The 72,089-nt window shown below is 40.5% G+C and overlaps 1 protein-coding gene and 1 long non-coding RNA gene across 3 annotated transcripts; one reads left to right on the top strand and one right to left on the bottom strand.

Moving 5' to 3' along the window:
* Positions 1-24,224: 24,224 nt before the first annotated feature.
* lhx1a (LIM homeobox 1a) lies at positions 24,225-32,893 on the bottom strand. 2 transcript variants are annotated; one of them, XM_029446405.1, is made up of 5 exons: positions 32,188-32,893; positions 30,094-30,317; positions 29,235-29,518; positions 27,257-27,422; positions 24,225-26,234 (listed from the first exon to the last, which is right to left on the bottom strand). In XM_029446405.1, exons 1-5 carry the CDS (start codon positions 32,223-32,225, stop codon positions 25,855-25,857), a joined length of 1,092 nt encoding a protein of 363 aa, XP_029302265.1. In that variant the 5' UTR covers positions 32,226-32,893; the 3' UTR covers positions 24,225-25,854. The 2 variants fall into 2 exon arrangements, with proteins under 2 accessions (XP_029302265.1, XP_029302264.1); XM_029446404.1 differs by having other exon boundaries at positions 32,124-32,293.
* Positions 32,894-33,196: 303 nt separating this feature from the next.
* Positions 33,197-44,717, top strand: LOC115017978 (uncharacterized). Its single transcript, XR_003833305.1, has 3 exons — positions 33,197-33,289; positions 35,265-35,351; positions 44,543-44,717. It is a non-coding gene; the product is annotated as an uncharacterized LOC115017978 (long non-coding RNA).
* The last annotated feature ends 27,372 nt before the right edge of the window (positions 44,718-72,089 follow it).

The raw sequence follows: 72,089 nt of genomic DNA, 5'->3' as shown, positions 1-72,089 counted from the left end.
CTTCAGCCTGACCAGCTGTGGGTTCATAGAATAGATGGCCCTAACCAGAGAGTTACAAGGTACCCTTTTCATCCAACTACCTCTCCCACCCACCACCAAGATCGAGAGAATTCATTACAAATCCACTCCTCACCCTATTTCCTGTGCCCCCACCCAAACCCTGCTCAAACTGCTTGCATCCTGTAATCCGACAGATTAATGGCAGAGCATGAAATGTGCCGTTAACGTTGACAAAAGTTAAATGTTGTAGGGAGGGAGGGGCGTTCTGGCTTTGGCATATGGATTACGCCCTGCGAAACCCCCTTAATGCCAGTATAATTTGATGGAGCTGCCAATTTGCTGTATGCGCACTCTCTCTGCCCCACTTCTTATTCCTCCTCCCTCAAACCAAAGCCGACTTTGCTGCAACACTTCAGAGGAGGATGTGAAGTTTGGAGAGGCGGAGATATGTGTTGGGAGGAGGGACAAACAGCCTACCTCCCTCAAGCTTAAGATCACAGTGCTCATGTCATTGCAAAATTTATGTCATGTCTGGATTTGCATAATATACTCTCTGAGTCAAAATTACTACAGGTGCATTTACAGAAACTGAAACCTGGTGGAAAGTTTGTTATTATTGAGTCACATTGAAGGGGCTTCTTGTAGCATTTTAACATCTTTCAATTTGACACATTACTATATTTACCACAAAGAAACAACACAATCTTGAGAAACTTTAAAACTGAAACTTTTGTGGACACAAGGTGACTGTGATGGTGATATCGCAGATGTCTGTTATCCTAGAGAAACACTGCAATGTCCATCAGGTCTGAGAAGCTTTACATTTACAACTGCAAAAATCTTATATGCCTGTGCAAAGTCGACAAACAAGTAACATTACTATTTATATTACTTAAAGACACAAGTATCCCACCCATGACTGGGTTAAAGTAAACAGGCTGGACTTCTTTACTTCCATTAAATCAAGCTCTCAAGTAAATGAGCTTCTCTAGGGATTTAAAGGTATCTAGTTAATTCAGAAAGCAGGGCAAATATTGAATTGTACATCATTTCATTCAGTAAAGTTTTTTTGAGGGGGGATACAGCCTCTCCACGCTAGCAGATTTGCTAGCTACGATAGCATCCTTCATTTGAGCCTCTCCAGTTTCCTGTTCCCTCAAAGTTCAGCCAAAGAAGACTTATTATTGCTCAAGGGTGTAACAGCTTTTTTTATTGATAGACAACAGTAGAGAAGAGACAAGAAATTAGATGGGGGGGGTAGACATGCAACAAAAGACCCCAGTCGCAAGTGAACCTGGGACCTAGCAGCGTTCCCCTAAAGTTCATCCTGATCTCAGTTAAACTTAATGGTTCAACAATACTACTTTTACCTTTTGAGTTGTGTTATTATTCGGACACAGTTGTCTACATTAATCTCTATCACACGCACACACACACACACACCAGCAATTCAATCAGTGTGTGCGTGTATCTGTCACAAGTAGAGTCAGGTCAGATCCAATCAAAGTGGTGTAGTCCTGTTCTCTGGCTCACCACATCCCACCTCCCTGAAATAATACTCATAATTCACGGGGAGGAGGAGGAGGGGGAAGTGGGAGGGCGGAGGAGTTTGCTCTTTAGCATCATTCAAAGGACATTTCCAGACTATCGCTCAAAATGACAGAGGGAAGCATGGGGGTGTGCAAGGAAAGGGGGAGAGGGGTTTGATGGTAGGGAGGGGGCTGCTCGGAACAATCACACTCATTCACACCTCCGTCTCCAATCCCTTCATCCCCACATCCCTCCCCCTCGGAGTCCGCCAATTAATCGCAGTGAAAACATGTCTGATTGAATCTTTTCAAGCAAATCCTCAAGCTCTGGCTTTTGTTGGTCCACTCCTTGTCAACATCCATTAAAACAGGCCTTTAATGCTGCCGCCGCGGCCTTCTTTCCCACAAAATATGGAGCGAGAAGACGGGAGAAGAGAAAAAAAAGATTGAGAAGGGAAACAGGGGGGAAGGAGATGTGGAGGACAAAAACCTCCGCCGCAGACTGATCCCACTGTCTTCAACTTTAATCAACTGTATGCTAGACCACTCTTCATCCTCCCTCTCTCTGTCTTTCTCTCTCTCTGTCTGTCTGTCTGTCTGTCTGTCTCCCTCTCTCTCTCTCTCTCTCTCTCTCTCTCTCTCTCTCTCTCTCTCTCGTTCCCGCTCTCTGTCTTTCTCTCTGTCTGTCTCTATCTCTCTCCCTCTCTCAGTCTCTCTCTGTCTGTCTCTCTCAGTCTCTCTCTTTCTCTCTCCCTCTCTCAGTCTCTCTCTCTCAGTCTCTCTCTCTCTCTCTCAGTCTCTCACTCTCTCTCTCTCTCTCTCTCTCTCTCTCTCTCTCTCTATCTCTCTCTGTCTGTCTGTCTCTCTCAGTCTGTCTGTCTCCCTCTCTCTCTGTCTCTCCCTCTCTGTCCATCTCTCTCTTTCTGTCTGTCTCACTGTCAGTCCTTCTCTCTCTGTCTTTCTCTCTCTCTCTCTCTTCCTTCTGTCTGGCCAATAATGGGCTGTTTGTAATGCGGAAGGCGAGCTCCACATCAATCATTCGCCCCAGTTTTCACCCCCTCCACCACCACCATCGCATCCGCCTCCAACACCTCATCCTCCGCTGCAATAAATATGGAAATGAGCAGGAGCCAGTCATTGGTAATTTCAAGCTCGGTTCACTAGTGTTAAAAAAGGACACAAATGTGTTAATTGCCGGCGGCCGGAGGAATCCCATTTTCTGTGGGCATTGATTACAAAATTGGTGTGAGCGGCCTTTTTTTGCACTATGGCTGGTTGTATGGTTTGTGTGTGTGTGTTTAAGTGGAATATGGGGAATGAGATAGGGTTGGTGATGTCACATGTACATAACCCTGGTGTTTACCATCAGATTGTGGTGTCGGTCAGATTTTCTCACACACACACAAACACAAATGTGGGAATTAAGTATTTATTTTTTGATCAGGCACACACACATGCACAAGACATGCAACCACAAAACACCACCCGCAGCCTCAGTAAACAGGTAGAATGCATGCCTGCTACACAGCTGGCTATACTAATGTAAGATTATGTCGCATATAGACCCAATTATCCACAATTGATCCCAAGCACCTCCCACTACAGCTCTGAGAGCAGCTGTGAGGGTACGGTGTGTGTGTATGTTTTGTTGTTGCACAGCACTTACCTAAATAAGGGAGAACCCACATGGACATTCTTGCAAATGCAACAGAGAGACACTGGGGAACATTTCCCTCAAGGTTAAAGGATCATTTGAGTTATTTATTATTATTTTCTCATATTCCACCATCATGACGATATGAAGATCCAGGTTGGTGCACCCTTCCAATACATGAACACAAACAGCTAAAGCAATAGTGACATATGAAGCCTGAAAAATAACTTGTTTTTCTACCAGGATTGAAAATGTATGTAATGATGTTTAACAACTCCCCCAAGAGTTATATAAAATACTAGCAACAATTTACATTATGCAAACCGCAGAAATAGTACACAATAAAGATTAGTTTAGAGTTCATACTGTATACATATGGTATGGTATGTTCGACTTGGGACACATACATGTTAATGTCAACATGCTGATCTTTAGCAGGCAATATTTACCACATTCACCATCTTTTACGTGTTAGTATGTTAACATTTATACATCCTTACATTTGAAGGTTGAAGGCTGTAAAGCAAAGTACAGACGGGTGAACACCACCAGACTGCAGTGAATACACATTACCTTGTCTGATTTGATATGATTATCCAAGATGGCAGTACGCACAGATGCAGCGGCCCAGCGCTTCAGTTTTTTTTTTACTAACTCTTACATGTCCTGTCTTGTCACAGCAAAGAAAAACATGAACTTTCGAATAATCAAGCACAACATACTATGCCGTGCGGCTCTTCCCCCCTCCCACCTCTACTGAATTTTGATCTACTTCATGTTGCCGTCGACTGTCACACACTAGCAAACAAACGCAATATTACTTTTCTCACTTTGTCATATTGCTTATTACTAATGCAATTCAAATTGGATTAAGCCCTATGACGCCGTTGTTAGCGTTATAACGCTTGTCAGCACAGGTTACTGATGTAGGATTCTTTTTTACAGAACTTGTCACAATGGCAAATGCAGGTTCAGCTATTGCGTATAATCAAACCTAAAATAACGTACACCGGACTGCATGGGCAAAACCGGAAAACGAGTCAACTCTAAAGCACAGTATTAGACAAACAAACATTTTGACCTGATGATGGTGCTAGATGACAAGTCGGAGATCAACAAATTCTATCCATCCATTTTCTTCCGGCCAAGCAAGGTAGTTCAGAGGTCCCTCTCCCCAGCAACATTGACTAACTCCTCCTGGGGGATGCTGAGGCGTTCCCAGCCAGATGGGATACAATATATAGTTCCTCCAGTGTATTCTGGGTCTACCCCGGGGTCACCTAGTAGTTGGATATGTTCAGAAAACGTAAAACGGTAGGCGCTAAGGACACATACTGATCAGATGCTTGAACGACCTCAGCTGTATTTTTTGAACATATAGGAGCTGTGACTACTCCAAGCTCCTTCAGGTGCTCCTTTCCCTGTCTCTATCTTTGTCCCTATAGACAGCACTTATTTTGACCGCTTGCATCTTATCCTTTCTGTCACTACCCAAAGCGTGTGACCATAGGTGAGAGTTGAAATGTAGTCCCGACTGGTAATCGAAAGCTTTGCCTTCCCACTCAGCTTGCTCTTCACTGCCACAGTCCGATACAACATCTGCATCACTGCTGATGTCGTATCAATCCGCCTGTTGATCTCACGCTCCATTTTACTTGTAAATTATACCCCGAGATACTGGAACTCCTTTGCTTCAGGCAGGGACACAGCTCTCACTCCAGTTATGAGGATCGGATAGCTTGTTGCAATGGTCCTGGTACCCATACTTGCGTTCATTGTAGAGATTAAAGCAGCAGGGTTGTGGGTGAAATGTGGTTCAGGGGAGCTGAATGAGTGATGTTCTCCTCTAAATACTAGAAGTCTGTGATTGCACTGGACAGCGCAAAGTAAGAAAGTCAGAAGCCAGTTTAAACATAAATATAAAAGTTACATAAAAATATAAATAAAAAAGAGAGTAATGCTCCCATCTACATACACAAAAATATAATTGCAGCATTTCAGGCACCTAGTGTGTGTGGTTGTTAGAATAAATAAATAAACAATTTCCATGCAATGTGCATGCTTATTTGTACATAAATAATTTGCTTTTGAATGTATTACATAATGTATTATGAATTTAAAAATAAATAAATTCATAGTCTGAATTTATTTTATGACTGTCTGTACTCAACAGTGAATATGTTTGCCCTTGCACAAACCCCAGGTAGTGCAAATTAATCTTGCTTTACTGCTTTTAAGGCAGGGCAAACTCATTCACAGATTGAACACATATTGTGTACATACACACGAACCACAATATTCTAAAAATAATAAATCGACACGGGTCCGAGATGGTGTCCAAGAAATCTCATCTCCCCATAAATTATAGCTGTAAACTTTTGCTGCCACGCTGCCTAATTAATTCTCGTGCTGTTCCACAAAAGGAAATGTCGAGTGACAAATGGGAACAGGACTTGAAAGCTGCCAGGTCTGCAAAACATTTTCCTTTCCAATTTATAAGCAATTTTACTGTAAATCATCAACCAGAACTGGTTACTTTAGGAAACAGGACAATATGGTAAGTGGAGTCATGAGGGAGAGAGAGGGTGGTGGGTGAGGCAATGGACACAAGCAAGAACAAATACATTCAAATAAGAAATACAATATCTACCTTGTGATTATAAATCCAATTTGTAATGTGTAGATCCAAATTGTAAATATTACCCTGCATATATGGAGATCTAAAATGTTCAATATTAAATACATAAAACAATAATAAATGCATTATAAAATCAATAATCAAATTAATAAATACAGACAACACAACAATTAATAATATACTGTGAAATAAATCTTAGAAACTTAACTTATGTTTATGACATGTATGCCATTTGTCCTGAACACAATTTATTACAGGTCATTTTTATTTAATCTCAGCAGTCCTCATATTTGTTAATACTTCATACATTACATGTCCATGCATAACCAAGACATATACTGCTATTTTATGATACTAACCAAACTAAACCAAATAATTATTTTCTGATATTTTTCTACCTGGGTCTTATATTCATAAATGTGGCCATTCCAACCTTTCCGCCACTTCTGCAAATCAATGCATGTCTAAAGCTTTCCATATAAACTTTAATTTGACAAAAATAATTTTCAATGTTGGTCTCCTGAAGAATTAAATTAATTAACACAGAAATTAATGTGTCTTAACTTAATATCCAGTTTATGGCAATATCTTTATGAAACACTTTAACATCTTGGTCGTTTTAACCACATCTTCTAACTGAATGAAGTATCTTAGTCATTGGAAGTGGATTTAAAGTTGTCAAGAGTCGTTTTTAACTTTAAAAAAAAACATTTTTACCAATCTTGGGATTACTTTTATCTTGTTGTTTTAAGTTTACCATTTATAATGATCACTTTGTTTTATGAGTTATTTGTGTAATGAATCCAGCTATAATGGCTGTGTGTGTGGATTGCAAGCTTATATAGGCTACTCCCAGTTAAGGGAGGATATCCACCGCTGGAAATCAGAGCTTCCTAAAAAGGATAAGTGACAATTTCTCCGAACGAAAGCTAGATGCAGGGGCACTGGACACCACCACCACTGGACCGGGACATTACAATCAGGTGATTCCGAGGTTGGTTAAGAAACTAAAGGCCTTGCCTGCCATTTAGGACAGAGGTGGTAAGCTGCCGAAAGACAGATCCGGTTGGGGGGGCTTCAACAACGTTCTTTAACTATCTCTTACTCTTCACGTTCCACGTTCCCCCTCTACCAGTCCTGCCTCGTCTCAGGACACTGTCTGCTGTGCGGGGCTCATAGTTAACAATGTCCCAATACGATCTCCCTATTCAAACTGATCATAATAAACTTCCGGCCAAATAAATGTGTTCCTGTTCATAAACCTCAGTGGACATCGGTGAGTTCAACACTTTTGAGGCAAATATAATCAGGATTGGATTGGCTAATCCTTTTTACTGTGTGTTGATTTACAGCTCACCTAGCCATAATAATGGCTTCCTAACTGAATTTGCAGAGTTTTCATATTCTATGGTTGTTAAACATGAAAACGTTTTGATCGAATGACCTCAGTAAACTCTCTATCTTGCAAGACTGCCAAACAGCTATTAACCTCTTAAGGGGTGGGGGAATTTACCCGAAAATACCTACAAACAACATACCTAAAGTAAATTTAAAGCTGCTCTCCAACCATTTGCACCAGCTGCATGATTTTGATCTCATTCAAAAGATAACTATCTTATGAAGAATCACTCCAAGTGCTTCTGGCACTGAGTAATAGTGGTCTGAATATACTAAATTTGAATAAAATAAACTTTTGTTGTTGAAAAAGATGCCTGAAGATAGGTATAGCTAGTAGGTAAGAGCTGTAAAACACAATAGGAACATAGAATCAAGTATTACCAAGTTCATGTTCAAATTTCAGATAAAAGGAACAAATACTTTTCTAAGAGTAACACCAGGCATTCACAAGCTGTGAATTTAGAGATATTATAGTATTTATTGATAAAAAGGCCATAAATAACTATTGGCATTTACTATAAATAACTATTATATACCCAATATTCCCTGTCAGTAGTAATGACAGAAAGTAAGTGAAGTATAAACAAAGAAAATTGTAATATCTTTGTGTTCATTTTGCTGGGCTGCTGCTGGCTCCGTCTGTAGACAAAAGAAGAGGGCTGGCACTTCCTTATCAAGTTGACACTCATTGGCTATTGAAGGTTGTCGATAAGGAATGGAAGCTCCCATTTGCTCAAATGAAGTGTCAATCTAAAGGTCAGCGTTCGGCAACTGGTTAGCAAGCATCAAAATAGCGCTAATAGCTTGATATATGCCGTTTTTACTGAGTATCATCGCGAAAATGAATACATCGATCAGTTGATTTCAAAGATTGCAACAGCTGTTCATAGGCTTTTATCAATGTGACGATGTTCAAGATGGATATATTTTTTACTGGAAACGATCTATTGCACCTCTGCAATGACACAGAAAGTGTTTTTTATTATTATTACTGATTACAGGATTATGATGAGACTTCATAGGTGAGCTGGCTCAAAGTTATGGGTTTGATTGTGAGTTTGCTTGCTTGTGTGAGATGCCTACTGTCCTTGCTGTTGTCATTTTGATCTCAAAACCGTTTTGCTCAAACACAGACGAGATTCTAAGCTTTCGAATGATATGTGGCATTGCGTAACAACCCCATCATGGCGGACTGTAAACAACACAGGGCAAGATACAACCTCTCTGAAAATGCAAAACTGATTAAAGGTTAAAGACTGTGAAGATTTAAGTTTATTTTGAAAAGACTGTATGCATGAAAAGAGCGAGAATTGCCACGTGTTGCTGGACATTCTTTTCAAACTTTTCTTAAGATGTCATACAAACTGTTGTATACGATACGTTGACTTTTTCCTAATACACGACTTAGGTCACACGCCACAACACTAACCTCTTAATGGGTGGACGGCCCATTGCTACACAATGCCACATATCGTTCGAAAGATTATAGTCTCGTCTATTTAGTGAGCAAAACGGTTTTGAGATCACAATCACAACAGCAAGTACAGTAGGCATCCCAAACTAGCAAGCAAACTCACAATCAAGACCATAACTTTGAGCCAAGTCACCTTTGAAGTCTCATCATAATTCTGTAATCAGTAATAATCCAAAAAGAACACTCCTGTGTCATTGCAGAGGTCCAATATATCGTTTCCAGTAAAAAATATATCCATCATGAATATTGTCACATCGTCAAAGGTGGACATTAAGATTTGGCTTTGGAGCATCCAACCACCGCAAATCGAGAGGAAGATGCTGGAGATGTGGTTTGTGGACAGACAACAGCTGCTCCCATTATGAAAGAAAGGTACGAGCCATACAAAACAGAGCAAAGGACATTTCAAGACAAGTGGACAGAGGAATTTGTATGTGTCCTCCACGAGTCGAACCCTTTGTGCATAATGTGCAAAAAAACCTTCTCAGACTCAAAGATTGTGAAAGACTTCTTTTTGGCTTCAGCTGAAATATTGTTTGCAGAGTTTGACAACATCATCCCAGTATTAAGCTGATCCTGCTTTTATTGAATGTATTGGTTGGCTGCATTGCATATTGTATGTTATGGGTGAGATGACAGATTAATAAACAGATAAACATTTTATGACTAGATGTTGCTTTTCATACTTTGCGGTAAAAGTGGCTCTCCTATTGACTTTGTCCTATCAATGTGGCTCTCACGTAAAGAATAGTGAAGACCACTGATCTAATCCATCAACCTGTCTTTTAGACCCGATTCCAACTAAACTGTTTAAAGAAGTTTTACCCTTAATTAACACCTTGTTATTAAATATGATCAAACCTGTCTCTATTATCTGGTTACGTGCCACAATCCTTTAATTAAAGTAGCTGTAATAAAACCACTTCTTAAAAAGCCTAGTCTTGATCCAGAGGTTTTAGCCAACTATAGGCCGATATCTAACCTTCCCTTTCTCGCTAAGATCCTTGAGAAAGCATTCGCAAAACAGTTGTGTGATTGTTTTACATAATAATAGTTTATTTGAGGTTTTTGAATCTGGATTTAGAGTTCATCATAGCACAGAGACGGCAATAGTGAAAGTTACCTCTCGATGACCTTCTATTGTCATCAGACAAAGGACTTGCCTCTGTTCTTGTCTTGTTAGACCTCAGTGCTGCTTTCGACACTGTTGATCATGATATTCTACTACAGAGACTGGAACATTGTGTTGGCATAAAAGGAACCGCACTAAGCTGGTTGAAGTCCTATTTATCTGAGCGATCTCAATTTGTATGTGTTAACGATAAATCCTCCATGACAGCCAAAGTCAGTCTTGGAGTTCCACAGGGTTCTGTACTTGGACCGATTCTATTCACCTTATATATTTTTCCTCTGGGCAATATTATAAGGAACCACTCTATAAACTTTCATTGTTATGCGGATGATACCCAATTATATCTATCAATTAAACCAGACAAAACCAATCAATTGGCTAAACTTCAAGCATGCCTTAAGGACATAAACACTTGGATGTCTAGCAACTTTTTGATGTTAAACACAGACAAAACTGAAGTTATTATACTTGGCCCTAAACGCCTCTGAAACGCATGTTCTAATGACATAGAAGATCTGGATGGCATTAATTTGGCCTCCAGCACAACCGTAAGTAATCTTGGTGTCATTTTTGATCAGGATCTGTCTTTTAACTCCCACATAAAACAAAACTCAATGACGGCCTTCTTTCATCTATGTAACATAGCAAAAATAAGACACATCCTGTCTCAAAATGATGCAGAAAAACTAGTCCATGCATTTGTTACTTCAAGGCTGGATTACTGCTACTCATTGTTATCAGGTTGTCTCAAAAAGTCGCTTAAGACTCTTCAGTTGATCCAAAATGCAGCGGCACGTGTATTGACAAGAACAAGGAAACGGGATCATATTACTCCTGTATTAGCTGCTCTGCACTGGCTCCCGGTAAAATACAGAATAGAATTCAAAATCCTTCTCCTGACTTACAAAGCAATTAATGGTCAGGCTCCAGCATATCTTAAAGTATAGTACCTTATAAACCAACTAGAGCATTGCGCTCCCAGACTGCAGGGTTACTTGTAGTTCCTAGAGTCTCTAAGAGTACAATGGGAGCCAGAGCCTTCAGCTATCAAGCTCCTCTCCAGTGGAACCAGCTTCCAGTTTTTGTTCGGGAGGCAGGCACCCTCTCCACATTTAAGAGTAGGCTAAAGACTTTCCTTTTTGATAAAGCTTATAGTTAGGGCTGGCTCAAGTTTGCCTTGGATCAGCCCCTAGTTATGGTGCTATAGGCTTAGACTGCCGGGGGACACCTCCCTGCTCTCCTTCTCTTCCTCTCTCCTCCCCTCCCTCTCTGTCTGTATGCATTTATGTAAATGTGTGTTACTAACTCATCTTCCGGGGTATCATCCCTGGAGTTTCTGTGTCTCTCATGTGGCAGGTTGCCACTGATAAAGTTTACGTCAGGATCAGGAATCGTGGCTGCGCCTGCTGCCCTGGTCCTGCTAGACACCGTGAAGCATTTTTGACATTTTCCTGGATTCATCCATAATTTCTCTTTTTCAACACAACATCATTTCTGTCAAATGTTGTATTTGTACTATGTTGTTTATCCTGTACACACAACATCTATTGCACGTCTGTCTGTCCTGGGAGAGGGATCTCTCCTCAGTTACTCTCCCTGAGGTGTCTTCCATTTCCCCCCTTTAATTATGGGGTTTCTTTTAGGAAGTTTTTCCTTGTGCGATGCGAGGGTCTAAGGACAGAGGGTGTTGTAACCTGTACAGTCTGTAAAGCACACTGAGACAAATGTAAATATTGGGCTATATAAATACATTTGATTTGATTTGATTTGTTACAATCTTTAAAATCAGCTGATCGATGTGTACAATTGTGTGACCATACACGGTAACAACGGGATATCACTACCTTTCAGCACTGTTTCAACTCTTCTAAGACGGATGTCGAACTCTGACCTTTTGATTGACACTTGATTTGAGCTAATCGGAGCTTCCATGCATCCATCAAGCCATCAAGAGCCAATGAGTGTCAACTTCATAAGGAAGTGCCAGCCCTCTTCTTTTGTTTACAGATGGAGCCAGCAGCAGCCGAGTCTCCGGTTGACTTTTTTATTTTTCAAAAATGTGTTTATACTTCACTTACTTTGTGTAATTACTACTGACAGGGAATATTGGGTATATAATAGTTATTTATGATAGTTATTTATGGCCTTTTTATTAATAAATATTATAATATCTCCAAATGCAAAGCTTGTGAACGCCTGGTGTTACTCTTAGAAAAACCTGTCAAATAAGTTAAATTGTGTTGCCTTTGTTCTGAAATTTTAACCTGAACTTGGTAATACTTGACACTATGTTCCTATTGTGTTTTCCAGCTTTTACATACCAGCCATACCCATCTACAGGCATCTTTTTCAACAAAAGAATTTAGGCGGAGAGTACATCAAATTCAGTATATTCAGGCCACTATTACTCAGTGCCAGAAGCACTTGGAGTTATTCTTCACTGTTTTTCAAGAACAATAAGAGAGTTATCTTTTGAATGAGACCAAAATCATGCATCTGGTGCAAATGGTTGAAGTACAGCTTTTAATTTACTTTGGGTATGTCGTTTGTAGGTATTTTTCGGGTAAATTCGCCCACACTGTAAGAGGTTAAGAGGTTAACCAATCATTCGATTTGAAAATTGGTTACGATCCAACATTACTTAATTATTGTGTCCCCTGGCCACGCTGAGAACACCAGTCACTTTCTCACTGTCATACCAAACATGGGCGAGCTTGAGCATGTCCAGGTCTGTTTTGTTTCCATTATCACTTACATGTTACACATCTCACTTTAGTGTATTTAACTTAGTTCACAGAAGAGCTGTTATAGCTAAATATCAGCTGAAATAAAAAGTATTTATTTTAGAGTCATACAAAGTCATAGGTTTTTAATTTAGGAATATCCTCTGTGTAACGGGGAAACCCGCGACCCGACCCCGGATAAGCGGTAGACGATGGATGGATGGTAACGGGAAACCCAGATCTGTTCAATTGAGCAATATGTTCACAGAATCTAGAAAGTAGTAAGGATGGCAGCTGAAGTGTATACATTTCACCACGGTCATGTGACAAGAGACAGATTTAGTCCTAAATGTTTATTGTATTTTGCAAGCTAAACAGCAAACACATCACAGCCTCCTTTTATTATGGATTGTTCGAAGGTGCTAACTGTATGACTATTTTAAGTTACAGAAATCTTACAAGCCTGCTGTTTATGTTGTCTGCGGTGTGGGATGTGTGACGTGTACACCGACGCAGCATGTTATGGGCAGGTTTAGGACAATAATGCAAATGGTTTTTGCTCTGGAGGGCTGAGGCCCAGGGCCATTAACACCAGCTGGCTCAAAGATAGCACTTGCTTGCAATAGCACAACAGTGGAACAGCAGCTATTGAGGTCTTATGACCAAGGCCTTCTGGCTGTCCCAAAATCTTGGCTTGAAACCAAATGTGACAGAGCTTTTGCAGTTTGCTTTGTGTGTTTGCCTTCTGTATAGATTGTATTGTGTTTTTTATACTGTCATTTTCAGCTTTTAATAAATAAGCTTCATAAATAAAGTTTACTTACTCATAGTATATTGTGTCATCAATGTGACGAAGACTCCATATACTCTCACTAATATACTCATAAACATTCACCCAGACACATTATTCCCCTCTGTCATTTGAGGTGTGCACGCTCCACAGTAAATCTACAGTCACAACTATACACATATTCACTATAATATATAGTATGTTGGGAAAAAAACACAACACGTGAATGTTTCAGTTTTTGTCATTTTCATCTAAACGTACTCAACCCAATTTCCCCCTCTGGGATCAATACAGTATTTATGATTCTGATCTCACAAGTTAAAGTTTTGCCATAGTATTGTCATAATCTGATGTTCCTCTCCTCTACTGTCCCTAGATCCGAAACAGAGCATAAGAGCTGTCTAGAGCATAGGTCTTCAACGGGGGGTCTGCGAACCCCATGGGGTCCGCGGATGTACTAGACGGAGGTCGCAAAATTGTTTGTAGATAAAGTAATTTATTTTTCACATTCCCTGTGCTGTGATTCGCGAAGGACGGGACTTTGCTCCCGACACAGACACCTACAGTCAGAGACAGAGCGGAGGAAAGAAGAGGGGTGAACTAAAATAAATTCACTTTTTTCCCCTCACTATTACATTTTTAAATAAGAGCACCTAAAAGGCAGCTTGTTATCTTCATTATCTATCTATGTTCTCTATTTATTCTTTGTCAGTTGACTGTTTTTTGGTGCTCGAGAGAAGCTTCTTTCAAACTTTTCAAAATGTAAATATGGCATCCTCTGGGAAGTATGAATCCTGGAAGGCCGGTTTGAGTAATACATTTCTGAATTTAAATCCTTACAAGACACCAAACACTACCTAGCAGTTTATAATACAATAAGGACATTTTACAACTCCTGTGTCAATGACCTGGAGGTGAAAAGTAAAAATGACATTTCACAGTAATTTACCAGAAATGTGTGTTTGCCATTTCAGTGTGTTGGCACATTGTATTGTAGCAAAAGCAGGGTAAATGTTTTCTGCTGGGTAACTCTTGGTGCCACCTTTAGACAGCTTTACCACATTGATGCAGGCAGTCCTCTCAACATCTATTCAGCGCATAAACATTGCTAGGCTACCCAACAGTGTAATGGAAAGTGGCTCTTAATGCTGAAAGAAAGCTCAATTTGACTCTGCATTGATCAACACTCTGGACTGATTGGGACCAATGCAAATATCAGGGAGGTGATGGACAGAGACCGGACTGCCTCAGCCCAGCCTGGAGAAATTAGCCTGCATGCTTTCCACCACACACATACCCTTTATCAATGTCTGCAGCCCCTGGGCCAATTTGAATGTGACTGAGGCACTGAGTGGATGTGACAGTGACGAAGGAGGCACATTGGCAGCCATGGTTCAATGACTCATTATGGAGGAGGCTACAGGCTGTGTTTTCTGCATTTGATACAACATTGGCCTTTAAACGCACTAATTGGTGTGTAAAAATTTCCTTTCTCTTGCATCTATTGTGTTGGTTCTTATCCTGTTACTAAAATTAGCTTGTGTCAGATCAGCCATTTATCTCAGTTTGAAGTTTACATTTTGATAAAATCACAACACATTAAGAATACTCAATGTTAGAAAACAACATTTGTGGTGGTGTAAGAGGCTCCTCTTGTATTCATGGATGTTGTGATGATGACGACAATAAAAACTATAAACTACTTTATACTTTGTATGTTTAACAAGTTATATAATTACATGGTTTATTGCCACATCCCTGCTTCAAACCAGAGCATTACCATGTCTGAGCCTCTACAGTTCTCCAGAATGTGCTACATTAGACCTAAATCAAAACTGCTTCCCCAAAGAAAATACATGAACATTTCAAATCCAATAGTTTGTGGTATGCATGATCTCAAATGGAATGAAACCGTTAACCATATCAATACATGCACCATAACATTTCCAAGCAAGACAACGGGACACTGAAGCGGAACAGTGACCATTTGTCTTTGTGGCCTCCTTTCACTTTTACTTTTAATGAATTATTTTTTTGTGAAAATTCAACCGCCTATCTACTCCATTATAAACTTTGGCAAGGGTAAAAAAGGGAATTGCTGTCTAATTAATTATTTCCAGCTTTTGTTTCTAATTAAATGCATGGTTAGTCTACTCTGTTAAGGTGGGTGTGTCCCAACAATGCTGTTTTACTAGCTCCGTTCTGACTGTCACACCCACGCATCTACAAGAAACATGATGCTGAGCAGCAGAACAAAGGAAAGTTTAGAAAGGTAAAGTAAAGTGAAATCCACACATATTGGGGTTGTTAAATAAAGTGTACAGTGGAGGAATGGAGGCCCAGTGTTTACAAGGCATGTTCAAAGCAGCATTGAATGATATGACATGTGTTTGTGCATGTCACATTCCCTGCAGCTGCGTGGACCTCCAGAACACCACCCTAAACTTACAAGACTTACCGTGAGCGGGAAAAGGGACCCTGAACCATGTGCTATCTCCTAACTATGATTAATGACTGCCAACTGTCATGGATGCATCAAGAACAGAGCCATATATCATGCAATAACTACAGCTGGCAAATACTGACAAGTACACTGAAGCCATGTAACAGCAGAGACTTAACAGCACATTTCAATGTTCCAGCTATTTTGATTTAATATTCAAGTATTGAAAAAAAATTCAATATGTACAATTTTGGCAAAGTAGAAAGCAAGAACAAAACGTACACGTGTGCATGGATGCATACATACATACACACACTCAGAGACACACACCTCTATTGTCGTGTAATCCGTCATCATGCCTATGGTTTTAATTCCTGTTAACTGCATGGTTGCATGCCGCTGCATCGTTCATTCTAATGGAATTGAATAACAGACCTGCTTGGCTGCACTTGCTCAGGCCTGCTTTAATTGGAATGATTTTATTTTTAAACAGAATTATTTAGGCCAATTTTTCTCAGCTTAAAGACAACGTGTGGTTCAAGTATTAGTCAGTTTCCCCCTCTGTAGCTATTTAAAACATGAAAATATATATGGACAAATGTCCCCTGACTGATTTTGTGTACATATATTAACGTAATATATTCAGTTTAAAATATGCAAAATCAGAATTAGATGCCAAATGTGTAATAATGGTTCTATGCTTACTGGACGACCATCTGAAGTGGGATGTAATATCTGGATTTCCAGAATAACTTTATGTCTTGATGGGTTAGAGAACTTTCACAAATGTGTTCATTCATTCATTTGTTCTAGATGACAGGACTATTTGATCTCTCTGGAAAGAATCAAATCAAGAATCCATTTATATCCATGTAATAACAGGACAGTATATATCATTTACTAACTCAAAAGGTGGGTTTAGTTTTAAATTACAAAATATAATAGATTTTTGTTTGTGTTTTTGTTTTGACAATTTCTCTTCTTTTTATACTTTTACTCCCACATGTACCTGTCCTTGAACTGACATTACAGTGCTCAGTATTATTGTTATACCCCATCATTATTCTTCTTCTCTTATCGTGCTCTCAACACACTGGTTGGTTTTGTTTTTGATTGGAGCGAAAAATAACCAAGTTTTAACCTTTAATGCATGCATGTTGTGTCTTTAGAGACCCGTTACAAATTAAAATAAATTCTGTTCATTTTAGGTCTGTTTAGTGTAAATAATAACCCCCCAAAATGTCTTAGTTCTTCATTTAGTTTAAAAAAATCCCAAACAAATTGACAAGAGGCTGAGCAAAACATCTCACAGAATCCTCTGTGGAGAGGTCAAAGGTCATGGAGCAAGAATAACAGAAATCATAACTGACGTAATACACTGAAACTATTGACCTGATGCTTACACAAGAAACAGCGTTGTTTATTCCTTCCTCTGCACAAGTAGCTATCACTATCAGCACTGTATATATGTACATAGAGCATTCAATACTCATCAGTACACACAGTGACAATTCAGGGGCCAGATTAGTGCATGTGCAATATCCACCCTCCACCAAAGTGAATTAATTGTCTAATGGCTTTAAATTGATTAGGCATGTCTCAGGTTTGAGTTGCAAATCTCCCTCTAATCCAGGTAGTTTCCTCTCAGGATAAGCATTGGATTGCTTTAATTAGCAACATGGCCATGTGTTTTGGGTACAGTAACACGACAGTGAACACCTGGAGCTGAAGTTACAATGTGCTTAGGTGATAAGGGCTTTCTACAGTGGTGCATTTAGCCACTTGCCCAAACACACTCAGATAATGCCACAGAAGAAAATGTTAGGCTGGCAGAAAAAAACTAAAATATATTTGCCCAGGAGGCGCTATGAGCAGTGAACAATTTTTAAAATGAGACTGTTACAAATTTGAGGTTTCCTGGTACTAATATATATATATATATATAGATATATATATATCTATATAGATAGATATGGTTTGGTTTGGTTTATTTTTAGCTAATAGTTGAATTCATATTCTATTGTTTCTGTATGTTGCACTTTTGTTTGGCTTAGTGAAGCTATTGTTCTGCACTTAAAGGATTGTACCTATTTGAAACTAATGTACTTTCAAGATTCTTGCTGTTCAGACTTGTATCCTCATGATTGTTTGCACTTTTTGTAAGTCGCTTTGGACAAAAGCGTCAGCTAAATGAACTGTAATGTAGTGTAATATATCTATATCTATATATATATATATCTATACAGTATATATATATATATATATATATATATATATATATATATATACTGTACATATATATACTGTGTATATATATATATTTGCTGTGTCTAAAAGTAAGAAATGCATTGCAGAGTCCCAAACACAAAGCTCCATAGTGTTGTGGATTCCTGTTTGCACATGCTTAGTTTTTGCCCATTTTTAGAAGAAATTCCTGTACACTTTCTGGGGGTGCTGGTAGTGTAATTGATTGTGAATGGTCAAGGCGATGTCTTGTCACATCACAAAAAGGACAACTACAATAAACACAACAACAGTATCAACCAATTTACAACTGCATCTGTATTGACCACGACGACCACTACTATAATGAAGAATTTTTGATGGAGAAACCAAGATGACTTGACCCTGATCAGGGAGGGGAAGCCATTCGTCAAAGCAGCTGAACCACTATCAGTACAACACAAAGCCTGACAGTGGAGGGAACAAATGAAACAGGATTATAAGGGAACAAAGGATCACAACATGTGAAGAGAGGTAAAATGACAAACAACAAAGTGGTCTGGCAAATGGTTCAAGAAAACAGTGAAAGCATGAGGAAGAGTTCAAATTTCAGGTTATGATCACACCAAGGTACAGGTTGTTAAGAACCTGCGGTGGAAAGGGCTATATCCGTCATTATGTATGTCACCACTCTGGAAAAGCAGGACAAAGCAGACAGACTGGATCAGTTCATAGATTTAAAGAAAGTATTTGTCTTACTAGCAGGTAAGGCAAATGTATTTATTTTGTTTTGTTATGTGTTTCTTGTGTAGCACAAATGGACTAACTTACAACTGCATTTCGTTGTGAAACCCTTGTAAAAAATCAGGAAGTCATTCCAAACGGGTGAAAAAATCAGACGAGGCCTGGACAAGGAAATCCAAAGTCCAAAAGCAGAGGTTAAAATAGGCAGGTTTCAGGTAACAGAGAACCGGTTAAAGAAGCTAGAAAGCACAGTTAAGAAGAATCTGGCAATTTTGAGGAATAGGTAAGGATTGTGTGGACAAAGGTGGGTTATTATCTGCAGGGAGAGATGGGAACAGGTGGGATTCTCCGGGCTTCTGCTGGATGGATGGAAAATGGACATAGGAATAGTGGGAATGTGACTGAAGAGAGAGAGAGAGGCAGAGGGAGCAGGAATATGCAGTGTGAGGCAAATATTGTGACAATATTGTTTTTAATATAAATGTGTCTGTATTTCCGCTTCCAATGAACCCTTTGTCATTGCTAACTCGACTAGTAAGCAGCAACCATTGTATCCCCAACACATATGTTGTGACACCAGTTGCTTCATGTGGTGGGTGTAATGCAGGGGGGGTTTACACCCTCTCCCTAAAAGCCCATTTCCCTCTGCTTCATCAACCTGACTAACCAGTAGGAGTCGCAATGACAAGGACACAATCCCACCCACTGGGAATGGGGCAGGCATCCAAGACGTCACCAGATGGACCTTTTATCCAAAACAAAAACTTGTGAAATGTTTGGAAAAGGCAAAGTTGGCTGAGGTAGCCTGTCAATCCTAACAGTGAGCTAGATAGGACATGTTGGGATCTGGATCTCTCTCTCTCTCTCTCTCTCTCTCTCTCTCTCTCTCTGGCTCAGGCTCAGGCTCAGGCTCAAGCTCCTTGACATTGAGACCATTTTCTTTAGATATTTTTACATGCTATGAATAATAATTTAACTATGCCGACTTGTAATTTGTGATATGGGCTAAACAAACACTTGATTTGGCATGACGGTGGTTTTGCAATCAGAAACCTGTCTATGCAGCGCACTTGTCACCATCACATAACAGGTTGTCTTGTAGTGATCACCATCAACACATTAATGGTTTACAGTCATATTCCATTTAAATTCTCTCATTTGAAATCTAACACTCAAACCCAAAAGGTCTCAGCAGGTAGTATTATGTTTTAAACCTTGGGACTACTGTACACAATAATGGACACACTCATATAAGAGCTATTTCACACTAAATGCATTTCCAATCAACATTGAAACAACCAACCAAGTGAATTCCAAACAGATTTTGCTCTTAAGTGTGTATGCCATATAATATCACGCTGGGAAAGTGCCAGTGCAATCATACACAAACAACTCATTGAGAAAACCCTTGCCCTGAGCAAAAAACACAGCAGTTGGTCTCCAATATTTGAATGACAAATGAATATCAGTGCGTGGGTCAGATGGTGTAGACACACTCCGTGCTCGGTGCTAATCAGGCCAACCTGCAGACCTCACATACCATCAGGACATCCTCCAGGGGGAAATTAGTACTTTCCACTTTGCTAAACGACTATACTTTACTCCCTGGGTGAACACATTCTTTGTTACATGGGCAATTTCTTTATGTAAATTGTACTACAATGGGTTACATACCAATTAGAAGTAAAACATTTGGAACCGGTTCTGAATAGCAAGTTAGAGGTACATTTATGCAAATTTTTTCAGGGGCAAGCTACACTAAAGAAGAAATACGCTTGCTGTGCTTTACTCATCACTTAGACGAAAAACTGACTTTATAACAAGCATCATTAATAAATGGTAAATTTAACATTAATTAAACTTTTGTTTCTTAACGTTATATAATATATAATAGTTATTTTACTGTCAACATTACATTATAATAAATATTGCTTACTAATTATTATGTTATGCTAAACTATAGTTTATCTATAGTTTATTTTAACAGTTTACTGTAGCACACATTATAACATTTTGTAACATTACATAGATAAATATTTGTAACACTTTGTGATGATGGTGATGGTCTAGTGGTCTAGTGATATGGCTTTCAAACAGAACAAACAGAACACCAGATGGTTGTGATTTCAATACCAGGGCTGCTACCATTGTACCCATTCCCTGCAGTTAGTTCACTGTAAGTCGCTCTGGATAAGAACATCTGCTAAATGACCTGTAATAGGTAATAGTTAATAATTGGATTTTGCTGCATATCTCTATGTAACGTTTTAGACGGTTTACAGATCATTTGGTAATCATTAACAAATATTTCATATAGTATATAAAACATTATAATGTGTGCAACAATAAGCTGTTAATAAATAGTTTAATAATGTAATCAGATTGTCAATACAATATATCATTTATAAACTTATTTCATATAACACAAACGATGATGATAAAATAACAAACATTAAAGCATTACTATTAATGAGTAAACATTATTAATTGAATGGTTTGTTGACTTAACTAAACTTAACTAAACTATAATAAACATTATTAATACATGGTGAATGGATAAAGTGTTATTGATGTTTTTCAAGTTAGTGTTAGCTACTGTATGTTAGCATATCTAGATTGTTTTTTGTGAGTCAATATCAAAGGCAGCAACACCTCATTATTAATATCTCATATTTGTATGAGTATAGAATCAACATTAGCAGCACAAACACACATACAGGAACTACAAAACATGTTTATTGTTGCGTGTCAATTCATTGGGTTTATCAGCTATGGTAGAGATCTGGCACCATTACTTTGATATATAACAACTAAGAGCTATAAAAAGGACAATGCTGTATTGTGGACCTGTTTGATATTTAAATGTCAAAAGTCTCAAAAGTCATGAAAGTGCACACAGACGACGTGCAGCAAAGAGTGTAAGTGCTGTCTGGCCTCCTGTGCTCCGTACATGTAGCGTTCATTTGCATTAGTTTTTATCCTGTTTATGTCTTCTGTGATTCAACTCTCCCAGTGAAAATTGGAACCGGCTCCAGAACCTTAAATTAAACATCTGTTAAACTACAATCTATGTCTCTATAATGTAGCACGGAGGACTGAAATATGAAGCTGTTGTGTCATTAAACTACAGTAGTGGCTCTCTCTGAACTATTGACAACACGGGTGAATGTGAAGATCGTGAAGTGACCCAAGGTTAAGAGCTGGATGACACTGTGGTTCAAAGCACAGTGACTAGTCAACTAGATTATTCTCTTTTGGACCTATATATGTTACTGCTGTATGGGAAAATACACACTCCTTATCAGCTGTTTTAATGTTCCTCTAATTAGGGCCATACCATTGAGGACAAAGAGATCATGTCCTTGAGTTAACTCTACAATAATACATGTACATATGGTGGATATTGTAAGCTGAATTCAGCATTTTATTTCATTATTTTAAAAAGTTATTATAAGAAAAATTTTAACTGAACAATCAAATAAGGCTAATTTAGATATAGGAAGAACCTTGTCTTAGTTGTCTGGTCACAGCCTCAGGACCCCCGTATTTCTAAAATCCTGGCTCAGCCCTGGTAACAATAAAGTACTTTAATACCTGTACATAACATATTTCCTTCAAAAGCTACAGGACTATATCATATTCACTTCACAAGGTGTTTGGAGAGAGCAAGACTGAAAACTAAATCCTATGCAGGAATCACACAACGCATCAGAATACTCTTCTTTTTATTTATTTCATTTAAATGTTTTGTTTCTATCTATTCTTTTTGTGTGGGATATGATTAGGGTGAAGAATAAGGCTGTGGAACTGGTCCTATGAGTTAAACATCTTCTTCTGGGGCAGGAAATGTAAAGAATAGTGAGGTGTGAGCCTATTTACCAGCTTGCTACATGACTGTGTATCACCCACTTGCTAAGTATTGAGCCAGGGAAATGTGGCTCAGCAATCAACCAACCTGCTACATTGATTAACAGCGTTTTCTCATTCCTGGCCAAGAGATTGACTTCCCCAACATGTGTTGTTTGTTTGAGGAGAGGACTGGTGCCATGTGTTTGTGTGGTTACTTTGCGTTCGCTCCGAGGAGAGGGTACACTTCCAGCTGAGCCACTCTGCATTTAAAACTAGCAGCCAAGCGCTCTCATATGGAGAGGAGCTCTTCTCAGAGTCTCAGTGTTCGCCTGCTGGTCGTCATCTTCCTATTGGCTCAATATTTAGGCCCCCCCCCATTTGTCTACCTATCACCCCCTCTCATCAGACACATGTGCACATACAGTACATTTATTTTGGATCGTGGGTTTGTAGGCTATTCAAACATCCTGACTCAGAGATTTAAAATGTAATTTAAAACCCATTCAATGCTGTTAAGGCTTGCTTTATTTTCCCAGCGTTAGACTACAAGGTCCGTTTGCACCAACAGCTGATGAGCGATCAATAGGAGATTTGAATTTAAAGAGCCGTGGCCCCGGGGGCGGTCAGTCGCCAGTGCATGGTGTTACCACAGGGGGGGCTAAGCCCAGGGGCTCAACAGAGACCTATATCCTTGCACAGACCCTCCACTCCCACCTTCCTTCCCACGTCCACAAGCTTGGCTCAAGACCATGATTAATTCATGGTGGATTACTTTCTGGAGACAGGGTAGAGAACTAGGATTGCACATGGTCCTAACTGCACATGCAGGGTTTGGAAGATAAAGGTTCCCTCATATTTATGCCACAATCTCACCGCCCGTGTGAGTGTGAATCATTTATTCATCCTTCCTGAAAAAGATCAGGCCTTAGTGTTTGGCCTTCTTGATTATTATTACTGCTATGTTCACTGAAATAATTTGGGGAAATTCCCTCCCAGTCGTCAGACCGCACCGCGAGAACAGTAATCTTCAGGGAAAATAATGTAGGAGCAGGCTAAAGCATGGCAAGCAGGAGAGCCGCGGTCACGCCGATTTCATCATTGTCCTTCACAGCAGCACAGCTAACTGCTTGTGATTAGTCGACGACCTCGAGTAACTGAACAGAAGAATCTAAGGCCGGAGCCAAAGTGGTTGGGGAAAGAGGTGGCATGGGCATAAATTGTGGATTCACTCCCCCTTGTGTCAGCTACACTAAGTCCACTGGATGCCTATGAAAGTGAAATCAACAGAAGGTTTTTTGTTAGTCAAACCTTTGTTATATTTGTCTATGAATTGTTCCTAAAGCCACCAGGGTGTGGTGCAACGCTGCGGCATGCAGAGAAACCTCTGTGGACAGTTTCAGATTAGCATGCCAAAAATCACACTTCTAAGCATTATTCTGCGTTTTCTACAAGTCTTCTGCGTTCTCATTTCTTTCTGTCTTTTCATCCATTTCACTCAAAGTTTTAAAAAAACATTCATCCTAATTGTTTACCTGTCACCATGTCTGCAAAGGACAATTTTTTCACTCGCCTAGTGAATGGAAAATTAGACGTGTAGACAAAAAGTGCTCATTATGAGATGACTCGCAGACACCTTGTGATCATTAATACACTGTGATGTACAGTAAGGGGATACTGTAAGATAACTGCTTCAAAGAAAATGTAAGTAAGTATATGTTCTAGTTTTATTAGAAACACATTTTTTATCAACATGTTGTATTTACACAGTGAATGGTCTAATATGCACTGGAGGTCACATAAGCTTCGGTTTATTGGAACAATAAAAGACATACTATGAGGACTTGAAATTCAAAGAGATCCAGCAGCTACTAGCTGCATATTTGACCATCAATTTTTAATAGTTTGTATTTCTCTCCTTGGAAAACACAAAAATAAAACCTGTCTAAGTATGTTATATTAACAATTGTATGAATGTATTGTCAGACTAAAAAATTAAGAAGTAAATTGCTTCTTTTAACACTTACATTTTGTCTCAACACATTCTGCAGATGATGGTTCAAAGCACTTTAACAGGATTTGTGCTATTTTTTTTATTTGGCAAATGTCTACTTTACTGATACCGGATCTTTTTTGTTTGTTTTTTTCACCTTTTTTGTAAACAACATCTTGTACAAACTAGCACAGTGAACCACAACCCCCGCAAATATGTTTTTATCTCCATACAATATAAATGAAATCAATACAAAAGTTTGGTTGGTTGCTTGGAACATTTTTATATGGATCGAGAGGTTCTAAAACATGGTGTTCGAAACTTCTGGACTCCTGAATTTAATAGATCACGTAAACAGTTGACTGTTCTAAGTCCCATTTAGAAGCCCAGTAAAAGATTTTTAGAAGGTAGACTTCATTTCAACATTTCAAGTTCACTTCCATTTTAAATAAAGGGTTTGCAATCCGTAGAGGGATTTTACTGTTTGCCTTCTTCAGATTTGGTGGAAATTCTGAAACCACAAAAAGAAAAAAAAGAAAAGAAACATATAGTCCAGACGGAGGAAAAATTGTCATTTCCTCTGGCCTTCGGAAACATTGTGTCAAAAAGGTTAAGTGTCAATATGGCAGAGCCTTGAGAGGCAAAGAGGTCTGAGGAGCTTCTGAATAAATACAAGGGACAAGTGTTGTACCTCGAACATAGTCTGAACGCAGCTCAGCCTTCGTACGAGGCCAGGTCAGCACGCGATCAGCCCTCGCCCCTTTATTCTCTCTGTGGAAAGCTATTCAAGTCTTTGACAGTAGCTAATGATGTTTTCCTGTTCGGGCGTACTATAGGAGATTTCCAAAGGGTTGTTTTTTAACCCAGCGGTGAGTGTTAGGGGGCCACTGACAGGAGTCAGGAGGGGTCACAGGGGGGCCCAGGGGCCCAAAGAAAGGAGGGGTGAATGGGGGGCAGTTCAGCATTCTCGCCCATTTTTTTTTGTGGGTCCAGTTTTGAATGGAGGGGGGGGATTAAAAAAGCAATTCAAACACCCAAACACAATACTGAAGACAATGTTTTTAAGCATTATGCCAGATACGCTTTCCCCACAAAAAAAGATCACCAAATCAATAGGGAAAATAAATAAATAAATATGAAAAAATAAAAAAGGATTCAATGGCGTTGCCCTAACCCTGTCGATATCCTTTTCCCTGTTCTCGACCCCAGCCCCCAACAGCACAAACCTCACCACCCTCCGTTCAGTCGAGTCCACTCTCTCAAAGAGCTACCACACAGTGCCCTCGTTCATTTCCGAGGGCGGGTGGGACAGGTGGTTGTTGTATCCGCTGCCATTCAGCGACAGTGAGGTAAAGGGTGGACTAGGGCCGAACACTTCAGAGGAGATGCTGTGCAGGGGTCCTGGGATGCCGGGTTCTGGGCTGGGAGAGTCCCCCGGGTGGTGGGACATAATATCGGAGAAACGCTGCACCTCGCTGGAGGGGTGGTGGCCCGGCAGGGGGTGGTCCATACCTCCGAGGGGGGTGCCCGTGGGGCCTGAGGAGGGCACGAAGGGGAGATCGACCGGGGTCTGGGCCTGTGACGACGGAGGCCCCTGAGGGAAGAAGTCATAGTTCCCTCCCGGGCCGTAGTACTCGCTTTGATAATCTGCAGATCCAAGACAAGAAGGAAAAGACAAGTTAGCTCTGATAACAATGGGAGTTCAGAAAGAACTCTGGAGACATTGAGGAATTCATCGAATATACATAGCTTGATTTGTATAGAGGGAGGGAGACCCTCGCTGTACTACATTAGTCACAGAGCACGTTACACTTAAATCAAAACTGCAATTGGGTGGGGAGAACAACGTCGTTGCCACGAAATTAATTAAAATGGGAGCCATTTCTTCAGCGATTCTACCTACTGAGACCGATTTTTTTTTAACTGTGCAGAATATTGTAAGACTTTTTGCTTTAGCAGAAAGGACAAAGGCCCGAGCACCATTCTGTGAAAATTATCAGATATTTCAGGCATGTGAAGGAAAAGTGTGATATACAATGACTGAGCCTCTGGACGAGGTTACCCAAACTGAATAATATACCACAACTGAATTAGAAATAAATGAAACAATAATGGTAATGTTGTGCAAGAACACACAATCACTGCATTGTATATATTTGTTTGTATATATGCTATTGTCATTTTTTTGTACTAAATTAACATTGAAATTTTTGTAAAAAAATAAAGAGCTCGGAAAGGCCTAATATTGTAGGCTATAGGTGTGAGCACCTATATATGAGTCAAATACAAGTGCTTGATATCTTATTCAGCATTGCTTACAGATTCAGTTGCACTCTGAATCTCGTTGTACTTTTTGTATAATGACAATAAAAGGCTTTAACTTTTTAACTTTAACTTTTTGAGAGGTTAAGATAAGATGACACCTTGTTTTCTATAGCAGGACTTGACAGAACTAAATGACAGAGGAAATAAGGAAACATAATTTGAGCAGCATGTTAATTTAAATGTGTTAAAATGTGACTAAAACTCACAGCAGTGAGAATAAAACATGAGACTCATACAAAACATAATTTTAACATTATTAAAATAAGGATGTTTCATAGGAGAAAAAAACTTTGGAGGACGTAAAAAATATGTTTCTTTGACGAAAAATGAAGTAGTCTGGATACCTCCATAGTAAGAGAAGGGCCCGTTCGGGATCAGCTCCCCGGGCTCCAGCCGGTCCACCAGCGTCCTCATCCGCCTCGGGCTGCGGAAAAACGCGTGCCTCCTGGCGCCCAGGGCGCTCAGCTGCTTCATGCGCCTCTCTTTGGAACGTCGGTTCTGGAACCAGACCTGGACACACACACACACACACACACACACACACACACACACACACACACACACGCACTTCATGTCACAAACTTGCCATATAGACCTTTGACGCAATTTTGATTGCACATCAATATTATGTGTGTGAGATGGGCTGCTCTGGGGTGAATTTTAGGTGGAAGAAATGTATGAATAAATATGCAAACAAAAAACAAACACACCCATATACAAATGTTCACGTCATGGATTCTGTTTTGAAATCCGCAAATAAAGCCCCCTGTGTAAATTCCCTGCCATACAAAATAAAGTGTAATTAGGTGCCATATTTACTTTGGCACCAGTGTCTTCTTATTAGAGTAAATAACTGGGCTGTCTGTGTGTTTTGCGGTGTGCGTGATGAGCCGGCGCATTAAATCCGCAAGGCTCTGCGTTGGAGAGAACTGCGCCCAATTATCGTTACAGGAGCCGGAGTCACATGTAACCTCCCTAATGATCTTTTAACCCTCCATTTACTCCGGCTGAAGGCTGCAGCAGCGGGGGCTTAAAATCTCCAATTAATACTTAATAGGAGGGTTGTTACCAATATATTACCGGGCTCTTGGAGGTTATCATTTCCTAATCTATAGGCCGGCTTCCTTTAATTACGCGCTTCCCTCTCTCCCTCATGCTCATACATATTAGATAGCCCTACTTCGCCACTTTCACTGTATCGCCATTAATCTGCTATGCTAGCCCGCAGCCATTGACATTATGGGAAAAAAACTGTTAGTAAACTAAAAGATCTCGGAGGAGGTCTGATATTATTCCAGATGGGGAGTAATATTTTGTCTCATGAATCTATGATTTCCAAGAGTTCCTTATCAACATTTAAAATAACTGCTTTAACAGTTTCTGGAAATCACCCAAAGAAAAAAAGAAAATAGCCTCTCATACAAAATCGATAACAATGACAACAATAATAATAGCAGTAATAACAATATTAATATTGATGATAATGATAATTATATTATGTGTTTCGCGTTTCTCTTTATTTAACTTAACGTGGCCCTGCTGTAATTCAGAGTTGTGAGGAGACAATCTGAAGACCCTTGAAACAGATTTCTGTCTTTCCACTTGGCTGGAAATGCTCCCAGCATGGCTAAATGTGGTCGCAAAACGTGCTGGGAGTGCTGTGCCAGGACTCCCAGCGCTCCCAGCAGCCCGGCGCCAGTTGGCGACTTTGTCCCATAGACAGCGCCAAGAATCAAAAATACCCATATAAATTACCCGTTTCCAGATCAACCTCGTGTGCTGGCCAATCTTTGGTTTAATGAATTATATGTGAGCGCGCAGTTTGAAGGCAAGGGGCTTCTTTAAAGAGGGGTGAAGGGTGCGTGTGTGTGTGTGTGTGTGTGTGTGTGTGTGTGTGTGTGTGTGTGTGTGTGTGTGTGTGTGTGTGTGTGTGTGTGTGATTGTGTGGGGAGTTTAAAATATAAACTGTTACATCACACCTTTTGATGAGTGCGTAACACCCTATAAACTAGTCCACCTCCTCGGTCTGTGTGTGCCCTGCATATTGTTTCCTTCATATTTCAGACCCACTCACAATCGAAACATTCCCGTGTTGATGATTTACTATCAAGCCCTATATATATGACCTAAACATTCAAAATGATTTTTTGTTGCTGGCCACGAGGACCCCAGTTTGAGAACTCCCCACCCATACACACGACATTTGCTCATAAACATGGGCTATTAGACATATTTGATTTGAGGCCTAATGAAATAGTCACAGTGAAATAAGAAGCATAATTCTGGCCAAGTAAAGAGAAGCCAGCTGGGAAGCTGCTTTACCTGGATGACCCTCATGTTGAGTCCGGTCTCCTGGGCCAGCTGCTCCCTGATGTGCCGGGTGGGTTTCGGGGTGGCAGCGAACGCCGCCTTCAGTGTCTCCAGCTGTTTGGCCTTGATGGTGGTCCGCGGGCCACGCCGCTTCCCTCCCAGGTTCTGGTCGTCGTTCTCGTTATTTACCGTTTCTTTGTCGGACAGGGCGGCGATCTCCGTGTCCTTCAGGACCACGTCGTCCTGGAGCTGGTCTTGAGAGTCGGGTGATAAACTGGGGTCGCTGCATGCCGTTACTAAAGAAATGACACGGATGATTAGAATAACCAGAGGCAGGAAATATTGCAGTGATAGTGTACAGTAGATCAAACTAATACTAAAGACACGTGAGCATCACTGTGTGTATTAAAGGAGGCTGGACAATGAGCGAAGACTGCCGCCGACATTAATACAAAGACTGTTTTTGGAGGTGTAACAACCTGTGAACACTCGAACATTCATTTGCAAATAAAAAGAGTATTTCTCCTCCACACTTGAATATTAAGTAAAATGACAAACAAACGCAATAAAAATCCAACTTGACAGATTATGGAACAAACGTTCATACCATAGGCTGAAATAAAGATCACAGTCTTTACTGATGCACAGAGAATAAAAGTCTTGGATGAAAATATAAATGTGATTCTACTGTCTGAAGTCACTGCGGGTCTGAACACATCACATCTGTCACAATGTATCTCACTCACACACACACACACACACACACACACACACACACACACACACACACACACACACAAACACAAACACACACACACTCTCTCTCTCTCTCTCTCTCTCTCTCTCTCTCTCTCTCTCTCTCTCTCTCTACCTGAGAGGAGGCTGGCGTCCTTTACACTGCTGTTGTTTAGGTAATCGTCTTTACAAACGAACTTGTTCTCGTCTATGATATAAAGCTCCTCTCCGGTGGACAGCTGCTTGTTGCACATCATGCAGGTGAAGCAGTTGAGGTGGAAAACTTTGCTCCGGGCCCTCCGGACCAGGTCGTTGGGAGAGATGCCCTGCGAACAGCCTCCGCACTTCGTGCCAAACCTTCTGCAGGAGGAAGGCCAGTGTTACTTTATCATTTTTTATAATTAAAGACATATTTTACACAAATCATATTTGAAGCGTTTACATAATATTATCCAGGGGAGGACGGGAAGAGGCATGTTGAGCAGAATATAGATGGACATTTGAAATTGCTGCTGACTTGAATTCACGTTTATGATGAAGAAAGAAAATAAGGATTTATAATCGGGCAGCATTCTTTTTTTTTAATTAACAATTTGAAAACGCAAGTTGGCGACTAACTTCGAGTAATAACCCATTATTATTAAACATAACATTTCACATGAAAACAAATGGTATGATAAATCTTTATAGATAAATACAGATACTCATAATATGGAGAAAAGAGAACAGCTACAAGACTGACACAAAAAAAAGGAGATTTAGGAGACCATATACTATTTTATGGAATCAAGAATGAATCTCCATGCTCAATGCACACTGCCGTTTTAGTGTCAGGGCATTATGATAATAATAATAATAATAATAATAATAATAATAATAATAATAATAATAATAATAATAATAATAATAATAATAATAATAATAATAATAATAACAATAATAACAATAATAATAATATAATAGTTTAACATGTAAAACTCAATGTTTTTTATTATATGCGTAGCTTAAATATATACCTAAACTCACGTTGGGAAATAATGCTAAATAAATAAATACTTGTATGTAGTGCTGATACGCATGAGCTAAACCTTTTTTGTTATTTTCATTTTAAAATAATAACATATGTTTTCCCTCCACCAGAAGCCACTGCACTATGTATAATCCTGCTGGAGCGAATAGTTTATTAAACATTTTATATCTACATTTACAGCCTTTTTGTGTTCCATATAAGACGACATTTATTGTGATGAAGAGCAGTACATATACAGGTCCAGTAATACTGTAACACAGCAACACTGCATGCAGCCCCGCCGGTAAACAATGTGTATTGAGCGGAATGAACTGCTTGTTGACTGCAGTCTGTGATTGCATTGTCTGCGGACTTGATCTTTTCAACTAGTTTACTATTCAAATCCACTTATCACCTCCTCCTCAGCCGGCCTGAGCAAACACACCGGGCCTGCTCTGCCGGCCGGGGTTTGATCCTGCGCGCTGTAAAAAAACACAGCCCAGGTGTGATTTCCTCGATTTCCTAACAAACCGCCCCCCTCCCGCTGAGAGCGAGTGCACACGCGTTTAATGTTGCTGCCACTATTTTCTCGTTGTTTAGCATAAGAATCCAAATTAACAAGCTTTTAATTACTCGCTGCTAATCAAAGTTTATCGCCTCCAAGTGCTCGTTCACGCCTGCAGGCGCGCACAGGTCGGTTCATCAATGTATTTAGAGAATAAATTGCGCTCATTTTGAGTATTTGTAATCCTGTGTGCAGTCAGCAGATGTGCATTTTTATTCTTTCTATTTTATCTATTTGTCTGAGAGAGCACGAGAGACAGTCTGAGTAATACAAATTTACTTGGCATGTTTAGTCAATAGAATACAACATTAAAAACATATATGAGTTAATTTAGTTTATTAAAGTTAGTTTAAGTTAAATAAATTTGCATAAAGTCTGCAAAAAATACACAAGATTTCCAGTAATATGTAGGCCTATAATTGTCCTAAAATCTGTGTTTTCTGTCTTTTTATGATGCACCATCACAATGTGTATGCCGCTATTTAAATGTATATAGGTCATATTATTTCCTAAAGGCACGAGTGCCTGTCCACCTGCTGACATGAAACACATTAATAAACAAAAAACGTGCTGTCACCTTCCCCGAGCTTACCTAAAGAAATCATTTTTGCAGTAAAGTCTCCCCTCTCGAGAAAAACATTTTTCTGTCAAATTACATTTGCACTCGCAGCACTGCACGCACTTGACGTGCCATGCTCTGTCCAGCACGTTGAGCAGGAAGCGGTCCAGAATAGGCCTCTCGCAGCCGGCGCAGTGGACCATGGCTTTGGCTGGGCTACAACCCCACAAATGAAGCACGCACACAAAATCAGCAGCAGAGGCCGTGCATTGGCCGGGTATGTGCCTTCTCCCTCCTTGAGTCGCCTGGAGCACCCGGGTCAAGGTGCGTAGAGAAGCCAGTCGATCAGGTGTCAGCAGCGGTGTCTCCCCGCATGCGTCCAAAAAACAGACACGTCCTCCTTCAGGTGGAAAAGCCAAACGAAGAAAAAAAGTATCAGTCCTTTAGTGGATCCGGGGAAAAACACACTATTCAACCAACATGTAGATTTCAACACAGGAAGCTGCAGACCGGAGCAGGGTGGTTGTCCCGGCGCTCTGAAGTGAGAGGAGCCTCCGTGTGCCAGTCTAATAAAATGCTTCTCGGGCAGAGCTGTCACACAAGACACGCATGCCGGTAAATAATTCAGTGCACTTTGACATGGCAGCGTATCCACTGTTCAGAAGCAAGAAACAGAATCACACTCCCAAAATATATTTAAAAAAAAGAGTGTTTCCCCTCTCGCTCAGTCCGGTGATCCTGAACCTTTAGCTCGTGCTGGCGGGGGATGCTGTGAGTTTATGCCCTGGCGGCTCCGGTAGTAGTCAGTGTGTATACTGGGATGCCCAGTCTCCAGTGCCGTGTGTATGCTGGGATGCGCTGGGTCTCCAGTAAACTGTCTTGCTTCTAAAGCTCCAAGCCAGCCTTATTCCCAGCCTCCTGACGTCAGGCCGCCTCCGGACCAATCAGCGGCGCGCCATGCCATCAACCATCAAGCCGCCCCATCATAACCCAGCGAGGGCTCTGCCTGCTATTTATGCCACACACTCAAGACACCAATTGTCAAGAATTTCCCTGCAAACTGTCATATGTTACTGAATGTGTTTGGAGGCAGCAGCCGCAGCGGAGGGCGAACAGCGCGGAGGGATAGGCGCCAATCTTCAGCTGCTGAGCATAGTGTCTTCTGGGCATGAGGGGGGCATGAAGGAGGATCTGAGCAGGTACATACAGAGGCGTCCTCAGGATAAAGAAACTGGACGCGCACATTGCATGGCGTCCTGTTTATTCATGTAAGATTAGGCACAAGTCGGGCATGCTTGTTTTGTTATTTGTGAATAACTGGAGGCTTTTAACATCAATAAATCAGCTGCCTGTTAAAGTATAACATCTTAACTGTCTGCTTTGCACTTGGACGCATCGAAGAGCGGAATGTTTGCTGACACAGCAGAAATCTGCGGAACATCTGGGAAATAAGATGTTATCGTTATCAACTATCCAGTGAACGTTACAGAGTGACACGAGCTCGTTAGGTTAACAGCGTTTCGTTGGCATGGCACAGTATACGCAGGTTTCTCTTTGGTGTGATGGAGACACACATGCTCTAAAGTTGGCAGCTCGTGCAGCTCAGCCCGTCAGGAGCTCGCGGCCCAGACACCTCGGACGATTAATTAGGGAAGTCCAATCTAATCCAGGTCCAGTTTAAGTAAATAACAAGCAAGCTCGAATCTTTACAGTCTCTTTAACATCTTTTTTTCTTAGCTCGCAGGTTGACATGCTTCTTGTCTACTATCGAACCAACATCTGCATTGGAAGAGTAGTTTGTACTAATTCATATTTGAAACATTTTTTTACACAAACTATGCTAACACAGTAGTTTAATAAATGTAATTACAGTAATAAAAGTATGAATTAGTCTTTATTGTAAAAAAGAAACATAATGTAGAATATGTGTACGTCTCGGTGTGACATGCATGGATTGAAGCTCGCGCTCTTTAAGCAGGAACAGCTACTTATGCTCTACCAATAGCCCGCCAGCATCCTCCTGCATATGGGCTGCTTCTCATGCAAAACGGCCCGTCCCCGTGCAGCTGCCTCCCGGCGTCTGGGGAGCGCCCTTCAACAGGACATGTGTTAGTGGCTTCAAGAAAAGGAGATAAGGCTTCAGAACACACACACACACTCCCTCAGCTCTTTTTCCTCTCTTTCCCTACTTTTCTGTTTTTCTGCCGAGCATCTGGTTGTGTTTCCATCAGAGACGGACCCAGGGTCACTGAGCTCCATGACAACTGGCCTCCACAGTGTAAGGCCACGGGGCAGTCAGTGATGGAAATATCGCGTTTCTGTTGGACTACAAACTTTTCTTTTTTTCTGCACTATAACCTGCAGTAGAATGTGAAAAATAACCCCAGAAAGCCTGTAGTCGGCAAGCCTTACTCTCTCCTCCAGCAGCACACAAACTTGTAAATGCAGCATGTAAACAAGCAAATGTTGCTGTTATTTGCATGTGTAGAAGATGCCGTGATAGTCTGTCAGTGGGGAGTGGGGATAATCTCTACCTGATTTAGAATCAGCCAGAGAGAGAAAAGAAAACAGGCAGCTCACAGAGGCAGATTAAACCACGAATAGAAGGAAATCAAAATATAGGCTTAACAATATCTCAACTCCGCTCCAGGCAAAGACACTATTAAATGCAAAAATGGTTTTAACCTTACCATTGTAATCCCTTGCTAGCAATATATTATATTCTCACTCACTTTCTTTCGGGTTCAGGCAGGAGTTGTACGTTTGTGCTGAAATTGAAGAAACAAAAAGGGATATTTTTTCTTTTTGTGAGGAGGCCTTACAGCAGACCTGTGAGACAGGAAGCCTAAGTGATGACAGTATAAATATAAATACCGAAATTAATCTGAAATGCAGCTGTTATTGGTGTCTATTGAGGGGGATTTTATTATATCCTCATTTTAAATGTTATGCTTTTCTTTTACTTCCTCCAAAGTGTCATTTTGAACAGTACAGGTCATACCACCACAGCTAAGAAATAAAGCAGCCCAGGAGATTCGAGCTTTATGAAGTGCAGACAAGTCAACTGGTACACTGCGAGATAATTAATATGAGATAATGAATGAGGCCGTGAAGATGCATGCAATCATTAATTCTAATCATGACACGTTTATTTGTCTCCCCTCTCTCCTCCAGGCTCAGCGAAGAGACACAATGTCACCACAACAATGTGTGAGGCGACATCTGAAGAAGGAGGCCGGGAACAAAGACTGGCTGCAGCAGGTGATTAGATCGGTTTGAAATATGAGAGAGAAACTAGAAGCTCTTTCTTCTTCTGCGTGTCCAGGCTGTGTGACAGTATCCCTACAGCCGGGCCAGCTAGGCTGGGCAAGCCGGCGGGGGACAGACCGTGACTCCGGTAATACAGAGAGAAATATCAGCTCCGACTGGAGCTTTGATCATCTGAGTGTACCGGGGAGGAGGAGGAGGAGGAGGAGGAGGAGGAGGAGGCCGAGGAGCCTCTCTGCTGTCTGCACTCTTTCGCACTGTGTACAGAGCAAACCGGCGCTGATATTTATAATTCATAATATGACGCATACATCATTGTAGTTTATGAATGCGTTTATTTTTTAGGAATACACAGCCACATTTATGTAAAATTGGCTCAGTTAATATCATTTGTATTTTTTTCATATCTATTCGGATAAAACCTTACACGTGTAATGGGGCAAGGTGCGGCTGTGGCCAAATGAGCATATTTTAAAAGAAAGAAAGAAAATGAAAAGCTCGTGAGACAGTATTTTATTGCACCTATTGTATTTCGCGTTGGACAAAAGTGAGCGAAATTAATCTAATGTAACATCATTTAGATGGAATTACAACAATATTTTTACGTAGCAAGCCTATTCACAGAAAACTGGTTTAACAATGTGTAAACTGTGCTTTCCATTCAAATGAATCACAACTGTTCTCTTGGCTGCGCAAAGTGCATGAAAGCGTATTTGACGCAAAGTGTCCAATCGTTTCCATCAACTGTGTGTGAGTTTGTAGAGGAGGAGGGGAGACTACGGGGGCACTTTCCTGTTCCTATACCAGTCTGTCAATCATTCTTCACCCCGTTATCTGACCATCACTCCTTCTGTCCATCCATCGTCTGTCCCGGCGCGCGGTGCTGACTGGGGAGGCAGTCACAGCTAACGCAAAGGACCAGAGTCCCAGGATCGACTGGCTGAGTTGTGTCCTCCCCTCCTCCCCCTCTAGATTAGCAACCAAACATATGCTTATGTGAACCCAGCGTGGATTATTGAGCCAACACCAAATCTACGCAAACATTTTCCAGACTCTGTAACTCCGGGCCCGGCCTGCCCTGAGAGAAATCCAATGGGATCTATAGATCATCTCCCTACAGCTGCCTCTTCACAGGCAGCCCCCTCCACCCACCCCCCCACACACGCAAACACACACACACACACACACACACACACACACACACACACACACACACACACACACACACACACACACACACACACACACAAGCCAATATTCAGAGGCTGGCTTGGGCTTTGGGGTACAGAGCAGTGACCCTGCATGAGACTCCGAGGTCAGCCAGAAACAAGCCCAACCACTGGCGTCACTCACTCACTCACTCACTCCTGTAGGGGGCCAATCCTATTCAGGTAAAGAGAGGGCTTAGGCAATAAAGGTATTATATTATATATGAAGGACATAATAATCATAATAATAATAATAATATTTTATTATTATTATTATCATATTATTATGTCCTTCATTCCAATTTATTGTTGGCGTTAGAAGGTCACCGCACATTCTACACATGCCAGTTATTATTAGTCTAACACTGGATCCAGGCTTAATTACTGATAAAAATAAATATATATATTATTAACAGGTAGTATTCCTAAATCTCTGTAGCATATAGTGACTTTTAAACATGTTTAAATATTGAGGTCTAAATGTATACAAACACATATATAAGTAGTTAGTAGCAAATATGTACATAGATATAGATAGATAGATAGTGTGTTCTCTTAAATGGCAACACACTGTAATCTGGAACACATTAAACAGATTATGCGGTTAAATCAAGAGCAACTCACAGAAACTATAATTCTACGTGTTTCACATGAGGCTAAGAACTGTCTGAGCCGGATGGGCCTCTAAACTAAAGTAAGAAGAACATGCTCCAAACATTCAGTGAGAGACGCACGTACATAAAGCTCATAGTAATGCGTCTCCGAGACTATTCTGCAGTCAGGGTGAAAGGGCTGGGATCACTAATGATTATAATATAATGTGCGCATAAACCACTCCCTTTGAGATATTATCGCTGCAATGCACTGGGGACAGGCTGCACGGCTGCAGAGCGGCAGATAGCTGCTGCCGGCAGCACGAGGAGTCGCTGATACCTGCCTGCTGTAGCAGCGCACAGCGGCCCATGCATCTGCTGATTTTTATTTTTTTATTAATGGATTTTTGTTGTAAATATTGGGGCATGTTTAGTCAGTAATTTCCAACATCTAATTTACACCTAAAATGTTTTAGTCGTAGCCACCACCAAGTGATGTCACCTGGAACGTTTAGGTCGTGCTTTCTAAAAAAACAGTGTTCCACAGCCCTGTGGAAAACCTTTGAGATGATATTTCATCCCAGAAGAAAATAGTCTCCAAGCTTCTGCTAAGAGTAGCAGGGAGATATAAAACATTAATTATAAAGAACATATTGTAATTATAAAAGAAAGTCAGATGAATACAAAACAATACACAATCTAGTGTAGTTCTTAAAACGGGATTTAATTTCACTTAAGTTTTATATTCTGCTTTTTAACCAAATCACCACTTTCTCATACTTTACATTCATGATCTTTGGTGGAGCAATTTATTCAAACTCTATGATTAAAAACAATACCTTCTTATGATGTAAAACATTTAAAATCTTATTTAAAATAAAAAATATTTCTGTTGAAACAGTTACTGCTGCGTTGCTATATTTAATAACATGTAGGGATAGGGATGGCAGTGTTAGAGGGGAGCGACAACTGAAAAGAAACCCATAGTCTACATACCTTTATTTCATAGATATCATTAGAATTGAAGCTCTTCCAAAAGCAGGCCTGTACAATGCCGGAACAACAGCAAAACCAAGACACAGTCAGTGTTCAGTTAATGTTGTGTCCATAAATACCTCACGTTACATACAAAAGAAAAAAACAAGAAGAGTCAGATTATTCTTTAATGTGAACGCGCACAACTTTTCCAAAGCCGATTAGGCTGGAAATCCTGCATAATTATCGGCATTTTCTGATCAATAGCAAACAAACATGAGACATGGAATGAGAGGAGGCGGAAGAGGAAGAAGTGGAATGAGTGATGTTGCTGTGCTGGACGCACTATCCATCTTCATTGGAGCTTTGTGTGCGCAAAAAGCAAAGGCGCGCATAAGGTAAAGCCCGCATCAAAGCCGCGGATTTATTTTTATATCCAATAGATCAGCAGCCAGACAAAGCTTTATTTTCGCCAGGAGAGAGATATTTTACCTCTGCCTTACGGTTTTATGTTGGAGAGGTGTCAGCCGGAGGAAATGGATGGCTAATGCATAGGCAAAACGCGGCTCGCCTCGGCATGCACGTCAGAGGGGGCTGCAGGAGAGAGCAGCAGGGATTTAGGGCCCTTGGGGGCCCAACAGGGGGACTGAACACTGGCGGGTCAGAAGCATCCAGACTCTACTCATACTGTAGCTTATAACATACAGAGCATAAGCATATCACAGTTAAACCAATGCAGCGTTCTTTATATTATTATAGGTCAGACTGCACACACACGCACACTCGCACGCACGCACTCACACACACACACACACACACACACACACACACACACACACACACACACACACGCGCACACACACACACACACACACACACACACACACACACAAACACACACACACACACAGTTTAAATATATATACACATGCAGAAACACAATATGCTATCATTATTTATATTGAATAAATGTAATTACTTATGGACTGAAAACTCATAGTAAGTTCTTGAGACAGTGGAAGAGACACACCTCCGTGGTCATTCATTGCAGACCACTGTTAGAAAGATACCACCTTGATGTCATGACATTACCTTCATTTATTCAGGTACTTACATATAATCTATCCAAATGGATTATTAATTTAAAAGTCTAATGTGTCCAACATTTTCCTTTTGATAAATGCATGTGGAGGGTTCACAAAGCTTATGGGTGCTAAACATTTTCAATAGTTTTTGTGAGGAGTTCTTGTGGGCCATGATGGTCTAAAGGTCAAATTCAGCCTTAAATGTGTAAACTGCATCATACAAACACGTGTGTTGGAATGAGCCTTGAAACCTTCACATTAGCTGCATCTCCTTCAGCCCCGCTAACACATCCCCGTACACAACTATTAGCTAGTTGTTAAAATCTTATGCACTGCTCACTCCCTGACATGAATGCAGATTTCTCACCACATGCTGAAAGAGTTAACGAGATTTACAATGGCGTTCAAAACACAGAGCTTCCCTGTCATATTTCCCCCTCATGCTAAATAGAAATCTTAAGAAGTAATTGGAATTTACTGCATACCTGAATAACTGCATATAAATAAGCACACATTTCATCGGGGGGGTTCACTGACACTGTTTGGTCGCATAAAAACGGCTGCATATATTATAATACACAGCAAATAATCTTATTTTGCTGGAGCCTTTGCTACATGCTTGGGATTCCGTCCAAATTACCAAGGATTCAAACAAGCGTTTTCAATTTATTAAACCTATATAGGCAACATTTCATTTTAATGGGACAATTTATTTCAGGGAAGGGATTATCAGGGGTTTGTTGAAACCATGGCAGTGTGTAAATCTGACAACGTTCTCATGTGAAGGCAGGCAGCTGTGTTCTGCTCAGGCCGGTGTCAGTGGACAGAGGGAGGTTCTAGGTTCCTCACAAGGCCTCACCCACCTGTCCTCTTCCTGTGGCTGAAAAGAAAAACTAGCTCATTGACTTTGGCCATGTCTTCCAGACAAATTCTTCAATTCTCAGCACCTTTATGAGCCTGCATGCGCTTACTGAATTTGGTGGAGGAGGACACAAATCCTCTGGATGGGATTGGCAGTCATGCCCCCGGTCTCTCGGCCCGACACACTCGGGATGTAAAGTGGTCGTCGACGGTGCGACCCCCCGGTCGAGAGGGCTCAGTGGATTTGGAGATAATGACATCGCCGCCTCTATTAAGATTCACATTAACTATTTTGCCACACGACCCCATTTCCCTTTGTCCTAGCCCCTGTGTCAAAAAGCTTCGCAGTCTCCCCGTGCCTGTGGTAATATTCAAAGCTGGCCAAACAACCTGCATGCACACAACCTCTATTCCTGGGAAGGACAAAAGACAGCCTGTCTATATGCAAAGAATACAGAGGAAATATATCCCACTTGTTGAAAACAAACCCCTTAACATTCATGGAACCAACTATTTGGCTACAAGTAGATCCCCCATGCCTGTATCTGACATTTTCCACATTGGAACACACACTGGCTCTTTTCTTTTTCACTGACTGAAAAATACCTACACCAAGTGACCTCTCTCTCTCCGTCTCTCTCTCTCTCTCTCTCTCTCTCTCTCTCTCTCTCTCTCTCTCTCTCTCTCTCTCTCTCTCTCTCTCTCTCTCCGTTTGTCTCTCTGTCTTTCTATCTCTTTGTCTCTGTCTCTGTCTCTGTCTCTCTGTCTCTCTCACACACCAACCCCTGCTGCTTCCCAGAGCTGTGACTGTGGCAGAGAGGCCAAATTGTTTGTCTCTCCCTGTGTCAAGGCTCTGCAACGGGGATGAGACCATGAGAGCAACTGCTCCCTGCCTGGATCCTGGCACCTAGCTGATGGCTCCTTCAGGGCAGAGCAACAGGGAGTCTGACGCTGGATGAGGTTGAATGTATGTATGAGTGTTTTGTTTCAAGAGAGATGGGCTGATCTTTCCAGTAGTCCAAAGTGATGGTGTGTACAAAAAAGGAGAGTAGTTACAGCTTGAAAATCTCCTTTAAAAAAACTTTGCTCCACCCCCCCAGGACCAAGCTCCGCACCATGGGCGATCGGGCCTTCTGCTCAGCCGCTCCTCACCTGTGGAATTCCCTCCCAGAACACCTGAGGCCTAAAAACCTTTCTTTTCACAAAAGCCTTTCCGTAAAATCTTATGTCTGTTGTTGTTGTTTTTGTTGTTATCCTGCATTTTAGCGCCTTGAGATTGATTTTAGCTTTGAAGGGCGCTTTATAAATGCAATTTATTATTATTATTATTATTATAAGAGCAATATCATGTAATCGTTAGCATCAACTATGGAAACAACATTTAAAAAAAGGAATAGGAATAAAATAAGGTAACAAACTGCAAAACAAAGAACACAAGTACTACCTTGTCTTCTCTTGTGATGTGCATGAGGTAGTTATGCTGCCGCATGGAGAACCCCCTCCTCTCCTGACTCGCTGTGCCTGCAGATGAGTTGAAAGGGTGAGGAGGTCATAACATTCCTGGGGGATGTTTTATGATGACACGATGAAGGTCTGATTTGTCTCCACTGGAGCGTGCTGTTGGCATCTTCACACCCAGCCAGAGAGAGAGAGAGATAAACAGAGAGACAGAGAGAGAGAGAGAGAGAGAGAGAGAGACAAAGTGTTCAAAAAACACTTTAATTACATATTTTTAATTTGTACAATTACTTTAAAATAAAGTGCTTAAGTGACAAAAATTTAAAAAAAGACACACCACAACAACAACACTGTCAAAAAACTATCCAATAAAAACTTGTACAAAGTGTAATTCATCATCACTGAAGGAACAGATAATATTTTAAAAACACCAACGTTGTTTAAAAGTGTCTATGTCTCCTATATGTTTAAGAGTCTTGCTCTAATGTTGCACAGTCACACTGATTTCGCCTCCTGCCCTTGTCTGTTTTTGACTCTGTTCTTTCTGCTTATGTAGATGGCCATTTTGGCTTCTCCTGAGAGGAGGTTTAGGAGCTGCCACTTTTCTTTCTTATCTTTTTTGTAGGCAGCTCCTATGATAAAAACACTCTCAGTAAAAACTACATTAAAAAGACTAAACACCAATGTTAAAAGAGAGAAGAACTCTGTAAGTCTCCTACACTCAGTAAAAACATGGAAGAGAGTCTCACGTAGATTACAAAACGGACAATTATTTAAAACATCAGGATTAATAACAGATATAAAAGCATTTGAGGCGACAGCACAATTTAAAATCTTCCACTGAAGGTCGGCAGTCCGCTTTTTGAGGGGAGGTTTGTATAAAATCCTCCACTGTGGGCCCGGTCCGCTTCCTCCACCCAGTCTGTTGCTCCACACAGTGGAGGGTCTGCTGCACAGGCCTTTTCTGTTGATGATTTTTACACAGTTCGCATATAAAGTTGTTTTGTCCGTTGTTTTAACCTTGAGCAGGGGGCCAGTCAGTTCTCCTAGCCCTGGGCTCAGGTAGATTTCTGGAAACGAGTCCGCTGGGTCTGGATCAGTTTTTCCATGGCTGTAGTTGATGAGGAGGCTCCTCTCCTCTCCAGAGAGCCTCTGGCTCCAGAGCTGCAGGATCCTCTGAGCCACCCGAATAGAGTTCAGACCCAGCAGAGAGTCCAGGGACCGGGCATCGCTTAGTGCCGGCCCAACTGCTTCCACCAGCTGCTGTAGGCACATGGTCCTCGACCTGCACAGCGCCACCATCAGAACGGGTGTGTTGCTGCTGCTGATGTCCAGTCTGGCTCTGTGAATTAGAGGCTCCATCAACAACCAGTGCAGAGAGTCAGACTTTGGGCACCTTTTATGGTTAAAAAGGGCACAACACTTAAACACACCCTCATAAAACGGAGGCAGCTCACTTACCTTTAAACACATGAAAAGACATTGTCTACCATGGACCTGCAGGGCACACAGTAGGTCTGGTCCTGGTAGATGACCTCCTCCACAGCACCCCCCCCACCCCCCAGCCTGATCAGGGCCTTGGACAGAAGCTCGTAATCCACAAACAGCAAAGATACAGGACGCCAATTTCCGATGTCCTGTAGGTCTCCCTTCCTAGGCAGAAGTGTTATTACGGCTCTGCGGCAGGACATCGGCATGGAACCAGAGGTCAGGCTTTCATTAAAAACATCTAAAAGATAGTCTACTAAAAGGTCCCAGAAGGCTTTAAAACCTCTTACCAGGCCCAGTAGGAGTTTTATTGTGCCATGTGTTGTGTACCACAACATGCCATCATGCTGGATGTGTTTTTTTTTTTTTTTATATTTTTGGAAAACTTACAATCTCGTCTATTTCGATTTTGAGATGAAAATCACAACAGCAGTTACAATCAGCTCCTCAAACTAGCAAGCACACTCAAAATCATAACTTTGAGCCCACTTACCTATGATGCCTCATAAATATCCTCTTTTCAGCAATATTAAAAATAAACACACCTACGCCATTGCCACATGTCCACACTTTTGTTTCCGGTAAAAATATATCCACCTTGAACATCATCACATCGATAAAAGCCCATGAACAGCAGTTGCAATCTGTGAAATCAGCTGATTGATTTTTTACATTTTGTTAACTGTCAAAACGTAATATCTTGAGTGTTCCGCGCTGTCCAGGCACTTCCTTACTGTAGGGCGGGCTCTTAGCGTTAGATTGACACTTAATTTGAGCCAATTGGAGCTTCCATGGGTTTTCTACAACCTTCATGAGCCAATGAGTGTCAACTTGATAAGGAAGTACCAGCCCTCTTCTTTTGTTCTCCCGGTGATGCGTGCATCGTGTAGACAATGAACGGGTCAGTTTGATGCGTCACTTCCTATGTTTGTTTTTTACACATTTTCTTTATTTTCAAAATTATATTTATTATTTAGTTCAGAAGAAAATACAAAAAAAACATAAAAATATTAGAAATAAATTTGTTTATACTTCACTTACTCTGTGTCATTACTACTAACAGGGAATATGAGTATATAATAGTTATTTATGAGCAATACAAATAATATTTTATTAATAAATATTATAATATCTCCAAATGCACTGTGAACGCCTGGTGTTACTCTTAGAAAAAAACCCTGTTTAAATATGTTACGTTTTTATCCCTTTTATCTGAAAATTGGTGGTGAACTTGATAACACTTGGTTCTATGTTTCTATTGTGTTTTTCAGCACGGGACTACCAGCTATACCCATCTTCAGGCATCTTTTTCAACAAAAAAATCCAGACGGAGTGTATTTTCTTCAAATTCAGTATATTCAGACCACTATTACTCAGTGCCAGAAGCACTTGGAGTGATTATTCACTGTTGTGCAAGAACAATAAGAAAGTTATATTTTGAATTAGACCAAAATCATGCAGCTGGTGCAAATGGTTGCAGAGCAGCTTTCAATTTACTTTGGGTATGTCGTTTGTAGGTATTTTCGACTGTGAGGCCGTCGATGCCGGGAGCTCGCTGTCCTTGCATGGCCTGTATAGCAACCTGCAGCTCCCGCACAGTCAACAGCCCCCTTGGGGTAGTGCACCACAGAACTCTCCGAGAAATGTTTCATCTCCCTCATATACACTGGAGTACAGGAAAGAATAAATACTCACAGCTTGCCTTCTTATCTGGCTTGGTTCCATTATTTCTTGCTCTGTGTCTGAGAGGAGTGAGTGGATTACCCTCTTCTGTCTTGTTCTTTTTCTCCAGGCCGAAGAAGAAACTAGAGGGAGCATCCATCTTGGTTACGTTTTGAAACCGGGACCGGACTAGTGCACCCTGTATTTTAACATCTAGCAGGTTGGCTAAAGCCATTTTCTTAACTTTGAGGATTTCAATATGTCCTCGATCTCTTTTGGCTCACTGACATTTTCTAGTTCCATTATATAACCCTCCAGGTCTTTCATAGAACGGGTAATGTCTTGTGTGACATTGAGGGTGTGCTGTTGACAAAGCATTTTTATTTCAGTCTTACCATGCATGGTCTCACCACTGCATAAAACTGCTAAAATCATCCTTCCTCTGTCTAAAAACACTCTAGAAATAAATAAGGATCTGTCTAAACCTTTTATCAAAAGTTAAAACTGAGTTAAAATGCCAATATACACTTTTTGGCTTAACGTTTCTAATAAAAACATTACATAAAAGCAAGGAATGATCTGTAAAACCAGCCGGGATAATGCTGCACATTTTAAAATATAATAATTCTGTCTAAAACAATAAATATGGTCTAACCTGGCTGAGGAAATCCTATTATATCTCACGTGGGACCATGTGTACTGTCTATCATCTGCGTGCATCCTCTGCCACACATCCACCAGACCACGGGAGTGGACCAGCTGCTTCAGAGCATTCGAGGACGCTGACGCGGCTCTGCGTGGTTGCAATCTAAAGATGCATTTTGTGTACAGTTAAAATCCCCTTCCAACAATAAAAAATCCTCTGAGGCACAGCCATTTAAAACATCATTGACTTTTTGTATAAACAGCTTCCTCTCTGCACCGATTGTTGGAGCGTACACATTTATAAAAACAACTGTAAAAAGGTCAAATCTTGCTTTAACTAAAAACAACCTCCCCTCGATGAAATCGTCGACCTCCAGTGAGACTGAATTAAAAGACTTGGATAAGAGGAAGCCCACTCCTCCACTGAGAGAAGTGTTGTGGCTTGAAATGACTTCCACTTCCCACTCTCTCCTCCAGTCTATCTCATTAAAACTGTCGCTGTGCATTTTGTAAAAAAAGTACATCAACATGTTTCATTTTAGCAGTTTCATACAATCGTGTTCTTTTTTTAAAACTATGGCTCTATTTACATTTAAAACACCCACTCTGAAATTATCCATCACTGCTGACAAACAACTAAATTAATTAAAACACAAATCATCAATGTTATTTGTTTTTTTACTTTTAACACAAGTTTCTTTAATCTAAAAACCTCCAGTGAGGCCAGACTCCTCTCTTTGAGTCATATACAGGTATTAAAAACGGTTAAATCTGGAAAGTAATCCTCCACTTCATTTCTCCTACGTTTGGTAGCAAGCCTTTGCTGTGCTATTTCCAGTGCTGCTGCTGCCTCTTCCTCCTCCATCTCCGCTTCCTCTACCTGCTCACTCCATGTAACCGTTTCATTTTCTGCCATGTTTACCTGCACCTCTCCTGTCTCCTCTGCCTGCTCTCCTCCCAAACCACCTGCCTCCTTTACCTGCACCTCTTCTTCCTCCTTTTTTCCCCCGACCTCACTTCCTCCTACTTCACCTAGAATATCTTGGTCATTTTTTTCCCTGTTATTTTTTCCCACACCACTTAAATTAACACCACATACCAAAACATTTCATACCCGATGAGGTGGCAAAATTACGTAGTCGTAATCATCCACTTTAACATAGAAGCGGAGGTTGAGCTCCACATCCTGGTTATTAAGAATCATATAAAGCTTTCTATGGTGAGACACTAAATGTTTCAGTAACTGAGACTTACATTCAGACATAATCTTTTCACTTTCCCGTGTATGGATAGCTCTCTGCTGAGAAACTCATCGGTTATGAACATTTGAAATAACAACTTTGGTTGCGGGTTGAGTGAGTGGCAGCACCGGCGCAAACATCTCGTTCACCACAATACCTGTCTTGATGCACCTTCTCCACATGATCCAGGAAAATGACAACTGCGCTGTTCATCTGCGCCAGTGAATTTATACTGCTGTGTCCAATCTTTTCCCCCACACCTAAACTGATATCCTCTACGCTATACGGGAAGCAGGCAGAAATGTAATGCCATGCTTCCTCGTGAGCTTGGCAAATTCTCCATTTACCATGGCGTCAGACGCCGACCGGCGAGACACCGGCAAGAGAAACCCCAACACACCTCAAACACCACACCAAAAGTCAACTAAATCAAACTATCACCAGTGAATTAAATTAAATTAACATCCATTATTACCAAAAAAATCTAAAAGTGAAGAAAAGCACACGCTCATCGTCTCACACACACACACACAAACTCCCAGTATGCAATGAGAGAGAGAGAGAGAGAGAGGTGTTTGTTGGAGGTTGGACATCGCAGGGTGGGCTGTAAATTAGCTGGTTTGGCAGACTAACGGTCAGCAGCAACAGCACCCACCTTGACCCCACTTAGGACTCCCAGCTGAGCACCAAAGGAGGAGGAGGAGAAAGAGGGGGAGGAGGAGAATGAAGGTGACTCAAAGCTCGTGGAGTATATATATATATATATTAATGCTGGTTAAATTGCATGATGAGCCTTTGAGATTGGGAAGAATTCCACACACAGCTCTGTAGCTTTGAACAGTGCTGCACATTACATTACATTACAGTTCAGTTAGCTGACGCTTTTGTCCAAAGCGACTTACAATAAGTGCAAACAATCATGAGGATACAACTGCGAACAACAATAATCTTACAAGTACATCAGGTACAATCCTTTAATTAAATGCAGAACAATAGCTTCAAATAAGCCAAACAAAAGTGCAACATACAGAAACAATATAATACAAATTCAGCTATTAGCTACAAATAAGTGGAGTTAGTAATGAACCAGCAGCAGAGAGACTGTGAAACAGCATGTAAAGCAGGTTTTCTCACTTTCTGACCTGTGAACCCATTGAAACGTAGCTGTAAGAATCTACATGACCCCATGTGTCAAGGTGTGATGAAAATCTAATAAGGCAGTATAGCATCACTTTGTATAGTGAAAAAAATCAGACTTATTCAAGTGTGGGCCCTGAGGTCCAGACTGATTTAGACTAAGGTGGACAACACTGGCGGACGTTTTATTTAATTTAAACATTAGCTTCATATCAGTCTAACTTTAGTTTTAACTCAATTGAATATAATGCTAGTGCACAGTGATTTTAGCCACACATTGTCACTCACTAAGGTGTCACAAACTGACGCTTGACGCTTTTTGGCACTTTTTGTCACTTTTTTAACATACTGAGTATTCTTTTAGTGTCATTTCTCTATGTGCAGGATAGTCACAACGTTAACGCTACGTTACGTACGTAGGGCTAGGAAAGATAATGGTTTGGGTTCAAATAACTATGTTTCTTATGTAACTTCAGTTACACACATAATGTAACACTTGAGGTAAGTTCAGTACGTGACACTCTTTAGAAACACAGCCTGTGTACACCCCCAAAAGAGTATTTACATGAACAGTGGTATTAACAATAATTGGGCAAATATCAACATTGAACATCAGAATATCAGAGTCTTACTTTCTGGTGAGGACAGCCCAGTGAAGTGTCTTCTGACCCATTAAGTTACATGTACAGAACTTGTTGGATCATCCATTTAGCTGGGAGGATACCCTGTGGATCTATCGGTGAAAGTTGAGATAAGAAAATTAATAAGAAAATTAAATTAAATTCAAAATAAATAAATAAATTAGTTTAATTTAATTAAAAAAAACTTTTTTTAAATGCAAATTCATCAAGTTAAAAAATGTGTAGTGAGGGCCAGCCTGTACTATGTACATTTTTGCATCAGCAGCATCAGCTCAACATTTTGCCACCGTCTACCTCTTCTAATCCAATTTTACTTACTAACTTTGCATCAATTATCTTGCACAACCTCAAAGAGAAAATTACTCATCTGCGCCTGTCCTGCTGCTATCTTCATATTCCAACTTCTCGAAATAATGTCCTGTCATTGGCGCGGCTGTATAATCATAAACCTATCCCTCGCCTACAATTTAAGACAGCTTGAGTCTAGCTGGTTAAAAAAAACCCTGGCCTCAAACCATCCTTTCTGAATAGTTTTAGATCCATCTCAAAATGACCTTTCATTTCTAAAGTATAGGAAAAACTGGTTGCCAAGCAGCTCCTTTAAGTTATTGAAGAGAATAATATCTTTGATAAATTTCTATTGGGCTTTTGTTAAAAACACAGTACTGAAACTTATTTGTTAAGAGTTACAGATGACATCCTTATGCAGGCTGATAGGGGGAAACTCTCCATTTTAGACTTACTCCATATAAGCACTGCCTTTGATACCATTGATCATAACATTTTCATTTGTCCATAATATATTTGTGTTGCTATCTCAGGTAAAAACCTAGATTGTCTAATAGTTATTCAGCCCTGGGGCTGTTATGTTACAAAACCAATACAGATAATGTTTAAAAAAAAGATATACTGTATATATATATATATATATACAGTATATCTTTTTTTTAAACATTATCTTTATACGTATATATTTGTCTAATAGACAATAGACAGTCTCCAGTGCATTGGCCCTCTAGCCCCCTGTGTCAAACCTAACTCCAGGAATCTTGGCATTATATTTAATCCTCAAGTAAAATTCAAACAGTGTGTCAATCAAATGATTGAATTAATCCTGTTTTTTTTCAACTGATTTAGAACACGTCATTGGGGCCTTCATTTTTTCCCATCTCGATTGCGGCAATCCCCTTTTCAGTCGCCTTAGCCAACCTGGCCTGGCCCCTGTTTGTTTCAGTTTGTACAAAATGCAGCAGATCGGCTCTTAACTAGGACTGGCCATAGATCTCACATAACTCTTATTTGGTTTCGCTGCATTGGCTGCCAGTGAAATTCAGGATAGATTTTAAGATTCTTTAAATCACTTATAAAGCACTCCATGGCCTAGCTCCCCGCCTACATGTATGAGTGACTAATCCCAAATACCAGCAAGCGTCCACTTAGATTTTCCAACCAAAACCTGTGACTGCGCTTTTGCTGTCCTAGCACCCAAAGTTTGGAACAATCTCCCCCCTCACGTTATATCAGCTGAGTTGTTGACTGTTTCAAAAATCATCTAAAAAAGCTACTTCTTCAAGTTGGCCTCTTCTATAATTTCGTAATTTCAAATAACAAATCCATAATATTTTTTCTGTAAATTGGTTGGTTGTTGGTTGTTGTATGCTTTCTGTGTTTGTAAGTGTGTTGCATGAATTTATTTTGAACCACTGTTTTTTTTCCTCTTGTATGCACTTTCTTCACTCATGTTATTGTAAAGCACTTTGTAAACTTTGTTAAAAAAGGTGTTATATAAATAAAGCACTTATTTATTTACTACTATGAACATCAAATTAATTTTTGATAGCAACAATACCCCTACAAATCAAACTACAATCAAAAACGGTTTAAACTCAAACTCTTTCAAACTACGTCTTTGGCATACTGCAATTTGCACCAATATTAATATATCTGTGAGAAACTTAAATCGGTGATAATTTCATTGATAATATCAGACCACTGCACATCTCCACCCTATATATAAATACTAAGAATTGGACAAATAAATCTGTTGGCAAACTAGATCAGATAGTCACAAAACTCTCCATATATAGTAAATTGGCCGATATTAAACAAATGAATCTTACGCTTGGCAGTTCATTGATTTGCTGTTTTGTTGTTGCTTATTTGCAATCATGGAGCTCATTAATGGAGAAAATGATCTGAGTCACCCGAGGCGCTTCAGCTGGGGAGGAGAGGGTTAAACAAGCTACTGGGGCACACCAGGAAAAGGAAGAGGAACTTCATTTAGAGTTTGCTGGAATGCACTTCCCTATGGGCATAGGTGGAAGAGTTAGCACCCTGCAACACACATCCCCAACACACTCTAATAAATCATGTAATCCCTATATACTGGAAGAAAAACATGAGAGTAGATCTAATCAGGATTTGGCAGAATCCTTTTATTTTAGCCCGTATCTGCCTGGTTACACACAGTACACAACCCACACTCCCCTTATGACAAACACTTAAATGGTTGATAACCTCTGATGGATAGTAACTGGGGGTGGGGTTCCAATGTTTTAAGGTTGATATTTATCTTTAAATCTAATTTGCCAATTTCCCTGTCAATGTACAGTGGAATGTTTCACTGTCCATTGCAGCAGAAGCCTGTCAATAAACAACTTTTACGTACATTTCTGCTGCCCGATGAATATCTTTTTACTAAACCTAATTGACTAAATACAACAGAATCTTAAACAGAAATGTTCAAATTGACTGAAGTTTTTAGAAAAAATTCCAATGAAAATTGGTGCAGTCTATGTTGTGTCTAGGTTTCAGAGTTTTTCACAGTTATTCTGTGGACAGGTAGGAACCAAGCAAATCTGGTCATATTCTATATTTATCTTTATTTTATGGCGCTAGATTTGTGTCAATATTATTTGGGTGAACAGATCAATAATCCATGTGTAAAATTTATAATCTGTAAATGTAAAATACCTTCCACAAATGCAAAGAAAAGATTTGTAAACTCAATATTTTGCAAACATAAAACGGATCTGCAAATATACAATCAACTTCTACAAATAGAATAACATATCTGTAAATACATTTAATTGATTTAGAAATAAATAAAAAGCATTTGCGAATAACTTACTAACATATAGAACTTTCAAACAGGCATTTTCATGAATCAAAAAGGCCTTTGTTAATCTCTTTTCTACTCTTGCAGATTTGCATTTTACACCCAGAGTTTTGAGACAAATTTTCTGCCGATCGAAATGGAAATCCACTCGAAACATTCCGCATTTTGGATATTACATTATGTGATGATGACGTCATTTCCACATTTCAAAGAAAGAGCATGGAGTCTGGTTCATGCAGTCTTTTTTTAATAAACAGCGATACATTATTATAATGTTAAAAACCTCTTAGCGTGTGGATGGCCCGCCCGCGGTGCAGGCCCACCAGGAGTTTTATTTTGCCGTGTGTTGTGTACAGTCCACCATGCTGGATGTGTAACCCATGCCACATCTTTTTAGAAATAGGCTTCATAGGTGAGTTGGCTCAAAGTTATGATTTTGATTTTTTTGTTTAATTGCTATTCTGAGGCGCTGATTGTACCTACAGTTGTGATTGTGATCTCAAAATTTAAATAGATGAGATTCTATTCAGACCACTATTGCCAGAAGCACTTGGAGTAATTCTGACTGTTTTGCAAGAACAATAATAGAGTTTTCTTTTGAATGAGATCAAAGCCATGCATATGGTGCAAATGGTTGAAGAGCAGTTTATAATTTACTTTGGGTATGTCGTTTGTAGGTATTTTCGAGTAAATTCCCCCACACCATAAGAGGTTAATGTGACATAGTGAGTATGTGTGTGAGTGTCTTTATTGCGTCTATGTATATAATCTAGCACACACTTTCGTATACATTTCTGTTTGAGTATTACTTCAGTTGGCAGCATCTAGCCAAAGTGACAGCAAACCTTTATTTTTCATGTATTCTTTCAGGAGGGTAAAAGTCACAAAGTGCTAAGTCTGCGTAGGACTGTACCAAATGTAGGTGGGTTAGCCTCCATGGTTTCAGATACTATAAGTTACAGATAAAGATGTAATTGTTAGAAAGATATTCACAAATGCTTTCCATTTCCATTAAAATAAGTTAAATAGATCTGTTTTTGCATTTGTGGAAGGTGTTTTACGTTTACAGATTACACATTTACACACAGACTGTTGATCTATTCACACAAATAATATTGAGACATATCTATCTCCATACTATTTATATATAACAAATCCCATGTGCAAACCCAAACCAACAATTCATGTATCTACTCAAAAGTATTGTGTGTGTATCACAGCCTGATATATGTATCTTCTCCACATACTCACCATATGTGAAAAATAGTCCCCAACAAATGTAGTATTTTCTGCTGTTAGAGTAAGCTGTGCAGAGCCCAACTGTTTTAGGAAATTACTAAGCCCTTAAAAAAAGAAACATTATATTTGTTAATTGTTTGTAAATATTTAGTTGTCTAGTATGCACTAACAGGCTTGTGGCTGAAAGCCAGAGACAGGGTGGGAATTCAGAAATTATTGAGGGATGGACTAACTGGCTGGTTGTACGCTACCTGATTTTGGGGTCAGATGTCTCTATTAAGGAAGGAAATTAATGACACTGACATTACAAACATCTTTAACTGATTGAATAGACAGAGAGAAACAAACAGAAAACATATACAGGCAGAAGTAAAAGTGAACCTGAACAATTTATTTGGTAATTGTGCAAAATTATTATTCACAATTGTTTTATCGGAGATGTATATGGAACTATAATGCAAGCAAATCTAGTTTCCCAAAAATTTGCTTTATATACTACTAATTTGCAACAGCAGGTAATGTTTTGAAGGAAGCATAAGACTTTATCAACATAATGAGGAAAAGCTGTTTCTCAATATATCTGGCAAGTAACAAAATTATGAAATTAAATGTATCAGGAAAATGTTCCCTGGTAACATGTTTAATTTGTTTTGCTATAATATCTGTTAAAGCAACTTTGCAATGATGCAATGATGTGTCCTGCAAAACATAATTGGGAAAATAAATATTAAATAAATATTAGGAGCTTACAAATGTCCTTTCTGGGAGGCAGGACTGTGCAGCCTGGAGTCTACGCTGACAGGAAGGTGAAGTTGGGAAGCGCTCCCTTGTGAAATACAGTACCTATATATACATTAGAGAATAAAATGAAATAATAAATACTACAATTAGTAAATAACATAAACAAATTACATTATTTCTAAGTCAAATTAAATAAATAAGCCTGCATCTCTTAAAGCTCTTGGTAGGGTATTCCATCATTTTGGACCATAGTTACAACATTCTTGTGTGTATAATTGTGTGTATTTAAATTTCCATTAGTAGAGTAGAGTAGATCTCTTCTAAATTAAGAGTATTTGAGTGTTATATGTGTTTACTAAATTATCGCTAATCCAACTGCTGCCACCCCAGTATTCAGGTAACCCAGGGCCCTGTCATCATCAAGGTGGAGTGAAATGTCCAAAAGAATCAGAACAGAGACAAGGGCCGGCTGTGGCTCACCCTGAAACCTGATTTAAACAATAAAAAAAAAAATTTGATTTAGAAAACTATTACTTTGGTTAAAAACAAAATGTTCACATTTCTGGCTTAAAAAAGAAAGATTTGATATTGGTGTATAATAACTTACAGGAAGACATACGAAGCAGCATCCAATAAACGCTGATGTGGTGTAGATGTTGATTGGACAGCTCGATGTGTGCACATGTAACACCAGAGGTGAAGGTTCCCCTCAGTAGACATATCATTCATTTGAACTGGGCCTTCTGTAAATATTCAAATATATTATAAATATAATACTGTGTCAGTTACAGGTAGATGACTGGATACCCTCCCCCCCACTGCTTCATGTAACAGTGCAACCCGCCATGAATCAAACACACAGCCAATTCACAGGGGAGCCATCATTGGGAATATATAGCAGCTCCTGGGTTACTTTGTATTGTAATAGATGCATTGTGCCCGCTGAAGAATATCCCAGCCTGTATTCAAGCAGAATGAACAAAAAGGGAAGCAGAATAAAGAGTCTGGTGCAGATTCAGGGGAAAGTAGTGTAATTAGAAAGAGATGGGATCGGGGGAGGTTCAGTTGCTCTAGATGTGAAATCTAATTTCTATATAATGTCATTTAAATCCTGCGATCCAGGATTTGTATTTGAACTGGGATTATCGGAATTATCAGCCTGAAAATGCCTAAAATCCCAGCCACTGTGTGTGTGTGTGTGTGTGTGTGTGTGTGCGTGTGTGTGTGTGTGTGTGTGTGTGTGTGTGTGTGTGCGTGTGTATGTGTGTGTGTGTATATATGTGTGTGTGTGTGTGTGTGTGTGTGGAGGAGGGGTCGGGGGGATTTAGTGTAACCTCAAATTCACAAATTGCAAGTTTTCTTCGGATGATTATGGTGGAGGAAAGAAAAAATTTAATCCATTTAAAGGAGGGAGTAAAGAAAGGTTTTGAAGACGACACAGAAAGACAAAATGAACAAAGAACCTTTATCTTTTGCTTGCAAGGACCTGACCCTCTGGTGTCAGCACAACAATCTTCTCCTGAGCGTCGATAGTGGACATTGGAAAGATGCAGAGAAGGAACTACGCCTCCCTTAATATCTCATGCGGTATCCTCTCAAACACTGAGCTAATTCTACTCCTGCTCCCTAGAGAGCATCCTGACAGGGAACATCGCTGCCTGGTACGGAAACAGCACCAGAAGGCCCTGCAAAGAGCGTTTGTTCGAATAGGCGGTGCTCTATCACGCCTAAAGGATATTTACACCAGGCGCTGCAAGAATAAGGCTGGGAGAATCATTAAGGATCCCAACCACCTGGATATTGTCTTTTTCTGCCTGTCAGGAAGAAGGTACCAGATACACCAGGCCAGCACTGAGAGGCCTAGGAAGAACTGCACTTAGAAATCTGGAAATTCTAGAAATATTAAGCATATAACGCCAGTTAAATCTCCCCTTCATTGGCTCCCTATCAATGTCAGATCAGACTTTAAAGGGCCTCTGATGACTATTGTAAATGGACAGGCCCCTTCCTACCTGCCTGATTGACTATCCACTCTCAGAGTAGAGGGCTCCAGAGTGAAAAACAAGTCAGCAGGCCAAAGGACATTTTCCTGAGACCCTCTTCTTATGGATTCACCTCCTTGTGGACAGCAGACAGTCTGATTCTGTAAATAAACTGCTGTCTTTAAATCTTTGCGACCACTTACTTTGTTTTGACCTGCCAAGGGACTACAAAGGCAAATTATCTTAAAGATATAATTATATAATTATTTATCATGTTTTTAACTGTACATGGTCCCTTTTAAATAAAATAAATAAATATTCCTATTCTATTCAAACTCTTTTTAATGCCCACATTGGGAACTATGGATTAAACTTGACTGGAATTGTGCCATGTATGATTACATGTCACACATAAATTGATTCATTGATGATTAACGTCTGGACAAATGGTGTGTTTCAGCATACATCAATAAAATACATCCTATGGTGTTTCACACAGTCCATGTTCTGAACTCTGCATGTGTGTTGAGGACAATAGAGGTTTTATGCTCAGCAGTTCTTTAGGGAAAAAGGAGATAAATATTATTTATGATTATTCACTTGGATGATACACTGATAAACAACACATATTAAACACATATTAATATAATCTGAGCAAATGCAAACCACAGTTGAGAATAACAAATAAATCAATAAACACTGAAGAAAAACTGATGTGCCACAAGAACAGCAGGCAAGGAAATAGTGTTTGCTCTTTAGCCCTGAATAGAGACTACCAGTCAGCTGGTTGAAGCATAAGAGGAGAAATTCCGAGCACCGGCTACAGCTCATTTTAGAGCTCAGAGCTCAGCTCAGAGCAGATCTACATGTTCATCAACTCTCCTCTCTCATCACAACTTTGACAGCATGAGAGATTCTGGTCAGCAAATACAACAGCAAAGGTGTGTGTATGTATTTGTGTTTGCGGTCCAGCTTAGATCATTGTTAGTTACTCCAGACTCACACTGCAGGATGGCTTCTATCTCTACATATAGGAGGCCATTTTCTTTATTTTGTCTTTTTTTTTTAACTCTTTATTTAACCAGAAAAATGTTCTGATCACCCTGATCACACTCAAGTACACACATTGACACCTGGAAGCAGACTATGTCTACATTGAGTCAACTAGATCTTAGAAAACTAGAGTTTCTAGGTGTTTTGTAGAGACGTCTAAATCACTTCTTCGCCATCTTCTCAGTTGGGAAACAACAACACTGCATCACAGCAAACATCTGGTGAGAGTGGAACAGGCAGCACATGTTTTTAACTGGTCTCAAAGTTGTCTAATAAAATCAACATGATTACAGATTATTGACAACAGCTGTATCATCGGCTGTAGTGACGTTTAAAAATGTGATTACAGCAAGAGTTCACTTTCCTGTCACACAGCTCCGCTCCGTGTACTCCTGCTCTGTGCTTACAGGTACTGTGTTTTAATACAGCTCAATTCACCATATAGTATATATATTATAGAGTAAAATAAACACTTGCCTACATGTTCACCAGCATTTTATAATCATCTGACAAAATCATTATGAATCCAGTTTAATGGCAGCAGCTCTGCTGTGTATTCAATGTAACTAACTGGACCCTTACGTTCTGTACACACTGAAACACAAAGTCAGCATTTTGAAATGTATCCAGTCTGGAAGCCGTTTTGTAAAAGCTTTGTTTGGGGGGGCACCTCATGGGTGGTGATGAGGCAGAGATTTATCCTGCCGGACCATAGATCCAACCAGGAGCTGGTAAAGAGCCCCCGTCTCTAACCTTTAAGTCACTGCTGCCCCCAATGCCCCTGACACTCGTAGTGTTGGGATAGTGGAGCATTTAAGTAATTACTCCCATCTGGGCCGGCTGTGGCTCAGGAGGCAGAGTGGGTCGCCCACTAACTGGGTGGTCGGCAGTTCAATCCACAGCTCCTCCTGTCACTGGTATGATTGTGTTTGAATGAAGATTAGATTATGAGCAGCTTGGCACCTCTTATGGCTGCCCTGTTGACATGTAGTATAAAAGCGCTTTGAGTGGTCAGAAGACTAGAAAGGTGATATATAAATGGAAGTGTATTTACCTTCTCCTAGTAGCATGAATAGTTAAAAACAATTTCTCCATGTAGAAAAGACTTGCAAAGTCTTCTGAGTTTCATTTTCGCACAACTCAACTTGTCAAGTATCATCTCACATCTTTCATATTTCTGAGACTCACGCTAGTATGTCACCAGCAAACTGCAACAGAAGAGATGGATGATTAACTTCATGTTTTAACTCAAGTTCATTTATGGGTGATTCTTCAACTACGGACCATTTTGGTCTGGAACGTTTTAGAAAAAATTTAATATATTTAGAGAAATGTTTCAATATTTTTATATTTCTACATCCTGTGTATTAAAACTTCCTGATAGTGGCTATGCTGAATTTCTTTGAATAATATACAATTTTTGTGATTTTATTAAAACAGTCAGAGGAAATCATCATTTCCATCACACCACAAAAAATTGTTTTAAAAGATACCTTGTGTTTTAAAAAATATTAATCAATGGTACTTATAACTGTTTTCCAATCTACAACACATTTTTTATGTGATTATGTCAATTTGTATGCATTTTTAGTTAAAATATGTGTTGTGATGGGGATGACATTGTGTGACGGAAATGACTACCTGTGTTTTTAAACAATGTTCAGTTTTATTGTCCCCGACACAAAAAACACACATTTTTAAGGGAAGAATTTCATCATCTAAACTTTAACCTTTTAAGCACATTAAATTATAAGGCAGAACATTGCTGGAAACTGCTGAAACCTACAAGGAAGTTGCAAATATTGCACTTACTATTTAGCGCAAAACAAAAAAAGTCCTTGATTCATTCTCTTTGGTGGTTTCTTGTCGGTGAATAGTAATTGCAGATACATTTTTGGACCTCACTCTATCAGCCACTCCACTGACATTGAATTTAACATACATCACTGATATAAGCCATAACACTCAAATTGTCTTTTCCATCACAATAAAGTGTTGGAAATTACTGTTGTGGAAATGACATTTTGACACATTTGAAAGAAAATCTCATGATATGTTAGCATGATAACGTTTGCTTTAGAGCTAGCATTAAATAAACACAAAACAGACAATACCAAATGTTGTTTTTCTTATCATTTCTACATTTAAAGAATATATGAGCTATTTGGAAATGACAGCCAATAAACATATTTTCGATTGACCAAATATTTACATAGATTTTTTCTTATATCACTTCCCTTCATGGAGCTGTCTTTGTACTGCAACCATGTGCTCTCCTGTCACATGACTATGGCTGTTTACATTTTTTTTTTTAAACTCAACAAATTCACATTTTGCATGGTGTGGTGGAAATGACAGAGACCCCAAGGGACAGGTGTTCTTTTTATAACAAGACATGAAATACTAATATATCTTACAATACGTGATACATTTCATTAAAATGGCCATGTATGTGTCATTTGCACATACAATTAATATTAGGTCAATATTAAATTCAAAACTTAGCAGGTTTGAATATCCAAAATCAGGCCCAGGGACAAGTGATATACAGCAAGAACAACACAGAAAAGGCCACGTTTTATGTAGTAAAAATAATGACTGGTCTATGATTTAATTTTTGTATGGTGTTTGGTGTTAAGTGAGTGTCACAAAAATAAAAAATAGGAAATGTGTTTTTGTTTTTCTTATGTGCCAGGGACACAAAAATGACGATAGAAGAATCACCCTTATATGGTTCAAACTGAATCCAATGTCCTGGAAACAAATCAGCAACACTATTAGCTGTAAAATATTATGCAGCATGAGTTTGACACTACTGAGCACTAAGGTAAACCTGGATTCAGGCAGCATCAACATATTTACCCAGGCCTGGTGCCACAACAGTCCTTGTTACATATTATTGGCTTATTGATCACTCTTGAAACATTACATACTTATTTTATAGCAAAGGAAGGATCATATTTGTATGTAGCAGTAGGTATTCTATTTTACATGATAGCATCAAACACATGAGCAAGCATGCAGCATGTGTGTTACAAAGCGAGTGTATAGTGTTTTCTGGGCAATGTAAGACAGTCTCCAGCAGCAGTCCCAGCACGCTGAGCTGACAATAAGACAGAGGAAGCTCTCAGTAGAGCCTACAGGTGTGCTGCATTGTCTTTCCTCTGTGACAGCCCTGAAAGGAGAACATGCTACTCACTTTGGCGAGCCTGATTGTAGTGGTGTTATCGACCAGCTCCCTGGTGTAATTCCAAGATACAGAGCGACAGAGACAAACGCAGGTAAAAACACTCAAAATCTTTTATCTTCGGCGAGCAGCCGACGGCTGGGTGAGAGTTGTCCTTTCCCTTAAGCCGAAACACAGAATACTGGCAGGAAGCAGCCATTATGTGCTTCTTCTTAACTAGTCCAAATACATGCTTTAAACTCAGTCAGTTGTTGTGGACGCATATCTGTAGAGAAGAACATCAAGTCAAATTCAAAACCAGTTCTAAAGGAGATCCAAGTATATCTTCAACTCCACTCTGTATACTTACATTGAATTTGTAAGATATGGCAGAACTTAACACATTTAAATTGACAGAGTGTGAAGAGGTAACAGTGTTAACATTTTCTTAAAGACGTCTCTGTGTTGTTTTGCAGAGATATCTACTGAAGTTAGAATGCGAACAGCTAGCTGCGCTCCGTCCAGTCTGTAATACCACTTGTTCCTCTAGAGGTGATAGTGAGTCAGTGTAGCTGCAGTCTGCCCTCAGTACACAGGGAGAAGAAGAACAGCTGCCTGACTGGTTTGTCAATAGATCGTGTGCATGTGACGTCACGCTTATTTCCCAACCCGGAAGTCAGCCATGTTGGTTGGAATACACAACCAAGACTGCGACCGTTCACGTGTGAGTTGCTGCAACGCTTCGTAATTTTCTTTGTATTTAAATGTCTAAGATTGAAAGAAAATGCCAACCTCGTGCGCAGTGTATAATTGTGGTAATAACGCTACTCGTGACCCAGAGAAAACAACGATCCACAAAAGAGAGATGAATTGCTGTCTACCGAACGTCGTAAACTGTGGTTTAGCAACACAAATCGCAAGGATTTAACAGAAGAAAAATCACAATTCATGGGTGTGTGTGGCGTCCACTTTATATCTGGTAAGAGCTCATGCTTAAGCTATGTTTTCAATGTTTACGTTAAACATTTGTGCTTATGATATACCCGAACACTGTAAGACCTTACTTCTCCATATCGCTGACTGATAAATAAGGCACTTTCTTTACATGTGATGGCATTTGCTCTTTTCTTCTGTGCATGTTTTTGTTTTGCTTATTCTTGAGCTTACTTCACTTGCGAAAAGCAAAGCACCAATGTGAGAACATGCTTTGCTTAATCCAGCCATTAAATCACAGTGTGCGAGGATAACATCGCCGCTCACTCACAAACCACGGCTTGTGCGATGTATCTCGAGCTCTTTGAGAGTGATTTACACGGGCATGGACGAGCACCCTGTCATCGTTCACTGGTTTGGTAAGAAGACTACCAACCCAGCCAGAAACAAAGAAATTATAAGCATCTAAGCTCTTGTATGCCTTCATTTGTGCGTTGGCTGCCCACAACGTTTGTAGCACAAGGTACTTCACAATATCCGCATATTCAATCGGCGGTAATGAATCTAAATCCTTAATATAATCCGACGGCTTTAGCGTGTACGGGTCAAGGCCGCAAATTTGGACTCCAGAGAGTCAAAATACTTTGAAGAAGTCGGAGTTGTTGTTGTTCGCTTTAGACACAATTGTTGATTTGTTTTCCAACCAACATGGCGTCGCACGCATACGTCACACAGTTTTGTCACGTGTTTGCACACTACCTATAACACTTCAATGTTCCCTACAAGTTTCATAGTTTGTGTGGCAGAGACGAAAACAAACGAGTGGCTGCTTTGCCAGGAGGCTTGGAGATGGACGGACCTTCCGTTAGCAGATAGCCATAATTTAGCCGACTCTCCGCCGGATCGTCAACGTTTCTGTTGCTGCCATTATAACTTTGTACTTCTTGGTTAATACTGGTGTGCCTTAGCAGCACTGTTTTCTTACTGCATCTTAACATAATCAGTGTGTGATATCTTTATATTTAGATTACATTTCCACACTTGATAGTAGTGGATGCACCTGTGGCAGTGTAAGACAATATTATTCGGAATTTTTTTCCTGTACATCAGGGGAGTCCAAACTACGGCGGCCCACGGCCCATTTTTAATTGGCCCGCAGCAAATTCTAAAAGTATAATGGAATATGGCCCAGATATAAACTTGCGCTTGAATGTATTGTACTTCTTAGTTCTAACACAGACACACAGTTTTGACTTGTCATCTAACTTAAAACATCAAGCGTCAGATAAAGCTTGTGCTTTAGATTTTTACTTGATTGCATGTGATGAGAGCACAGATGCGACAGACACCGCACAGCTGTTCATTGTTTTTGCGGGGATTTGACGATAACTTTTGCGTTACGGAAGAGCTGCTGGGTCTTAGGAGTCTAAAGGCCACAACATAATCTGAGCACGAGGACTTTACCACAAAGAATTTCAAGCTTTCCTGTCTGTTGTCGATGCTGAACACGGGGACGCACTCCACCTTTCTGATGTGCGCTGCCGTTTTATTCCCTGAGATCAGAAATCGATCTGTTTTTGAAAGAGAAGGACCAACCTCTTAAACAGCTGAGAGACCCTCCATGTTTGGCAGACCTGGCATTTTTAATTGATCTTACTGGTCATCTCAACACTGAACAAGAGCCTACTGAAATGCACATGAAAGCATTCTGTGTGAAGCTCCATCTCTTTGAGACACAACTACGCAACGTCAATGTTGCGCACTTCCCCACGCTGTCCGAAATCAAATGTGCTTTTCCAAAGGCCAACCTTTCTGATAACAAGGGGAAATATGTGTCTGTGATCACGTCTCCCATCTCATGTCACGTCTCATGTCAGTCAGCACTTTCAAGATTTTTCTATCGTTGAGAAAGAAATCGAGCTGTTCTCAACTTCCGGAAGAATGCATAAGAAGTTTAAGAGCGTCTGCAACTAGAACTTATATATAATAATTATATACGATAATTCCCTGAAGAATCAACATCAGCTTCTCTCCCTCCCCGACTTCTACCAGAGCTTGGAAAAGTTTCCTCTGAGACGTCACGCACAAAGAATGGTGAGTCTGTTCGGCTCAACATATGCAAGCAAACATTTTCTGTTAACAAAAGCAGATTGAGAACCAAAATGAGCGACGGCATCTCTGTGATATCCATTGTATCTCAACCACCAAACTTAGTCCTGACCTGCAGCATCCTTCAGTCCAAAGCGCAGCATCACTGCTCCCACTGAGTGCAACTCTGTTCCCATTATAGGAGTTAAAAGATATATTACACAGTATTCACGTTAATAAGCTCAATTGTTCAATGAATTCAGTCAATTAAAGTTGATAACCATGAGGAGATAATGCTGGAGTTCCTCAGGGAGAATCCCATCATCTGGGACGGCAAGAGGAGTGACTACAGGAGGGCGGACAAGAAGGGCAAGCTGTGGGAAGAACAGGCTGCACTCATGTGCAGAACCGGTAAGATAATATTGTTGTGTTGACGTTTATCATTAACATATAAACATATCATTAGATCAGTGGTCTTCAAACTGTCTGTGCCAAGGCACACCAAAGACCAAGCCGGGATCTCAAGGCACACCTGTGTTTATATCCGAGCAAATTACCCTCTATTACACATTTATTTAGCCTTGCTAGCTATTCTCCTTCACACTAGCGGACAGTCTTTGATGTGGCACACTCTAATACTTCCCACCATGCACAATTGGCTAAAACGGGGCTCGCTTTAACAGGTCTCGTTCTTTAATGATTGTTGCCGTTATATGTAGGCCGAAGCATATAAGGAGGTACAAGGCGGTGTAACTGGCCATGAACCGTATCCTGTCCGAGGTGATGGAGGCAGACAGCGACGCCGATGAGCCCAGTGCTGGCCCCAGCCTGTGAGGACCCGTCGTGCCAGATGTGCGTTGCGGGTTGGGCACATCCATTCACCTCGTATTTGTCACACACCTCTTCACATTCACCATATGACGCCTACCAGCCACCTCCATGCATGTGGAGACACCAGCCCCAACCAGCATCAGCATGGACCTCCCAGACACCGGAGTATGCTCAGCAGCACGTTTCCCTGGGTTTGGAAGGTGGGAATATGCTTGAGGACCTACACACCACCACCCAACAACAGGGAGGATGAGGGATTGTGTGTGTACAGGTGTTGTATTCCGTTATTGTATATATGCTATTATATTATGTTCATTGTAATAAAAGTTGTTGAATGGCTGTAATCCCTTCTTTTCATTCTTGTCAATGTATCACCAATACCTATTCCAATCTCTTCTACATTTATATGTCCGTCATAACATATACATACATTAAACGTAGCTTGTAGTTCAGACTTCAATGTGGTGTCCTTTACAGTTAATCCAAATTGCATAAGTGTCTCCTTCCTGTTAATATATGGACATATAATGACATTGTCCAAACAATAATAATAACCGTAATAACACAGGGTTAGATAGATATATTCATATTTTATTCATACATAATACTGTCATACACACGTGTGTGGTCAACATGTCAAAATGTTCATGTCCTAGATCATCCTGTATTGCCACGGAACTGCACCGCCTGGTGAGTTCACCCAGTGTTTGATGAGCTCCCTCTGTGTCTTTCCGTCCATGAAGGCGATGTTGGGTGGTCCAGACACTGTCTGTGTGTCCTCTAGGTTCTGGCCTAGTCTCCATGCACCTGGGACATAATTGTGGTTAGTGTTCTCTGCACGGTCAAGCTGCTGGTTCTGGAGCCAGGGTTGCTGCATCCTCATTATGTTGTGCAGGATGACGCATGTGGTGACGATGAGCTTCACAGTGGACGGGTGATGCTGCATGGTACTCAGCAGGACCTGGAAGCAGTTTGACAAGATGCTGAATTCATTCTCTACTACTCTCCTGGCATGGGAAAGCCTGTAGTTAAAGATCCTTTCCTCCTTTGTCAAACCCCGCTGCCCGTACGGCTTCATCATGTAGTGGCGTAGGGCGAAAGCATCGTCACCGATCCAGAAGTAGGGCACATCCTGGGTGCCGTTGGGCATAGGATCCCATATGGTACCATTCTCGGCGCCTTCCTTCAGCTCACAGTGGTTGTAGATCTGACCGTCTGATGCTGACCCCATACCTGCAAATACAGGATAACAAAAGTGTTACCTCAAACAGTAGATAACTATAGGCTCACACCACATATTCATCAATCATAAATTGTGTGATTCATATTGCAAATACCCACCACCGACATCTGCCCAGATGAACTTGTAGTCCGCATCTACAAGTGCCATCAGAACAATGGAGTAGAATCCTTTGTAGTTGTAGTACATGGACCCACTGTTTGGAGGACACCGACACGCAATGTGCTTCCCATCAAGTGCCCCTAAGGTGTGGGGGAAGTTCCATTTGATGTGGAAGTCGTTGAAAATGGCGCGCCATCCATCAGGAGTGGTGGGGCACCTCATCACCTCCTCCAGGTATTCATCAATGATGGCCTGGCACACCTCTCGGACGATGAGTGACTGGGTGTTGTGAGGGACCCTCCAGCCAAACTTCATCGATGCATACCTGCTCCCAGAGGCAAGGTGACGGAGAGTCAGGGCAAGCTTCAGGCAAGGCTCAATCGGCGCCCTGTACCAGGTATGCTGCTTGGTTATCCTGGGACCCACTCTGGCTAGCAGCTCGTCGAACATCTCGGGGGGCATCCGCATGAAGTTGGTGAAGGAGGCGTTGTCCTTGTTCCGGAGCTCCAGCAGGAGCCGGTCGTATATGCCATACTGCCATCGCCTACCGATCCATGCTCTGATCCAGATCCTCCTCCGTTGCCCTCTTCTCCTCCTTCTCCTACTGGCGCAGAGCTGGAAAAGCGCCAATTTGTTTACATCATGCTGATGCTGGAGAACGGCTAGGATGTACCCCTGACGCAGCTTCTCCGCATCTTCCATGCTCTCTGATGCTGGGTTGATGTATTGAGCAAGACGTGCTGTGAAGAAGTGAGGATGAGCTACTCACGGGGACCCTATTTATACTCCAACCCCAATACGCTCCAGAAATGCTAGCTGTACTGTACAGAATGTTTAATAGGGCACTCCGTCGTAATGAATGGGTTATCCACTCGTTATCAATAAATCGGCTGTTGGGTTCACCGTCTCGTATATCAACGTATATGTATATATACCTCAAAAGTATGAGTGGCCCAGCCATTCGTATATTTTTCTGTATGTGGCCCTCAGTGAGAAAAGTTTGGACACCACCCGATTCCAACTAAACTGTTTAAAGAAGTTTTACCCTTAATTAACACCTCGTTATTAAATATGATCAACCTGTCTCTATTATCTGGCTACGTACCACAGTTCTTTAAAGTAGCTGTAGTAAAATCACTTCTTAAAAAGCCCAGTCTTGATCCAGAGGTTTTAGCCAACTATAGACCGATATCTAACCTTCCCTTTCTCACTAAGATCCTTGAGAAAGCAGTTGCAAAACAGTTATGTGATTTTTTACATAATAATAGTTTATTTGAGGTTTTTCAATCTGGATTTAGAGTTCATCATAGCACAGAGACGGTACTGGTGAAAGTTACCAATAACTTTCTATTGGCATCAGGACAAAGGATTTGTCTCTGTTCTTGTCTAGTTAGACCTCAGTGCTGCTTTCAAAACTGTTGATCATGACATTCTACTACAGAGACTGGAACATTGTGTTGGCATAAAAGGAACTGCACTAAGCTGGTTCAAGTCCTATTTATCTGAGCGATCTCAATTTGTATATGTTAACGATAAATCCTCCATGACACCCAAAGTCAGTCTTGGAGTTCCGCAGAGAAAGGATATATGCTTCCTTTGGGCAATATTATAAGGAACAACTCTATAAACTTTCATTGTTATGCGGATGATACCCAATTATATATATCAATTAAACCAGACGAAACCAATCAATTGGCTAAACTTCAAGCATGCCTTAAGGACATAAAAACTTGAATGCCTAGCAACTTTTTGATGTTAAACACAGACAAAACTGAAGTTATTATACTTGGCCCTAAACGCCTCTGAAACGCATTTTCTAATGACATAGAAGCTCTGCATGGCATTAATTTGGCCTCCAGCACCACTGTGAGGAATCTTGGCGTCATCTTTGATCAGGATCTGTCACACATAAAACAAATCTCAAGGACTGCCTTCTTTCATCTATGTAACATTGCAAAAATAAGACACATCCTGTCTCAAAATGATGCAGAAAAACTAGTCCATGCATTTGTTACTTCAATGCTGGATTACTGCAACTCATTGTTATCAGGGTGTCCCAAAAAGTCACTTAAGACTCTTCAGTTGATCCAAAATGCAGCGGCACGTATATTGACAAGAACAAGGAAACGGGATCATATTACTCCTATATTAGCTGCTCTGCACTGGCTCCCAGTAAAATACAGAATGGAATTCAAAATCCTTCTCCTGTCTTACAAAGCAATTAATGGTCAGGCTACAGCATATCTTAAAGATCTCATAGTACCTTATAAACCAACTAGAGCATTGCGCTCCCAGACTGCAGGGTTACTTGTATTTCCTAGAGTCTCTAAGAGTACAATGGGAGCCAGAGCCTTCGGTTATCAAGCTCCTCTCCAGTAGAACCAGCTTCCAGTTTGTGTTCGGGAGGCAAACACCCTCTCCACATTTAAGAGTAGGCTAAAGACTTTCCTTTTTGATAAAGCTTATAGTTAGGGCTGGCTCAGGTTTGCCCTGGATCAGCCCCTAGTTATGCTGCTATAGGCTTAGACTGCTGGGGGACACCTCCCTGCTCTCTTCCTACTCTCCTTCTCTCCTCCCCTTCCTCTCTTCTTCTCCCTCTCTATCTGTATGCATTTATGTAAATGTATGTTACTAACTCATCTTCCGGGGTATCATTCCCGGAGTTTCTGTGTCTCATGTGGCAGGTTGCCACTAAAAGGTTTACGTCAGGGTCAGGAGTCGTGGCTGCGCCTGCTGCCCTGGTCCTGCTGGACACCGGGAAGCATTTTTGACATTTTTCTGGATTCATCCAAACTTTTCTCTTTTTCATCATTTTCTGTCAAATGTTGTATTTGTACTATGTTGTTTATCCTGTACATACGGCATCTATTGCACTTCTGTCCGTCCTGGGAGAGGGATCCCTCCTCAGTTGCTCTCCCTGAGGTTTTTTCCATTTTTCCCCCTTTAATTATGGAGTTTCTTTTAGGAAGTTTTTCCGTGTGCGATGGGAGGGTCTAAGCACAGAGGGTGTCGTAACCTGTACAGTCTGTAAAGCATACTGAGACAAATGTCAGGCCATAGGACTTCATCTACACCACACGCAATTTTTTCTTTTGCTAAGCAATGGGGGGAAAACTCTGGCATGGCGGATCCAGGCTTGACAAGCATCCATGCCTATGTCACCTCAGGCCAATGCCATTGCCAGTAGGAGGTTTACCCTGCTGTAGGGGTTCCGGTCACAGACCCTCCAGCGCCACGCAGAAAAAAACTCCTCTGTATGGTGGAAGGCAAACATTTATATAGCACTGGTTGATGTTGAACCATTCACGTATGCGGACTGCACGGGGAAAGCTGACATTGTCCCAAACTACAACATAAATAGGATGCCCAGCCTGATGAGGAACCTGCTGCTCACAATCAATCAGAAAATCCCGAAGACCACTCAGATATGTGAGAAGATGCTCAGTGTTGTAAGGCCCCAGGGTTGCATGATGGTGGAGAAACCCCCAATTACTTATGGCCGCACAAAGGGTGACATTGCCACCATGCAGGCCAGGGACTTCCACAATGGCCTGTTGGCCAATTATGTTCCTGCCTCTCCTTCTCCTCTTTGTCAGATTGAACCCTGCTTCATCTACAACAATGTATTCATGGGGCCTTTCCATAGAATCAAATTCAAACAATCTCTAACTGTACCTGTTTTCTTGTCTGAATGCCCTTACGATGGTGGCCACAGAGAACCTACTCAAATTTGGTTACACTTTTTGTCCTGCTTCCCTGATTGTCAAGCCATGAACAAGCGATGACAACTGTGTTGTAGTTGTGTTCAACCTTTGCTGCCTGTGTTTAGCATTTTGCAACACATGTGCATCACAGTGGGAAATGTGTTTCATATTAAAGGAGAATGTGTTTAGAGTTTTGCAAATAATGTCTAACTACTTGAACTTGTTTAGGGTTTTGCTAAAAGAGTGGTTGATTCAACAAATGGGTTTAGGCAACTCCTAATCTGCTTTAGAGAATGGGGTTTAGTGTTTTAGCAATTTTAAAACACTGTAAGAGAGAAGCTACTTTCAAGCTACTTTGTTAGCTTGGCAGGTGAATCCGTCGGGTGTCGATGAGCGGGGTTGGGATGAGTTGCAGTTCTGTCCAGTGCATACCTGTCAACCCTCCCGTTTTTCCCGTAATTATCCCATATTTTTAACCTTTCAAAAATAATAATAGGCTTAATTTAAAAAAGTGTACAGTGGTAAAGTGGCCTCCGGTAAAGCAGGTGGCAGTATTATGTTTAACTTTAGCTGCAAAACACACACCGTCAATGACTTCATTTGTGACAAGAACTGTTTTAGGCAGACCAAGTGATCAAAGCTGAGGGAAAGATGTCAATGCTTTGCGCCAAAAATAATGTAGCCTTCAGCTTCTGCGATGATTTCAGTATATTTTGTATATATATATATATAAATATATATTATTAGAGCCAGATTTTTTTTTACAAAGATTGAATTTCCCTCATCTGTGTATTTTAACAATGTAAACATGTATAGGCATCTTCCTTATGATGTGCATTGCGGATTAATAAAACGGCTTTGTTCGGAGTGAAAGGGTAATGAGGAGCGCTTCATTTAACTTTCATTATTTGCTTAGATAATGCTGCTCTTTCTTCATATCCTCCTCTCTCATGCCTTTTCTGTCACAATTTTTCTTCCCCTGTCCTATTCCACCCCACCCCTTCACTTTCTAGTCTCCTTTCTGCCTTTAATTCTTTTCCTGACTTTCATTTTGTCTGTCTCGTTCCATCTCTCCATTTACACCACCTCCATCTCGCCATTGTGCCTCGCACTCTAGCCCTCTGAAATGGGAAAACAGCAAATCCTGCAGCCTCTTATGGCATACTTGTTTACCAACCCATAATGCCGTTCTCAGATTTGTTCAGCTCGCAAGATCGCTCCTTGTGTGCATGTATCCCTCCCCCCCACCACCCTCCACCTTTCCTTTATCGCCCAACAAAGGTGGCGGATGCTGTATTTTCAGCTACAAACCCTCCTGCAACATTGCCCAGAAACCCAGCACCCCCCTGATTGTTATAGTGGTAAGTATGCGGAAGCATTCCACGTTTCCTGCTGCTAAACCTGAAGAATAAGTGGGGAATTCTGCCAAAAGCTACATACATAGATATTGAGAGGGAGACGCCTGTCAATGCTGTATCCCCACAACCACTAACTCGAGATTAGGCACTGCTCTGAGCTGGGAGGGATTTCAACAAGACACCTTCTTCTACCTTGATGAGTGATGGTGAGGGTTTAGGTGAGGGTGACAGTGGAGAAGAAATAACACAAAGATAAATATAATCTGCATATATTCATCATTAAAGAAGAGCGCAGAAAGTTGTGGATGTCATGGTTGGGTTCATCATTGACACCTTGCCAATGCTGGATGGATAATTGAAGTCAGGGGTTTTTCAAAAGGGATGTGCAAAGGGGGGAAGTTCTAATACCCAGGTGGAATGAAAGGATGTGTGTTATGTCAAAAACACTCTAGCCAGTGCTTTAGGTCTCTTTAGGAGCTGAGCACACACAGCAGACAATGCTAGTTTGCAGTTCTTTGTAGACCTCACTCATCCACACAGACCTGCGATCCAGATGCAATAGAAATGAGAAAGGAGAAAATCTACAGAGCAGGGTCCATTTGGTCTGCAGAACACCACATATATAGTATGTTATGTCAATACGTATCTAAGTACATACTATTTGCAGATACTATTTATGGCTGACATTCATTCTGTTATAGCCATTCAATGTTTTTACACTCCTAAATTAGAAGTTTGTATTTTGAGTGGACATGCACAAGAGATTCACAGAAAGTCCTGGAGCCAGTCCATCTGCACACTGCGCATGATGTGTGGGTCGGCACAACACATCCTCACTCCCAAATTGTCAAATACGGACGCTTGGTCAGGATTCCTTTTGCGGACTCCTTATGCTTTTACTTTTAGGGTAGTCGACACATGGTTAACAATGTGAACAGTATGAAGCGTATCAAACAAGGCTAGAAACTTGGTATACAAAAGATCTTAGTTTAGGTCAAAAAAATATTATTATGACCTTTAGCTATGTAGATAAATTAAGTACAGTATGCTTCGTACGTGACCACAGACTTTTAATTAGAAACTGAACCATTGAATGGTTATTCAATAATTTTCTCTCAATCACCCAATCGATTAATCGATTAGGTCTGTTACCTATATTAAGTTTCTACTTTCTTTTGGATAATAATAAAAGATGATCAGTGGTGTCGTCCTGATGTTTTAATCCATCTGCTTATAACACACTATATGTCACTAGCTACTTTCCAGTGCAATTGTATATATATTATGTTTCTGTACCCTTGCCAGCTCAGCTGTCAATCAAACATAAGGTATAAGTATAATTTTCTTTTGCTTCCAATAATAACAAAAGTATTTACTTGAGAAAATCATTTATTTTGTGATTTCAGGCTTTAAGGATGTGGCAATTTCTTTCCAAGTAAGAGCGTATCTGCTAAAATCGGAACTAAAACAGGCAGTATACTTTTAATAGAGTATGGTGAGATGCCATAGATGCTTGAATGACTTCTGTTTATTTTCTACCTTCTCCCTTGTTTACATCTTCTCATTTCCTGGCAATTTTCCCTGTGTGAGATTACTTTCCACACTCACCACGGTTGGTGGTTTCTTAGACCAAAACAAGATGTGCTGTCGACTGAATTTCAATTAATACACCTCCGGGATTTTCTTCACTTGATAGGAAGGTCCGTAAAACAAATTAGTTTGGCAGCCTGCTCTAAAAATAGCAGCGACGCTGAGAATATGAGCCGGAAAACTGGGAGCGCAGAGGTCCTGAATGGTTATTTGTTTAAACTGGAATGACTTTTTGTTTCATCTGTCTTGTTATAACATACGTTTTTATCATGAATGCAATGTGACTGCATCATATACACATGCATACCAAAGAAAACAAAGGCCCAGTGCATGTTGGGCAACACAAGGGACGCTGGGCAGTAGCATGCATTGTTTGTTTTGGACTCAGTAGCGTCTCATTTACACGTGTTAATTGCAGCTAATTGGTTCTAATTAGATGAACAGGAAGCCCTCTGGGACCACTCATACCTTTAATTTGAAGTAAATATCATTAATTAACATATGCTAATTCTATGCCAATTAACATTGATTAAGAGATGCCAGCAACAAGGGGGGAAAGCTACCAACTATCAAAAAAGGCTAATTACTCAGCA

This window comes from Cottoperca gobio, chromosome 13, assembly GCF_900634415.1.
Source record: "Cottoperca gobio chromosome 13, fCotGob3.1, whole genome shotgun sequence".
NCBI classification, from domain to species: domain Eukaryota; kingdom Metazoa; phylum Chordata; class Actinopteri; order Perciformes; family Bovichtidae; genus Cottoperca; species Cottoperca gobio.
The sequence above is the reverse complement of the archived record's forward strand: the minus strand, read 5'-3'. Positions and strand labels throughout refer to the sequence as shown.

Bases quoted from the DNA above. Each gene is read 5' to 3' on its own strand.
- lhx1a (XM_029446404.1), bottom strand. From the start codon at position 32,293: ATGGTCCACTGCGCCGGCTGCGAGAGGCCTATTCTGGACCGCTTCCTG. The intron at 30,318-32,123 runs GTAAGCTCGGGG...TTCCTCCTGCAG, and splicing joins TGCAAAAATGATTTCTTTAG to AAGGTTTGGCACGAAGTGCG. The intron at 29,519-30,093 runs GTAGAGAGAGAG...TCATTTCTTTAG, and splicing joins GGACGCCAGCCTCCTCTCAG to TAACGGCATGCAGCGACCCC.